Consider the following 72,089-nt stretch of genomic DNA (forward strand, 5'->3'; position numbering starts at 1 on the left):
GTTATTCTATTTCAACTGAATTTTTGACGTTTTGTTTCGCATTGATATGATTACACCCAACAGAAAAGATCACATCGCTGTCGAAAAAAATCACATGACTGAGGGCTATCATGTAAGCAAGTCATCAAAAAGTACTTTTCTCATATACTTGAAAAATACTTCCTTATATAATACTTCTCTTAGTTATATAACACTTTACTGTTTAATTGGAATAAAATAGTAAAAACAATACAGAGTGTTTGAAGAATTTAACTTAGGAGCTAACAAGAGTTATTTCATTACTTCTCATATGTTAGTATTTAACTTCTGTTGTTCTTGTCGTCGGCCATTAAGGCGGAGGAGTACGATTGTCCCTGTTTTCCAGTGGCGCCATCTATGGTCAAGAATTCAACTTCGGTCACACCCACACGTCAAAGCCGTTTATAGGGGGAACCATTCATTCATCCACAAATCGTAATTTTGACCTGAACCAGAGAACGATCCATCTCCAATTCAGTACCCCCAGAGGTATTGATTTGTTATGGGAACATGAAGGATTTTGTGACCCGACTGATTTAACGTGCACCAGTCACCATTTCCAGCTCGAGAATCTTCGACCGGCTAGATTCGAACTCCCGTTCTCGCAAACGTGAGTCCAGCGCCCTGCCAAACAGGCTGTCCCGGCCACGTATTTAGCCTTTAGTTAATCAGATTTTTAAACAAAATAAAAAGAAAACTTCCTTTTCCAAATGTGTGGACGAAATGAAGAGCTGAAATTTTCATTGCAAGAAGAGGTTAAAAAAAAAAGTCGATTTTTTAACTGGAAAATATGGTAAATAATATTTTTTAATTTAATTTCTTTCCTTAAAATAATTTAGATGTTAGACTTTGCTTTCTAATTAAAAAATTAATAAATAAATAAATATAGACAGAAAACTGCACAGCAAAAAAACTCGGTAAATGTTTAACCAATACATGGTGCAAAATTTCTAATAGCATTATATATTTGTTAAATGAAAAATAGTTTTATTTAGGTTGCACCATAAATTGGTAAATATGATCAAGAAATACCTTCATGGCGCAATCGATTGCACTAAACTTTCGTACTCAGAGAGGCGCAAGTTTTAACTGTGACCGATAACTTTTTTTTTTTTTTTTACTGTTGGCAGATAGAGGATTTTGTTGTTGAAGCTTGCTATCATCTCATGCAAGTTGTTTGAAATTGTCTATTTCTTTTACAGGTAAGTAAACGTTTCTTATTTATTTGCATTAATTATAGTTCATTCCCTTCATATCCTCTTTAAAAATTTTGTTGTCTGTTCTGAAAGAGTTGGTTTCAAATTTCTTAAGGAAAACTATATTCGTTGTATGAATAATTAAGCATTTTAAAATTTATATCAGCTCTTTTTCAGTAAATAAGGAGATACATCCATTTTATGCACACAGAAAGTGCCATAGTGACAAATAAATGGTAAATACGGCAATCTTAAGCAGATTAAGATAAAATTTCCTAGGTCCGTGTTTTAATTGCATTCTACTGAACAAAAAGAATCGTCTGTACTTCCTGTTAGAATTAAAACTTTTTATCAATATCTATGCTTCTGTTTTGATTTTCATGTTCTATATTGCTCATTTTCGCTTGTAATGTCATATAATTACACGAATTTTTGTCTATACATTCTTAAATATCTTTGTTGTAAAATTTCCAAAGCGAATTATTCTCTGTTTAAATTAGCACTAGAGAGAAAGGCTGCCGCTGTCATTGAAACTAGGTTTCTCTTTAGAAAAAAAGGAGAAAGTGGCCAATACTGGCGTTAAAGAAAACAAAGTGCTTAGTTTTCTTTTATTCAGCAAGAATCTTACTGACCAAAACAAGATTTGTTTTAGAGCATTTAGAAATAAGCTGATTTCTCATTATAATTTTTTTTTAAGGAAATAGATTTTCTTATTAATATTTTTTTACTATGCGAAACAAATTTTAAACTAAACAAAATATCGAATTTAAAAAGTTAATAAATATATTTTACTATTAAATCTAAATAATTAAAAAATACTTAGATGCTTATAGATACTTCGCTTTAGATACTTATTTTTCCATGAATTATTATTATTACAAATTTTTTTTTGTAGATTTATGTATATTAATTTAACCCACATTTGCGCTTGGTGAGGGAGGGAGAGGACAACATAAGTGCATAAAATCGAGCGTTATAATTGATCAGGAAAAAGGTCATATGTTTTCTCATAATATTTAAAGTTTCTTTTTTCTTTTTTTTTTTTTTTAAATTTTTGAAAAAAAGTTTTTTTTTAATTGTAAAAGTCATTTTTTTTACTCTGAAATACATCTGCTTCTATGAAACAAGAGTACTTTAGTAAAAAGAGACAATCCCCACAGACAGAATACATCTGGAATTTTAATACCATCCACATGAATACTGCTTGTGTGTATATCAGCAGCCATATCCCGACTACTTTGACTCAACACGAACTCTTTTGCCTTCTATCCATTTGATGGTCACGTTATTCATTCAATATTTTAACAGTTGAAAGTTCCTTCTGCAAATTTTTTGCGGGGTCGCCCTGCATGAAATTCGATTCACAATTTATCATGAGGAAAAATTCTACTCGGATGCTTTGGCGCATTTTATCAACAAATAACAATAATATCTTAAAATATCAAAACCTTCCTTTTCTTTCCATTCCAGGATCTTTGTGGATGAAAGGACGTTTAAGATAAAAATATCCCTCCCCTTATAAATAGTTTGTCTCGAAATATTTTTTCAGAGGGTGAAATGTTTTAACATTTTTCCATATAAAAACGAAAATTTCTCAATTCCTATTTAAATTGTATTTCAAAAATACTAATTAAAATATTACCTGCTTTAATTGATTTTTCTATGCTTAAAAAAATGTAAGGATTCACATTCTGTGTCTTTCGTGAAATTATTTCAATTCCTATACATTTTATTAGCATAAATTACATTATTTATAATCTTCTTTCATTAGCACAAAATGACCAACAGCTTCAATGCTTTTAGTCAAGAAAGAGGCTTCGGAAAAAAAAAAGTTGATATAACCAGTGCAAAGCCTATTGATAAAAATATTTATTCTGTCAAAATTACTAGAATTCAAAAGGTTATAAACAGTTTTTTCAAACTTCAAAAGTACTAATTTCAAAAATAGCTTACCAACAAGGAATGTGTGTAGTTTCAAATTTCGAGAATGAAGAACCTGTGTTTGGAAAAATAATTTTTATTTTGAGGAAAAGCTCCAAAGTTTTATTTGTGTATAATTTTTTTTAACTCCTGTTGTGTTTTACCCATACGGGATTATCAACTGAAAAAATGTGATGTTGTTAAAATAATAGCAACAGAATATATTTTAGGAGTGCTTGCGGATATAATCGTGTGAGCTGGTGAAAAGACTATATCTTTTATTTTCCGGATTTTTATTAATTTTTTTCCTTTCTTTGCGGATTTTTTTCCCTGGATTGTTATTATTTTTCTTTTTCCCTTTTGGTTCATTGCTCTGTGATTTTTTCCATGTTTTCTCAACATTTCGAGCTTATTTTATGAGTTGAGTTCCATTTACTTGCAGCTTATGCACAGTAAGTAAAACTTATTGTTTCTCTTAACTTTCTTTGTTTTTTTTTTCTTCTCACATTTTTTATTACATATATATATATATATATATATATATATATATATATATATATATATATATATATATATATATATATATATATATATATATATATATATATATATATATATATATATATATATATATATATATATATATATATATATATATATATATATATATATATATATATATATTTATATATATATATATATATGTATGTATGTATATATATATATATATATATATATATATATATATGTATATATATATATATATATATATATGTAATAAAAAATGTGAGAAGAAAAAAAAAACAAAGAAAGTTAAGAGAAACAATAAGTTTTACTTACTGTGCATAAGCCACTATTTGGTGCTCTACTTGTATACTAAATAATAAAGAAAAGTAACACTATAGGGTAACTGATCCATATTTGGTTGCATTAAATAAACTACTTATGATAGCACTTATTCTCTTTATTTGGATTAATAAAATATCAATTTATGATGTAATCTTCTCTTCGTTCCTTTATAAATATTTAATAATGATGCTAACTTTCTCTGCTTTTTAGCACTGTAAAAATACCTAATAATGGTGAACCCTTCCTCACTTTTAGTTCCCTTCAAAAACACCAAATCATGGTGCAACCTTCCTTCGCTTTTAGGTCCTTACAAAATACATATTTTTGGTTCAACCTTCTCCCGATATTTGAAAATAGTGAAAGTACCAATATATAGTAATACTGAGCACCGTTTTATGTAGCCAGCAAATGTTTGGCACAACATAGCTTGAAATATTTTACAGTGTAGGAGGGGGATGTGAAAAGAAGCCAGTCGCAGTCATTAAAATGTAAAGGAGGAGGGGGGCGCTGACAAATTGAAGGGGGCGAATCGCATAAAGGGGTCGACTACAAAATGGACTTCTATTTAATTTTAATGCTCTCTTTTGACAGACTCTGCAGACCGATTTGCGGCTTCATTTGTATTCGATAGATGGAAGGGGGGGGGGGAGAGTGGAATAAAGAATAGAATATTCTCCTGCTGGAGGATAAGTTGGAAAAAAGGAACAAATGCTCCCTCTAAATCCGATCCCTTGAATCCTACCTTTCTGACTTCGTCCGGCGAATTGTAGGAGTTCTATCCTAACAGGGGAGGGGGATCGAATATGGAGAGATTTTCGAACTCTATCAAAATCCCCTTAAAAGTCCGAACAGTGAATGAAAACACACCGACAACAATACAAGTGCTAAATGGCGAGGCAGGCCGACCTTTTTTTTCTTTCTCCTCTCTTATTTTATTGTGAGGGGGTATTTTGTTCCGGTTCGGCTCATGCCCGGGTAAGCTTGCAAAATAGGGAAACGACTCGCCCCTCTTTCATTCTTTTGCGCCTTCCAAAAGTGGTGACGGATTTCTTTTTGTCAATGTGTAGTATATATATACTCAGAATATATAGACTCTTTGTCACAGAGTTGACAGCATTCTGAAACCAGGGAGGGGAGAAAGGGTGCGGTACCCCATATGCATATGGTTTCTGATTTGATGTAAGGCCTCCATTGGATGATAGCGTGAGGAAATCGAAGATCGACTTCAGCATCCCAAACATAATCGAACATACTGACTCGACTGGCTTACCCCTCCCCTTCGCTATGCTTTTTTTTTTTTTTTTTTTTTTTGCCAAAACGTTCGAATAAGCCGGAAGAGACGTGACGCAAAATAAACTTTCTTGAAGGTGATTTAAAATCTGGAACACATTATAAATGATGTATCAAAGCACGCAAAACAAATTTTAAATAATTCTCTTGTCATTAATAGTTTAAGAGGCAACGTTATACTATTAATATTATAAGTAACTGTACAGTGCCCCCCCCCCAAAAAAAAAACGGACAACCCTGAACAATTTTTGATTTAATGGTTGTATCTTCACGTTCTAGGACTCAATCTTAATGGCTCAAATGGATGACCTCTAATATGCTAATTAAATGAAATTCAATTTAAAGGGAACTAACTATTCGACCGATTTCACTCAAATTTTGTATTTTGCCATGAAAAATTATATTCTTTGAGATGATGTCAAAAATTATCTACCTTACAATTCAAAATCTTTTCATCCATTATTAAATAAAATAAAGAAAAATAATAAATATTTAGTAAAAATTATTCTTTTCAAAGGAATTATGTTTGGATAAACCAATTTTATAATTGTATGCAGAGATTTTTCAATTCGCTTAAAAACTTCTCTAGATATAGTGAAATACGCAAAAAGGTCAGACTAACATTAAGGGAGTCCAAAGTTTGAGCCGCTCTCCTGACCAGACCATAGGAACCCTATTTCCCAGATTGCTGCTACCATCTATACTTTGGTGGTTAGAAATCCGAATCGATCGAAAAAAAGGTATGTTTATTCAGAGAAAGTAGAATTTTGTGTCTGATTTCGTAACTTAAAATATCGTCTGCACTAGATAATTAGCATATTTGAGGTCATCCCCTCGTGTCATTAGGATTGAGTCTTGGAACGTGAAGATCCGATCATTAGATAAAAAGTTATTCAGGATTATTTTGCGCACTGAACTTTGTAAAAACTGTGGTGTACTATTTATCCGAATAAGATGTTGAACAATCCACAAAATTGGGTTGAGGAACACTTTATTCCGGGTTAATGCCAAATCGAGAGTTTCAAAGGATGCCATTTGAATCTAAACACTTAAAGTTAAATAATCTTAAACTAAACTCTCAGCTTTCTGTACCATACAACACTTATTTCAGAAAACACCAATGTTGGAGGGCTTTGAATTTCAAGAAATGCCGAGTACTAGTTTGTTTACAATCTGAAATGAGCCGGAGAGAGTTTATTGTCATTTTCAAAGACTGGCATTCATCAACAGAAACAAAAATTCGCCATTAACCATGTTTTTAGTTGTGTCATGAGGATCATTAAATTTTTTAACGTCTGAGAACTGATTTTATAATGTGTAGTTTCTATCCGTTCTATTAAGCCTAGATCGAATCATAGGTTCAATTTTTGAGGGTGGAATTACAAAATTATTTTTTTTTTTCACAAGGAGAGGAAATAGGAAGATTAAAGCCAATGGTTTTGCAACATGTAGCAGATAAGGTCGGTGGTTTGGATGCATTTCTTACAATTAACAGTAAAATATAATATAGTATAATCTCTCTTTTACACCTTTCTTTTATAACACTATGATGCCTTTTCTCTACAATATTGGTGCAGCTGTTGTGATTTTTGGGACTATGCTTAAGCTATTAAATCTCCCCAATAGTTCACTAAATTTAGAGCACGAAAAAAAATTTATTATTCTTGCAAAAAGATTTCATTTATTTATTTATTTTAACTTTAATGAATCGATGATAATTCATGAAAATTTTCTTTATTTGCCATAATTATGGAGAGGATCTTTCGTAGATTTCGAATTATTAAGGGAGATATATACCTACGGTCCCCCTCACCAACCATGCCTATGGTTCGAATTCTTCTTAAGATCCTGTTTAGAGCCGGGGTGACTCAGGAGATAGAGTACTCGCCTTTCAATAGAGTAATCTGGGTTCGAATCCCAACGATGATTGGTTGATAAGAGTTACGCCTCCAGCTCGCACTAGTACCAGTGCTTACGTAAAAATATCCTCGGTGGTATATCGATATTAGGGTCAGAGTCCCCTTACTGTCATGCTAACCGTGGGAGGTTTCTGTGGTTTTCCTCTCCATGTAAAGCAAATACGGGTTTGTTCCATCAAAAAGTCCTCCACAAAGGCAAACTTCACCCAATACTTGTTCCAATAGTTTCCCTTGTCTTCTGTATTGGATTCAAAATGACAAGGCTATGGAATTGAACATTTGTTGTCGTAAGTTCAAAAAACTGGGTCCGTTGTTCAACGACGGCTATAAAGTAAAATCTTTACGCGAATCAATCAGAAAGAAACTATTTCCGTAAATTTAATGACACTTACTACTTACTTACTATGTTTTTAATGAGATTGATTTTCCTTATTCCAAGGAAGAAAAAAGTAATGAAAAACGTTTAAAGTGATGGGCCTTCTGGTTAGTCAAGTAGTGATCTAATAATTATTAGTTAGTTATGTGTTAAAGTTTCAGCCAAAACATTTCCGAAAACTAAAGATTGGTTAATGATCCCAAAATTCATAAAAAGCAGCACAGATAAAAGTCACACTTGAGCACGTGATACAACGTTTTATTAACATATTATAAGCTTTTAATAACAATATTGTGTGCGCAACATTTCAAAAATTTAATATTCCATTTCTTAATAAACAATTGCTCTGAATTACGCATGGTATACTTATTCATTTTTGAGAATGGTACGATTTAAAGAGCAGGTGATACGATTTACCCAACTGGTTTCCTAAATCGTACCACTTACAGATCTTGGGAAAACAATTCAGTTTTAGTACTTATTGCGGGGATAAAAATTTAAAAGTAAAAAGTGGAACAATTTAAGCAACTCTACTCTTATTTTACTTGGCGTCGATCTACTATAGCTGCATGATCAGAAGTTATGTATGACTCCAACCGCTTGAAATGTGGCAACTAATTTGGGACAAAATTTTCGACCTAAATGTAGAGATTAATTTAGGACGAACGAAGTATAAGATTTGAGGTTTTTAGTGTCATTTAAAACTACACATTCGTCAGTTTCTTTTCTTTCTTTTTCTTGCAATTTAATTTTATTACATTTTGAACTGCTGAAAAGTGATTCGGGTGATATTAAAAAAAAATCATCATGACGCTAATTGCACACGATACTTATTAAAATACTTATCTAATAAGACTTAAAAGAAAGACAACTGAACCACCCTTCAAGAACTCCTGATTGCAAAAATGTATTGGTATAGTTCGTTCAGAAAAAAAATAGAGAATTCAAAATACCACACGCTTTATATCTATAATTGTGATGGTCTTACAAATTCTCATGTAGGGTTAGCCTGGGTTAAATAGTCATTGAGAGGAGATGAACAAGGCACTATATAAGAAGACCACAATTAATAACTTTTGATCGAATGATCGGCTCTTCACGTTCTAGGACTGAAAGTTAATAATATAAATGAATGATTATTTTATATTGTATTGTGAAAATAACTTTACTGATTCATATGTGCATATTGTAATAATAAATTTCAATACTATTGAACAGGTGGAGGACTCTACATAGGGTAAAAATACATTAGTGTTGCGATTTGAAAGTTATGTATGGCGGCGTTTCTCTACTTTGGTGTAAAGTAGCTTCCACCATTTTGGGCGTGAAAATACAATAAATTTTTTACAGTGTATGAACAAAATTCACAAACATTAAGGTTTGCCAATGAATACTTAAGCTGAAAGTCGTGCTGAAATGTGTAGAAGGTAGGTTGAAAAACACATTAACTAGTTTGACTACTTGATGAAACTTGAAGTTTCTAATAATTCAATTGCTTACCAACTCCTTACAATTTTTCCCTAACATATTTTGATATCTTTACTTTCTCGTGTGTATTCATTAGAAAACTTCTGTGTGTGTATTTATTGTTCACATACTATACAGATGAAAAAACAAAACAGGACACATTTATAACGAGCATTCTTTTTATTACACTATAAATACATCGAGAATAGTCCATCGATTTCAAATAATTTCTTTTTAAATATCACATAAAACTCTAGCGATTTTCTCAATAACATGTTAAACGCATTCAATGCGTCTTTTATGTTTCTATATACAAATATATACTCATTTTCTTTGCATTTTAATAAAATGCACAGAAGTGATTTATTCATGCAGAATTCACAATTTTCAAGTCGTAGGCAAGATGATTTTGAATCTTGAAATAAGTAAATTATTTTCATGATTCTAATGAGTTTCAACAAAATTTAATTGGATATTTTGAATAATTTCGGAGACGGAAATATCATCACTTTTAAAGTTAAAAAAGACTTGAATAATGGAATCTAAAAATTCTGAAGAATTTCAGAGTAATTAAACACTTCAAAGCAAATCCATGACAAAAAGTCGAAGATGCAGGAATTGAAAACATTTACCTGGCTAAATTTAGATAATATACGTATAAGCCTTATAAATTTAAAATAAAAAAATTTATAAAATATAGTTTTTTTAAGTATTATAATTAAGTCGATAAAATTACGCTACAAAAAATATGAAAATTAGTCAAATTGTATAGAAAAAAAAATCTTTACAAGTAGTTTCAGAATAATTTTTACCAACTAAAAACATAAATACTTTTCTGACATTCAATGATATTTTTAATGGATTATAACTAAGAGTCGGGATCTCATGAAAATTCGGATCTGGAGTCAAACAGCAGATTTGCTTAGATGTAAAAAAAAATTGAATGACAAATTGAGAAAAAATTGAAAAAGTTTAAAATAAAATAAAATTTAATGAAATAAATACTTTCAAAATAGGAAAAAAATTAAATTAAATTTTAAAAATTTCCAAAAGGTTTTAGACAAATCAAATTCTCAATTTTAAAAGTAGAAAATGTGATTTTCGATTAATATTTTTACGTTAAATGTAAATATTATTTGGTATCATATGCAAACAAATGACCCATTATTATGATTTCTAAAATGAAAAATGGATATTGAAGGGTGAAATTATCAATTGCAGCAACCTTTGCGATATTCTCAATAAGGAATCTCAATATATTCTCAATTGTTTCCACTATAGACAGGAAAAAAACCTATTGTGGTGTCTCACCCATAGATCTGTGTCCTCTATTGTTGCCTCTCTGTTCTCCTCTTTAAGGAGGAGAAGATAGCTTCTTGATTAGGAGCCACTTACCTCTATAGATTACAAAGCAAATTTTTTTTTTTAAAAAGAACTGTTTATTCCAATAATTTGCCTTTATAAACAGAAGATAATGTATCTCGATTGAGAGACCAGAATTGAAAGCTTATAAAGCGAAACCTCTCTGGAACGACCACTCTCTGTTCCACAGTAAAATGGTCGTTCTTAAGGCTTATCTCCACTGACTTCAAAATGCTATCGAAGGTGCATGATTATTTTGCAAGCGATTTAACTGGCGTCGTGAAGCGTTGGCGTCGCGAAAACCGGATCGATAAATAGAATTTATCTTTCATAAAAATGATATAAGTATGTGTAAAAATAAATTTACCATCTATGAATGATGGAACTATTTAAAATAAATAATTGTAAATAATTGTTTAAGCTTGCATTTAATTTTATATCATAAAAATTAGTTAGCTTTAAAAAATAAGAGGAGGTTTGTTTGAGATGCTTAGTTTTTTCTAAAATAATATTTTTTTAAATTTAACTTTCAGCTCTGAGCATGACTCGTTGATGCACTCTTAACTGCAACACGAAGTCTCTTTCGGTGATCGTCAGAAAGAACTCTCCAAATAAGAGACACTCGCAAATATTTTGAATACATTTAAATCTACTCATTTGTTTTGTTAATAATTTTTGTTTATATTTTTCGGTATTTCCTTATTTGACCATTTCCGTAATCTGGTGTGGATTTTCCGGGTCGCTGGGGGAGGTTTCGAGGGTCTCTTCTAAGGGTTTACTTCAAGACAAAGCCTAAGAAAAAAATTCCATCCCTCCCAAAAGTGGTCGTCATTAGAGGAGGTCACTACACAGAGGTGGTCTTTCCTGGAGGTTTCACTGTATATATAAAAAGATGGAAAGGAAGAAAAACTGATAAGAAGATCATTTCATAATAGCTTGTTTTCAGGAAGATTAAAGACAGATATTTATTTTAACTGTTATGCCACTCATATAGATTGCTTTTGGTTTTTCTCTTCATAAGAGAAAAAGTAAAAAGAGATGAATAATTGTGAATGAAGAACTGTAAAAGCTTATTTTACTCTTCCCGAAATGCAGCTATAAATGAAATGTTTTTTTCTTCTTCCCTTTCCTTAGAGTCCCGTTCAGAAACTCATTTCGAAATTATAATTTGTGCTCAAAATAAAATGACTAGGATGGAAGAAAGTGTTCTGAGAATGAGAGAGATCAGCTACTTGGCTGTCGCAGTGACAGTTCATTCGACATGCAGATGTCTTTAAACATTTTCTCCAGCCTCACCAGTCCGACTGTTTTGCTGAAGAAGAGTTTGTGGATTTGATCGCTGGTGATGGTGCGGAGGCAGGCCGGTATTTGGTGCATCCGAACCACCCTCAGTTGCTGGTTGGGATAGTAGAGCTCTAAATGTCGCATCAGGATCACCTGCACGTGATCGTGAACCGCTGCTACAGTGCTTCCTTCTTTGAGGTCTTTAATGGAAGGGGGAGCTCCTGGAAAATCTAGAATTAAAAAAAAGAAAAGAAATATCGTCAAGTTTTGTAACGATAACCTGCACTGTTAAAAATTGCGAACCACGTTGCACCCATCATTGATCTGCCATTTTGTGGACAAGATCATTTAATCGACAGAGTCATTTCGTTGAGAGGTCAATTCGTCGACAGGGTCGTTTCGTCAACAAGTGATTCTGTCGACAGGGTCATTTTGTCGACAAGATCGTTATATCATCTGCATTTCTTCGTAATTTAATATATTTTTACGTGACTAAATTTCTTAAACTTTGTTTAAATTGGTATTCATTTGCTGGCTACATAAAATGGAGCTCAATTTTACCACATTTTGGTATTGTCACAAGCTCTGAATGTTAATAGAAGGTTGCACCAAAAATAGGTGTTTTTAAGAAACATTTTTTTTTTCATTTACAAATTTTAAATTATTTTTTTTTTTTCTTTTATAAAAACAGAGGAAGGTTGCCCCATTATTAGGTATTTCTAAAGTGCCCAAATACAGGCCAAGGTTGCTATTTACCGAAGGTTATTTTATGACATACCTCTAACCACTTTATACGGCCAACAAAATTAAAAAAAAGGCAACATAAATGAACATTAATTACTGAAATTAAAACATTCACGAATCTAGAAACTTGAAGCAACATGCATGAATCGTCTCGATGCAACGAGACCGAGTTCTTAAGAAAACGTGGCATCCTAAACAAATATCATTCAATTTACAGTCACCGTAAAAGCTTTAAGTCTTCAACCAAATTTTGGTGTAGTCAGTTGCACCATGGAAGTATTTCTCGATCATATTTCACAATTTATGGTGTAATTAAAGTAAAATAATCTTTCAATTAAATAAACTTTGGGACAATGAGAAAGTTTGCACCAAATATTAGTTAAAGATTTTCCGTCCCACCTTCCAATGTGTTATTCCAAATAAAAACGAAGAGGATATACCGGATTATACGGATAGAATCAGCTGTTTTGAAAGATTGTGGTTTTTTCTCATTATACCCAATTATCCTCATACAAAGTTTCTGTTAATTGTTTTAACGGAGTTATTAACATCTTTCCGTTTTATCGGACACATAAACTGATTTAAGTAACTTACACTGAATTGTGATTTTCGCCAATGCTTTTATTTTATTTTCATATACGTAAGCATTCATTTCGAGCTTTAATTTGTAGGTTTTGCTAACCTCGTTTTTGATAAGAATTCCAAAAATAAATATTTGACAGAGATTATACTTTCCATTTATTTGTTACTTTTTTTTAATGTCTGCAAGGTGTTTTAAGTAAAAAAGTAAATATATCAGAGGTGGTCAATTAATATTTAGGTGAGGGAAAATAAAATCACCACCAAGCTTGTGAAAAGTTTAGTACCGAAAAGATCAAAACATGCTTTATTACAGAAGGAGATAAAGAATATTATTATAAAGATATACGGTAGAGAATATTCACAGAGTTTCGTCTGGCAATAAACTGATTTTAATACTTAGGGATGCGATTGATTTCAATAACATGTTTTGATTCTTTCTCGCTGGCATAATTATTTTGAGATTCTTAATGTGAAATTTTTTTTATCTCATTGTTTACAAAGATTCTAAAGATAGGCAATTCAGGGTGATCATTTCAACACGACCTGTATCTATTAAGAGCGATCCATTGGGAACACCATCTCTAATGTATAAAAAAAAATAAAAAACGATTGTTGAGGTTGTTTTTCGAAGTTCTCTTTCAACACATGAAGCAGTGCTTTTTAGTGAATAATATGCTTTTTTTTATAACCGTTATGAGTTTGCAATACTTATTCATACACGTTAGGTTTAAATTTTCCAGCGCCCTCTATGCTCATTATGAAAATGGCGCAAGGTATCACTTTGAAGAAAAGCCCTTGTTGCGTGAAATTTAAGACCGTTTTGAAAATTTTCATTGGCGATTTTTTAAAAAAAAGTGACTTTTAAAATATTTAAGTTTTATGTCCGTCCTAAAGCTAAAATAATTCTTCACGGCTAGAGAGTACATTTAAAAGTATAGCTTTGCCTCAAATGTAAAGCACTGAAACTTTAGCTAATATATTTTTCTCGACAGAAAAAAGATTCCAAAAAGACAATATTTGACAAAATATTACGCCAAAGTAGCGATTTTTAGTTGAAATGCACTTATATTTTTAATTAGCAATTTTTTTTCCTTTTAAAAACACCAGACCATTCTTTAGGGAGGTATAATAGCGAGTAAGGCAAAAAGTAGTTACCTTTCTTGAAAAGCGTGATGAGCCTCAGGTAATGATACTCATAAGCATCCAGATTGAGCTCTTTGATCTGAGACATGATTCTCTGAAAGGCGATCATCGAAGACTTGATTGCACTCTCTCGTTCAGGAGTCATCTCACAATCCTCACTCAGACCTAGACACAAATGAAGGAGAAATTTGTTTAGGCGATCCAATGAAAAAAAATATAGTTTCCTAAACATTTTACTTATTCATAGGATTTGAATGCTGGAAGACAGTCCTCAAAAGGTGATACACATACAGACCTGACAACCATTTAGCTCAATTTAATTCGCGGTAAAAGAGTCCATTTATAATTCTTTTTAGTTACAAGTATGATCAAAATTGATTTGGGGAAAAAAATTATAAATGCTCTAAAATTAATTTTTCTAACCAAAAAGGGCAAATTTTGGACATTCTTGATACTAATTAAACCGGCGCAACCTCCCCAAGAAATATTTTTTTTAAAAACAGATTCTGATTGTTTCAAAATAAAAATAAATATAAGATGAAATAGAATTTCAATTGGAGAATTACTTAATAGTACACTGTAAAAAATTTCGAGCTATGCGGCACCAAATATTGGTATTCATTTGCTGGCTACATAAAGTTGTGCTCAGTTTTGTTTGTGCTCAGTGGTGCTTTCACTAGTTCCAAACAACGAGAGAAGGTTGCACCAAAAATCGGAATTTTGAAAGAGCCTAAAAGCGGCGAAAGGTTGCACGAAAAATAAGTGTTTTGAAGGGAACTAAAAAGCGAGGAAGGTTGCACCATTATTAAATATTTTTAAAGCGGTGAAAAGCAGATAAAGTTAGCATCATTAATAAATATTTATTGAAAAAAGAAGATATAATTTAAATCAAATTATAATTAAATTATTTAAATCTATAAAAATTAATAAAACTATTTTTATTTTAGATGTGTTATGTAATATATATATATATATATATATATATATATATATATATATATATATATATATATATATATATATATATATATATATATATATATATATATATATATATATATATTAAATAATATATATATATTAAATAATACATCTAAAATAAAAATAGCCTCCTGAATTTTTATATATTTAAATAATTAAATTATAATTTGATTTAAATTATCTTCTCTTTTTTTTATAAATATTTATTAATGATGCTAACTTTATCTGCTTTTTGGCGCTTTAAAAATATTTTCGTTCATATGAAAACTTTTTCTTTCTTCAAATTGATATATGTAAAATTTAGTCATTTTTTACATTTCATTTAAAGCACGAACCGATGCTATAGAGTTAATACCGCATGTAAATAAAAAGAATTTTAATTTTAGGCTGAATCAAATTCTTATTACTGTGTATTTTGAAATTATTTTATTATTTAAAAATGAAAATATTACTTTCACAAGTAAAAATTTATATAAAAAAGTAGACGAATATTGTATTGGTCAACCCCCAATCTCTAATTAAGGAAACATTCCAATATTAATTACATTGGAGTATGGAAATATTAAATTTGAAGTAAATTAAGAAATGTAAAAATAATGAAATAACTTGGAAATATTAGCAAAAAATATACAGATCAATATTTAAACATAATTTATTCATTTACAATCACTTTGATATTTGTATACATAGACAGAATGTAATAATTTTTAAGCAAAATCTTAAAATTTAAATATATTATACTTTTTATACATATCACAGCATTCATTAAAAAAAAATACAAAATATTCACTCAGAAATATGATCGATAGTATGTTTTTGTTACTAAGAGAGTGCATTCAATTCAAACTTATTTTAAATTTACAGTAATTTAAAATAAAAATTATGTTATGCCTCAATGCTTAGAGTTTTGAAATTTAGGATCATCTGAAAATAATTTTCTATATTTTAATAAGATACTAAATTTCTTGGCATATTCTGCCTCATCTGAATTAAAATCTACAATATAGCTAAATTACTTTTTTACAAGCATAATTTACTACTTGATAAAAAGAGTAAAATTTCCCACAGTTTGAAAAAAAATACTGTAATTTCTTTTTATAAATTAGTAAATGATGGTGAGTATTTGAGAAAAAACAATATTTTTATTACATATTCATGATTATAGATTTTCTGGTGTTGTATTACTTTAACTATATCACATTTTTTAGTTGATTGTAAAAAACACAACAAGTTTTAAAAAGATTACACACAAAAAAATTTTGGAGCCTATTTACGAAAGAATAATTGTTTTTCCAAGCACAGGTTCTTCATTCTCAAAACTTGAAACTATACACATTCCTTGTTTGTAAGCTGTTCTTGAAACTAGCACTTTTCAAGTGTGAAAAAACTGCTTATAACCTTCTGGAATTCTGGTGATTTTGGCAGAATCAATTGGTTCGGCACTGGATATAACAATATTTTTTCCTGTGTCTCTTTCTCAATTAAAATCATTGAAGTTGTTGGTATCTTTATGCTAATGAAAGAAGATTAAAAATAATGTAATTTATGCTAATAAAATGTACAGAAGAAACAAAATTTGAATCCTTACTTTTTTAAAACATAGAAAGATAAATCAAAGAAAGTCATATTTTAATTACTATTCTTAAAATACAATATAAAGAAAATTGAGAAATTGTAGTCCTCGTGTAAAAAATTTTTAAAACATTTCACTACCTTAAAAAACAAAAATTTCGAGACCAACTATTTATACAGGGGGGGGGGATTTTTATCTTAAGCCTCCTTTTACCCACAAAGATTACGGAAAGGAATGAAAGATATTGATATTTTAAAATATTATTATTATTATTTTTGTTAAAATGCGCTAAAACACCAAAATAGAATTTCTCCACTTGAGAAATTGTGAATTGAATTTTATGCAGAGCGCCACAGTAAAAAATTTACTGAAGGAACTGTAAACAGTTAAAATAATAAATGAACAAATTGATCATCACTTGTATAGATAAAAGAGTTCGTGTTGAGTCTAAGAGGGTGGAATCTGGCTGGCGATTAACGCACAAGCAGTAGTCATGTGGATAGTATTAAAACTCCACATGTATATTGTTTGTGAGGGTTGCCTTTTTAACTAAAGGTCTTTTGTTTCATAGAAGCACATATATTTCAGAATAAAAAAATTTCACTTTTGTAATTAAAATGAAACTTTTCAAAAAAAAAATTATTTAAAAAAAACAAAAAACAACTGTGAATATTATAAAGAATACGCATGACATTTTTGAGGATCAATGAAAACGTTCAATTTCATGGTTATATTATCCTTCCCCTCACCCGCAAAACACAAATGTGGGCTAAATTAATATATTTAAAGCTACACAAAATAAAATAAATAAGTAAAAATTAAAAAAACATCAAAAAATAAGTATCTAAAGCAGAGTATCTATGAGTATCAAAGTATTTTTTTATATGTATTTAATACAAAAGATATATTTATTATCTTTTTAAATACAATACTTTGTTTCATTGAAAAAAATTTTCTCTTAGTTAAAAAATATTAATAATAAAATATATTTTAAGAAAAAATTCTAATAAGAAATCAGTTAATTTCTAAATGTTCTAAAACAAATCTTATTCTTGTCGGTGTTTTGTTCTAAATTTCAGTAAGGTATTATTGGCGAATTAAAAAAAAATATCGCTTTGTTTTCTTTAGCGCCAATATTACCCACTAAGTTTCTCTCCTACCTCGTGCGCTCAGAGAACGTAAAGAGAAATCTAGTTTCCATGACAACGGTTAGTATTAATTTGAGGTGAATAATTCGCATTGAAAATTTTACAACAGAAGCACTTTAGAATGTATAGACCAAAATTCGTGTAATTATGTGACATTACAAACGAAAAAGAGCAAAATAGAACATGAAAATTAAAACAAAAGCAGAGATATTGATAAAAAGTTTTAATCCTAACAGAAAGCACATACGAATTTTTTTGATCGGTAGAATGAAATAAAAACACGAACCTAGAAAATTTTCACCGGCAGTGAATTAGGCGGAAAGCTATGCTCCTTTAGCCAAATAAACTGTAAATGCACTTTCTGTGCACATAAAATCGTTATATCTCCTTATTTACTGAAAAAGAGCTAATATAGATTTTAAAATATTTAATTATTCATACAACGAAACAGTTTCCTATAAGAAATTTGAAGCTAACACTTTCGGAACAGACAACAAAATTTTTAAAGTTGATATTAAAGAAATGAACTGTAATTAATGCAAATAATTAAGAAAAGTTTACTTACCTTCAAAAGAAATGGACAATTTCAAAGACAACTTGCATGAGATGATATCAAGATTCAACAACCAAGTCGTCCATCTTGTCAACAACTACGTAATAAGTCATCGGTCACGTGCCTGTCATAGTACGAAAGTTTGGTGCAATCGATTGCGCCATAAACGCATTTCTTGATCATATTTTCCAATTTATGGTGCAACCTAGATAAAATAATTTTTGATTTATCCTATTTATGGTGCAATTAGCAAACTTTGCACCAAGTATTGGATAAACATTAACCGAGATTTTTTACAGTGTATCGTTAACAATATACAACTAGATAAGTTATATTTTATTGTTTTTTTGTTTTGTTTTAGTGGTCCGGGAAATGTGTATATTTTGATAATGTTTCCGTATGTGTAGCTTTAAAAATGAAACACCCTCTTTATGCATATCAGCAAATAAGTTCTTCGCTGGAAAGAAGATGTTTTGGCGAGTGATAAAAATGTGTGATTATGGAATTTTCTTTTTCCTGCTCCTTACCTGTTGCACAGCGTAAGAATTCTTCATCGACTGGCAGATTGCATTGGGCTGCTGAAAGAACAAACAATTCACTCGATGCTTCTTCCAGAAGAATTTCCTAAACATAAATTAATAATATGTATAAATCAGAAGAAAAAAGAACTACTCACACTTTAAGTAGACTACATGTTTCATACGTTAGAAATACTTTTACTATTCTTTTAATAAGTTTTCGCGTCTGTGAGAGTGATTGAAATTTCGAATTGAATTGAAATTTCGAATGCTTTCCGACTAGCTATAGTACTCACATTTCGACTACCGCTCCATATGCTTTATCTTCTACCTGTAGAGCTTGGTGACACTACAAGTTTTAGTTCCACATGTTACAAGCATAATTCATCGTTCATGTATCGCCAAAAGAAATGTATCACCCATCCAAATGTTGATCACTTTCCGACTAGTTACAGAATTCTAAACTTAACGTGTGCTTCTTGTTATACAAAATTTTTATCGTTTTCTTTACACTTCATAATGCATTGTCATTTTTTAGGGTTTAATAGAGCGCTCATCAAAAGTTCTACCGCTTTCCGATTCGCTGGAATATTACATTTAGATTGGAACTCAGCTGACAATGCCAGTTTCGTAAATGGGAAAGCAAAATCTATCGCCTTTTTAAAGCCAATCAGAATTTTAACCTTATTTTAGACGTAAACAAACTAAATGGAACTTAGGCGCGTTAGTTTCTCTATAAACGTCTCACCACCGAAAATTACTCTAACTTTTTTTAAAAAAAAGAATGATGTATACTTAGCGTTTTCGGTCCTATAATAATAAAATTATTATTATTTAGAACGTAGTTCTAATTTTGAGTGTTTAATTAATTTTATTTCCTTCTTTTCTTAAAGTTAAAAAAACTGGCAGATATGCTAAATGCATGCAACATGCCGCGAAAAACATTATTATTATATTATCGACATGAAAAACTAAATTTTAAAATTTTTTTATTATTTTCTGTACTTCTTTTTAATTTGTACTTTATGAAACTAAAAATATAAAATTATGAATTCAAAAAAAAGAAAGAATAACAAATCACATAATTGTTTTTTTTTTTTAATATTCAGTTTTCCTTTAATGAAAAAGCAAAACTTTTTTCTCTGTTATAAAGGCCACACCTACCTGATCTCTTATTGGTAGAGTCATGAACTCGGGTACGCCTCTTACTAAGCTCCGATTCCAGATCAGAACTTGGGCGGCTAATTCAGCTGCATCAGCTTCCGCTTTAGGTGAAACGTTATTTCTCCCCGCAAAAGCAGTGGCGTAAGTAGCGTAGGAGTGATACTAAAAATTAAAAAAAAGAACTTTTTAAATAAGAATTTATTAATATGACGATTTAAATACTGTTTTATCTATTAAAATATGTAATAAGAAAATGATCGTTTAGTGTTTTCCAATTATCGTTTGAGGAACAATCATTTCTAATATAGGGTCGGACCATTTATGCAATAAATCCTCTGTAAACGATGCTTCACTCTATCCAAAATCTTTGAAAAAGAATTTTTTGTTAACATTTTGTTGTAGTACTGTTTAAAGTATTCATTGTAATAGTACATAATTCGCTTCATAAAATATTAATTAATTAAATATTTAGAGTTATTATTGTAAAAGAACTTACCTTACCGTTCATTTCTTTCATTTCTTCTATTACGAAATTATTTTTTTTTATCGGAACGGTAAAAAACATTCAAAATATTCTCAAGCGAAGTGGATAACGAATTTTTTAGACATTCATTTTGAAAAATGTTTCTCATTTTCAGAATTTTTTAAGGTGTTTATCTTTTTCTGTTTTCGTCCTTTTTCAAGAGAGTTGCGATCAGAAGTTTCTGTGTAGCCATTTCGCTCTCTTCTTTTTGGTATTACATTTATGTGACTTTATAATGACTTCATTTTCAATTAAAAGTTATCTTTTGAACTAATGACATCGACTAAAAATTTCTTTACATTTTTCTGTACATATTCAATAGTTGTTCAATACAAGTGCATGAAATAACATTAGTAAAATAACTGTTCAGACACTTAAAATGTTCACAACAAACGTGTGCTCACTATATACCGTGTTCATGACAGACTGAAATTAATTATTTTTAACTAAACATTAATGAAATTAAAGAAGAAAAATTTTTAAAAATTCCGATTTTTTTCCTTATTTAGTACGTAGAATAGTATAAAACATTCAGTTTTTTTTTTCTTTCAACGTAATCAAACCATGTATGGGGAAAAATTCAGTAGATTTCACTTATGAATGCATGCTAATGCGTAAAATCTAACTTATTATTATTATTATTTTTTTTTCTTTTTTTTTTTTTTAAGCTTAGGGAATTTTAAGGATTTTAACTGTCCATGAAACGCAAAAACGACAAGGCTCTATAATTACAGCAAAATATAATTAAACTCAATATTATCTATGCATCGATGAGTTCCTTAATGATTTTTTTTAATGAGGGCATTGAATAAAAAAGAAACTTTATGAACATTTAAAGAAAGAAAATCTTCAGGTTGAATATCATAACTACGGTTTTCTTTGGGATTTAATATTCATTTTTTATTGAAATACTAACGCCAGCAATAAAATTAATAAAGAAATACTTTTAATAAGGCTTTTTTTTTCTTTTTCTTTCTTTATGCTTATTTTCCATACCACATGTTTCTTTAACTTCAACCGTGTTTACACAATGTCTCGCATTCAAATGTTATTTTTATTTTTTAAAAAAAAACTATTCATTAAGAGGAGGGTCATACCGCGAGAGAAAAGGACGAATTCTGTTTCACAGCAACTGGTATATTAATATTTATAGAAAAGAGAGGTCAATTGAATCTAGAAATGCTGAAAATATGTTTTCAAAATATCAAAATGCAAACAAAGGACGACAGGATTACTTCTTCGTTGCCTAATAATCCTCTCTTAATTTATTTGCATTTTGATATTTTGAAGGAAAAAAAAATTTCAGCATTTGAAACTTTATGGTCTGCATAAACTTTCTATACTTTAAATTACTTATGGAGTAGTCGTGAACTCAAACAAATGGGTCGGTTGTCCGACGACGATTATAAATAAAAATAATAATAGCCATTCTTACTTGGGGCAGTGGTTGAAGAATGGGTGCTGTTGTAGAGCCCATTCTCATGAGCCTCATGTGGGTCAATGGAAGATTCGGGGAGGACAGTGGACTGGCAATGAAGGAGGGATCTCGAAGGGGACGATTGGCAAAAAATCCACTCCCATCAGTAGGCAATGAAAATCCTCCAGGTGATGCCTGATGATGAAACAAGGAGGGAGAGATCGATCCCTGATTCCAGGAATCTCGAATTATCATCGCAGCATGTCGCTGTCTTGTGGAGTTGCGAGGACCTCTCTCGTGTTGGACAGCTGAAAATAAAAGATTTGTGACGTGAACAGAGAATCGCATCAAAAACTGTAAACGTAAATTCTTCAAACATTTCAAAATAAACACAGTCACACATCGAAAAAATTAATTGGAAACAGTCTCTCTTCAAACATTTCAAAATAAACACAGTCACACATCGAAAAAATTAATTGTGAACACAATCTCTCTTCAAACATTTCAAAATAAACACAGTCACACATCGAAAAAATTAATTGGAAACACAGTATCTCTTCAAACATTTCAAAATAAACACAGTCACACATCGAAAAAATTAATTGTGAACACAATCTCTCTTTAAAAATTTCAAAATAAACACAGTCACACATCAAAAATTGTGTGGATGACTATATGACTCTACTGGTTTCAGTTTATAATTAAAAGAGCTGTATGAAACTGGCTCCACAAAATTGAATCATTAAATAATTATAATTTACAAAATTTTAACTCATTTGAACTATTGGAGGAAATAAAAAACGTAAGTAACTTCACACTCTATATTATATGATAGTAAGTAACAAATTTTCATCAGATAAAAACGTTTTCTAAAAAACTTACGTAAGCTTGGGAAAAGGTTCCGCTTAGTTTTGGGGATAAAGGAAAAGAGATTGTTTAATATATGCTTAGATAATATTTGAATTGAACGGTCCTTGCACTATTAAAAATTTCAGAGGGTGCATTATTACATTCAAATTTACTTCAACTTGAATAGCATATAATAGAAACCTTAATAGGATGTTAAGTTGAAGTCTATTATTGTGCTTTTGAACCTGATTGCACAAAACTATGGTTCAATTCAAACGTGTAAAGCCATATTGAGGCTACAGCGAATTTGCACCGTATAATGACACTGTAATAAATAAAAAAATAAAAAATCCCAAAACTGTTTCAGAATATCTGGGGCAGCTACAGTGCATGCAGGTTTTAAAAACGTTTCTGAATATTTCGGAAACCTCTTTCCGTAATATTCAGAAATATTTCGCAGTACTTCATGAAATATTTTGAAGATTCAGATTATTCAGAAATATCTTGCAGTTAATTTTTATTTTATTTATTTATTTATTTTTTTAATATTTTGAAGCGTTTTTTATGAGTGTTACTTAATATTTGAGAAACCTCTGAACCGGGGAAAAGCTACCGATAATGTCAACCGTCAAGAGGTATCTCAAAAAAATAGCGTGTCTTCCATACTACTGAATTGGAATTTAATAGTTGTAGCTACGCTACATTTTGAAACTGAATCGGCGTAAACGCGATTCAGTTTCCAACTTTTACAAGTAAAACAAATATTTCTCAATGGATCGGAAACATGATATTAAATGAAATTTTCTGAGATTTTCAGAAACATTCTTGTCGAGTCAAAATTAGTTTCTGAAATTCTTTACAGTTTAGATAATCTAATTCAATGTTCAACTGATTTTTCTGAATGTCTACTTTGTATGTGTGAATAATAATAGGGGCAATTCAATCTCAACAAAACGAAACAACGGAACAGGAAAAGCAAAATATCACTTCATCGAACAACATTAAGAAAGTAAGAGTAAAAACAATGTCGAGGTTGCTTGCTGCTTTTTCAAACTGATGATGCCTTTTAAATGTTTGGTAAACCAATGTGATCCTTGCATCAAAGCGGCAGGAAGAAAAGAGAGAAAAAAAAAATTCCTGTTTTAGTGGAGAAAAAAAATCTCCTTAATGAGAACATCAGATAACGGGTTTCGGATTATCCAGTCGAAATCATTTGAAATGGTGCGTGCCTTCCGCGACAAAACGCAACCGAATCACGTTCTACTTCACTCTTCCATTCGAACGAATTTTGCAGAATAAAATCACGCTATCCATAACCACGGGTTGTTCCTGACGATGCTTCAATTAGTGCAGATGCCCGGAATCCCACGCGCTTGTTTTTGTTCCCCAACTGAGCCATTTTGTAAAAGAATTGTCCATGATTCTGTTAGGGTGCCTTTGTGGCGCAACTCTCATGACATGGATCCCTGGGCCCCCTACCAGAGCTTCTTTTTTAACCCTGGATGCACCTGGAGGGGCAAAGTGCTTGGCGGAGAGGCCCAAAAACTGTTGTCCCATCCCCTCTTATATGCTTCAGATCCTATGAGCTCTCCCAAACGATAGTTCGGTTTAAATAACTTCGAAGAGGATTCTTTTTGCCATTATTTGTGTTCCCTAACGCGAATAGACTTTTAAGGGCACTTCGTTTGAAAATGAGACCTCCCTCCCTCCCTCCACAGAGCATTAAAAGTAGTCCCCCTGTAAAAAGATGGAAGCTTTTTTATTCGATTCGACTTCGGCTTTTGATTTCGTCTCATTCAGTGGGGAAGGCTTTCAGTATGAGTCAAGGCACTTCACCATAAGAAGAAGTCTCAGGCAAGAAATGAAAAGGGCGCCGGCGTCAAAAGTCTGAAGACCCTTTTTTGAATGTCGAACATTATTCCGCCAGAATGGTTACAAAGATGTCGGACTTAATATACTTTAATCATTCACATTCCATCGCCTTCAACAGATTATAAGAAAGATCGAAAAAAGAAATCACATATGTTATTCAAGGCTGTGAAATCGAATAAAGTCTAGTCGGAGTCAAGAGTTGGATCCACTCCGGTCTGGTTAAAAATTAGATAATAGAAATTAAAAAGTTTTTGATCTTATGAAAATTACGCAGATTAATGTTTATAATTCATGTCCTGTATTTGATTGATCGTAAAGACACGATTCCCAGTAGAACACCGAAGTCAAGCATCACTGACGACTGCAGTTAGTAAGCGCGTGGGTGACCACTTTGATCAGTCTACGTAGGGACCGAGAGTGCGCGGTATTGGTATTCAGGGATGTTTACCAGACCATCGTCCATAGCCCATTGTGCAGCTCTAGTGCGAAGTAAATAAAATACCTACCTACATTCATATCTGAACAAAAATATTACTGAAATGAGTTGCAATTTTTTAAATTGCAACTATCACAAATTTAATTTAACCCGTTTGAACGTATTCGAGCCGTATGTTCGATAGAACTATTTATAAAATAGATAAATTTTTAAATCTCACTTCATTTAAAAAATCAATTGAAAAGATATGCAACATTCGTAATCTTTTCTTAACTTCAGAATATTTCTGAAAGATTTTTTTTTTTTTTTTTTTTTTGAAATAAGAGGTTTATAAATGTGCGTAGTAGATATTGGTATCTTATCTTCAAAAACAACTTACAAAAACAATATTCTTACATTGTTTTTGTGCAAAATCAATATCTTGTACAAATACATTTTGTTAAATTTATTTCTTTAGCTGTCATGTTATAATATATAAAATATACTCAACTCTATTCATGCATACGCACTCTCAAAAATATTTCAAACTTTTTGCTAATCAGGAAAAACAACTCTTTGTCCAAATTGATAAATAAGTGTTTCCTGTGCATCTGTTGTCATTTATTGTTATGTCAAAAAGTACATTAGTATTTTCCCCCAATTAAATTTTATTTTTTTTGTTGAACACTTCTTATTACCCATTCTTATTGTTTATAAAAGTTGCTTTAAATTTTCATTTCACCAAAAATCACGATTCAGCTTTATTTGCAGCACCTGCGTACTCAAACATTCTCAGAAATAAAACTCTCACTTTTGACGATTTAGCAATCCTTGAGTTGCATTTCATTAAGTTTGAGAATCATTTCATAACGAAATCACGTGTTTTTTGTGACAATACGCGAACTCTCAAATCTAGGGCGAATATGTTTCCTCAACTCGAAACCTAATCGCAGTGCATTGTGGGAGAAAGTTAACTATAGACTAGACAATCGAAAATAAATTGACGAGTTGAGCTGTCCAAATGTAGGGTGGTCAAAGAATGGACCTCGTCCCAGGAAGATCCCGTGTTCGAATCCCGATTCGAACATTTGTGTAGTTTATCTGTTTTTGTCCGGGTGACATTGACCCAACTATATGGTGCCCAAGTTAATGATTAGAAAAGTTAGATACATTTAGCTGCTAATAATTTTCTGCTGTGCTAATAATTTCCTCTTTTTATAGCTGATATCCTGCAATTAAAATACTACAATTTGATAAAAATGTGTTTCCATTAGTAGATGAACCTTTATTTATTTTACACTTTTTTAGAGACAGAATATATACTTTTCTCTTCATTTTTCCGTAAATGGCTTATATAAAACTATTTTTTTTTTTTTGCTCTTCATGTTAAAAAAGCATGAGAAGGAAAATAAAGTTCTTTTTTTAAGCAAAGTTTGGACTCAGAATATCAATAATAATATTATAGAAGAACATTTTAATTTTGAGAAAAATCTTGGGGGTCCTTTCACACCCCACATCCCCTATACCCACTGTGCTCTGTATTTGAACGCTGCACACACGATACGATTTACGTTTTAAACGAGGTGCTATCCAAACAATAGAAACATGAAGAACGTAACAGAATAAGTTGTTGAATATTTTAATAATCTGAAAAAAACCGTCAACATGGATAGGAAAAATCCAGTGCATTTTTTTTTTTATCATAATAAAAATTTCATGATAATTGTCACGAAATGTACTAAATATTTTACGCATAGGGAAGTTTCAGGATTTTTATAGTCATCAAAATAGAAAAACTGCAATATTTTCCAATTATGATTAACATTAAATGAATTTTAAATGTAATGTATTGTGTTTACTCATAATTTAGAGTAATAGGCATTTAATTCATCAAAGATAAAAGATTATTTAATTAATTTAAAAAAGGAGATCTGAATTAGAAAAAAGGTAGCATTTTAGAACAAAAAAAGCTTTAAACTAATTTTAATATGAATTCGTAGAATATGAAATATGAATTCATTATGAATTCGTAGCACTTATTTAAATATTCAAGCAAGCAAGAATCTACGCAAAAATTCTATTTCAATATGGATTTTTTTAAGGGAACTTACTCAATTTTAGGGAATTTTCTAAAATTTACAAAAGCCAGGAAAATTTTTATGCAGCCAGTAGACCAGGAAAAAAATGGCAAAATCCAGCCTGAAAAATGCAGTAGAGTTGAGATCTATGTCTGTCTGTCATATCCATTCACAGACTGTACAGTGAATGATTGAAAAACCAATTAATTTAAATGTTAGTTCCTCATGGGTCTTCAAATGGAATAAGTTTTCTAATTTATTCGATAGGGTGCTCTGTAAACAATGCTTCTTTAGGAATCGATTTGGGAAAGGTAGGATGTAGGCAACTACGTCTATTGGAAATGTAAAAAATACAAATAAAAATAGTAGTTACCTTCTTTGTTCATGCCAGCTTCTTGGCACTTTTTGAGTCTGCAGTGCCTGCACTGATTTCTGTGAACTTTGTCGATCGGGCAATTTCCAGTCGCACCGTTCTTTCCTTTACAGACATAGTTTCGAGCTCTACGAATCGATCTCTGTAAACAAGTATTGACCTTAAAATGACATGTCATTTATTGCATCAAAATAATTGTCTATAAATAATTTAAGCTACTTAACAATTTCTAATCGAATTGCTCGTATTCTGAAGTTAAATTTATAAATTGTATTTCTAAAATTATCGAATTTTTAATAATTTTTTTATGGTTAATTTCTCAAAAAAAAATAATTTCTTAAACACTTTTAAAAACATTTTATTAATGAACAATTTATCTTTTTTTCTTCAAAATTATATTTTTTTTCTTCTCCATGTTTTCTTTATATTTTAAACTTGTTTTATCGGTTCTCTTCAGCTAATGCGCAGTAAATAAAACTTAGTGTTTCTTAATTTTCTTTTCAAATTCTTTATTCTGAAAGATAGCTCATAAAAAGTAATTTTTGAGTCTAAAAAGTTTGTACATTGGGGGGTGGGGATCGAAAATTAATATTGAAGAGAAAAAGAGAATTGAAATGAAACAAATGAAATACTAGTGAAAAAGGCGAGACTGTAAACATCAAAACGCATTTAAAACAAAAATGATTCACTTAATCATATAATTTAACTGGATTTAATGCTTTAAATCCCTCTCTTATCTCGCATTAGATACCGTTTTTTCTCCATTCTCTTAAATATAAACCTCTAATACTTTATCATTTAACTTCATTTCGAGCAAGTATTCTATGAATATTAAGACTATTACGGAGTACCTTATTATGAAAATTATGTATAAAAGTAATATTCTACATAATATCACGAAAAAGTTCATTTGAATCTAAAATTACGTAACTGTAATTTTTTAAAACTGCAATCATCATGACTGACTAGGTTGATATTTCTGGCTAAAAACAAAATATTAACTTACTTAAAACTAAAATACACTACAACTTCTTTGATACCTAATAACATTTTTCGTGTCATTCAGTTATAAAGAATCATTAGAAAATAGAATATGAAATTAACTTACTTTAAAAAAGCCAGCACACCTGTAAGTAAAGAGGAAAAATAAGTTGTTGTTTTTTTTTTAAAATGTTTACATTAAAACATTCATAGATTAAACTGCAGTTAAGATTTGATTAATTTTTGTCTTTTGAATTTGAAATAAAATAACAAAAAGTTCATTCGATACAAATTTCTCAAAACTTAAACATAGAAAAGCTATACCCAATCCAAACATATGATAAAATTAGATACGATTAAATATGATTTGGTTATCAGTTTACCAGAAATTTTTTCGCTAAAACTGATGGAATAAATAATACATAATATTCAACATAAGTAAAAATAAGAATGTAAAAAATTTATTTTGTAAGTGGATTTTGGTTTTTGTATATATCACACAACATAACATTTAATACTTTTTTGAAGTAAAATTGCTGCAAAACTGAATGAAACCAAATTTATTGTTTTAAAACATGCATTATAAATATATACGTGCGTGCATTTTCTATATTAGTATGAGTACATCCGCCTTAAGTTAATAACTTCACTCAAAAATTTTGTTTTAAAATTTTGCTTCAAAAATTTTTCAAATACTCATTTGAAAGAATTGTAAAATTCACTTGCATCTGAATTGTACGGCTGTATTAAACTGCATTTTCTTAAAATTCATTACTTTATCAAAAAAATTATTTAAAAAATGAAACAATTTGTTTAACTCTTAAATTAGTACTTTTTCTGAAAATTTGATAGCTAATTATCAGTTCAGAATCAGTTATTTCAGCACTTAAATTATAGCTTTTTTGTTGAAATATAATGCATAATGATGTGCTATTAAAATAATGTGTAAGAAAAGTTTTTCTTTTTGGTCTAAATTGGTTGCAACATTTGAATATTTTGTACTGATTATTGATACTGATGACTTTATGATTTTGCTTGAAGTTATTTTTATGACTCCAAATACTTGAAAGTAATTTGGGACAAAATGTTCGACCAAAATTTTTCAAATGTAGCATCGAATCTTGGATGAGTGAGCATCATTTTTCAAAGATTTTTTTTTTGATCAATGAATAAATATTCAACAAAATATTTTTTAGAAATATCAGCATGACAAGATAAATAGCTTTTAAAACAATACTTCATTTATGATTAAATAAAAATTCAAAAAATACCTAAGAAAAAGTTAAAAGCCATATGTAAAAATGCGCTATTGAAAACTGATGCAACCCCTATGAGTTGAGATTCTTCCCAAAAAATAAGTAAAAATAATGATAAAACTTGTTTTTGACAACACTTAGTGTTGCTTTCTGATTGGTTACTATATTCCACCTCTTTTATCCAACCCTCTTTATAAATGTTGCATACAATTGCAGAAAAAAAGTATTTTTCTTCTATTATGGTACGCTCTAAGAACAAAAGAAGCAAAAGTCCCTCCCTCACCAAAATAACATTTCTCACGACCCCTGACTGCGATCCCCTAAAAACGAGTCACGTGGCCACTGGGTGCAGGAGCCAACCACCGTGTGGCGCTTCCTGCTTCGCGGCAGACGTCAGTAAAACGCGTCTGCTGTATACTCAACAGGGATTGGGGAGAAAGAAGGGTGAGTATTTTAATAATACACTGATATTAAACCCACCCCACCCTCGAAATGTCAAACCCCTCTCTCCATGATGGACTTAAATGTCATCATAACCCTCAACTTCATTTCGAGATTTATTGTTCAAACAACTTAAACTGAAACAAATATGTATTTCCTGCAATAAATATCATACGATCGTTGATCAAAATATAAATATCGCATCATTGTCTAAAAATTCTAATACTAACCAGAAATCTAATAATAATAACAGTTTATTTTATAGACATCGTTAGCCATTTTAGAGTGTGTGAACAGTAATTGTATCGATTAAAGGCTAATTTGAACATGACTCTGCTTCAATTTCAATTTAACACTTTATTATAGTGGCAGAAAATGTATTCCCGATTAAGATTTAAGGTACTTATTTTGGTTTGGACAACAATTTCTGGCAAAGGAATCTGATGAGACTAATATTCTTGCCAAAATAACCACACACACACACAAAAAAAAAAAAAAAAAAAACTCGCTTTGTAACATTACTTCAATATATGATAATTATATTATTAATGTAATATTATAGGAATGTTAACTACCTTTAACTAATAACAAACGTATTTTCAGATTTGACGATTTTTCGGATTTTGAAGTTAAATATAAAAGTGTTAATCACAAATATTTTTTAATCGATATCTCAATTATAATTGATTATAATTACATAAAAATAAATGAAAATTCAAAAAATACCTAAAATAAATTAAAAGTCATATAAAGTTTAAAAATAGACCACTGAAAACGCTGATAAAAGTGTAAGAGTTGAGATTTTTACTAAAATAAACAACGATAAAATAAAACGCATTTTTGACAACGCTTTCTCATTGGTTACTATTTTCTTTTTAATTATTAATATATCAAAATAAAATGTATAGGTATTGCTGCTAATGATATGAGTCTAAATTTCTATATCAAAATTATTTTAAAAAATCACTTCAGGGGTGGGGGAATCTTGTGTAAGCTCACAAAATAAAGCCATAGTATGCACGCTTTGAAAATGAAAGTAGGATTCTTTTTAATTAAAAAGGTTCTGAAGACTTAATTTCATTTGAAAATAATGTCCTCCAATAGTTTTAATTGGGAAATCCGAAACTCATTTTATGTTCTTTTCAAAGCTTTAAAACCCTAAGTCTTGCCAATATATTGAAATACTTTTAAAGTCAAGGATAAAAATTTCGAGATTCAAAAATACGAAAGCTGTTTACGGTTACATAATTCGTAAGCCATATAATTTTATAATTTTTATCTCTATCCAAAACAATTACTTATTATAAAACTTTCTGTTATAAAATTATAATTTATCTAAAACCGTCTATCGATAGTATCGGGGCTTTATAAAAACTATAACCATCTTATCTGATATTCACTAAAATTCTTACATTCCTAAACAAAAATTCTGACCACTTATCTCCACAAAAATCTAATTTTATCGGTTTTGATCTGATCTTCAAACATTCTTACCATTTTATCTGATTCTAAAAGAAATATTCCGAATACAAATTATCTCAAACTTCATCTGTAATTTTTAATCTTAAAAACATTTTATCTCAATCTTCCGAATCATGAATATGTTCTTCCTTTCCATTTCACGCTATCCCTTGACTTCAGCCGCTCATTAAGTTCGGAAAAAATACATGTTATTCTAAATAAGCAATTCTGAAAAGTATGTGGAAGGGAGGGAGGGAGAGAGACCCATAATGCATAAAGAGGACCCGGATCCGGACAATAAGGGAGGGAGGTGTCAGGATCAGGCCTCTCGAATTGTCAGGAGAAAAATGTCACCTACTGGATTTTGATTCTCGCCACTTGAAGTGCGGAAATCATCCCCCCGGGGGGGAATAGGGACCGCCTTCTGTTCCATGCAAGCAGGGGATCCTTTCGTCTGCCTGGAGGCAAAAACCCTTTTCATTAAATGGGATGGATTTCTGGCAGTTATGCAAGGATGTCTTCGCTGAAAATCAGAATAAACTATTTCCAATGATGTCGAATGAACAACCTATTTTAGTTATTATTAATCTAGCGATTCATTCTAATCATAGAGCATGTCATCTTCCAATGATTCGAATCATAGAACAGAACAACGTATCTTCAAATGATTTCAGAAATGAAAGAACGTGTCTTCCAATGATTCCAAACGAGGAACAAAATAACTTAGAATGAATTCAAGCACTGATTTCTTTCAATGATTTCAATCATTGAACATCCTGTATTTCAATAATTCCAATTACTGAAAAACGTTACTTTCCATAATTCTTTTCGTGGAACAATCTTGTTAGTTTTCCAAGCTTGAAAAAAGCGTTTTTTTTCCCACTGGCCTGAAATAAAGTAGCTTCTATTGATTTCAAACACGGATTAAAATTTTTTTTTTTTTTCATGAATATCATTCTTGCAGCGTGGGATATATTTGAAAAATTCCAATAAATGTACAAGGTTTTTCTCTCAATGATTTCATTCGTAGAACAACCTAAGTTTTCCAAACATTTATTCCAATGATTCTATTCATAAAATAACATATTCTTACATTGATTCTCTTCCATAATTCCCGTTCTAGTGAACAACATAACTTTCAATAACACCTCGTAACTCCCGATCTTCCAAATAATTAATTGAATAAATGAAAAAAATAAAGTCGGAAAGAAAGAAAACTTACCCATCGCAAGAATAAATTCCGTAGTGTTTTCCGGAAGAAAAATCTCTGCACACTTTACACTTTACATCAGTTAGAATGCGATCTGAAAATATATATTACACATTTCACAAAGGATGTAACTTCAAAATCATTGCATACATTCATACATACTCGAGAATGTGATCCGGGGTAAGTTGGATATCGGTGCAGTTCTTGCAGGGAATATAAGTGCTTATTTTGACGGGAAGAAGCTAGCATTATAATTAATTATATTATATTAATATAGCATTATATTAATTAATAAAGCATTATAAAGTTCATGTTTTAAAGATTAAACACATAGTGAAGTTTTCAAAGAACTGCACCGAGTGTTAAATGAAAGCTCCAATATTACAAAAATGGCATTTATTTAAATATCTGAGATGCTTTTCAGTAATTTTAACTCAAACAAGACACCAACAATCCCATCCCTCGGTACAATACAACTGCATGAAATTTTTCAGTCGACGATATTAATTCAAATTTTTTAATTTTCTTATCTCGTAATTGGTAGTTACGGGATAAGTTCCACAAATGTCGCTTGCCTTTTTAATCTATCTTGTTGTAACGTTTTTTTTTTTTTTACTATAACGTAACTAAGCTAGATTTTTTTTAATTTACAGAACTATTTCAAACATAGAGAAGTAAGAGGAGCAACCCACTACTAGTTGATCATCTTTCAAATATAGGAACCTATGAAGGGTTCATTCAGAGGGGTGAGGGGACATCATTATCTTATCGACAACTTTTGTCGTCTGCTGAAATCGTTTCTATCACCTCGCATCTCTATTAATAATGTTTTGACTGTAGAGACTTTTTGGCCTGACTGATGGCAGATTATATTCTCAACTCTTTCCTCCCCATCCTAATGCAGTGGTCAACTATATAGAATGATTTGGCCCCCCTCTTCATAAGCCACCCTTTTTAGGCATCTGCCCTACCGGCCAAGCCCCTCCTATTTCCACCATTCCAAAGTGACACAAACATCTGTCCATCTATTTGCCAACGTACAAGTAGAAATTTGTTTACGCACAATTCCTCGGCATCGTCTTTTTTTTTCCTTCTTCTTTCAAATAAACAGTTCGTAAACAGCTCCGTAGCTTTATTTATTTACTTATGACCGTTTTGTTTATTTGCATAATAAACGAACATGAAAGAGAAATAAATACGCACTGCGGTCCATTATGAAAAGGAACTCCTCTGTTAGCATGGAGACGTAACGTTTGTGCAATTACATGAGTGGAAAGAATGATGATTTTAATGAATGCTGTTGTTCCTGAATTGGAAAGTTTGGTGATTTCCATGAATGTGATTGAAGTTCAAAGAATAATTATTTATCCTTATGTTCAAAGAATAATTACTTCAATTTATGTTGTTGTTCCTATCATAAAAAATGGTGATCTCAATGACTGTTGTCAATCTTGTCAGAGAATTGTCATTTTAAAGAACATTGCCTTTTTGAATAATTAAAGAATAATGCTTTCAATTTGCGCTGTTGTTCTAATTGTGGAAAGAATAATGATTTTAATGACTGCTGCTGTTCCTGAAGTGGAAGGAAAGTTTATTTCAATGAATGCTGTTGTTCTTGAAGTGAGTGGAAAGAACTGTGATTTCAATTAATGCTGTTACGTACTACCAGAGTATCATGGATTAACATTTATTTTAAATGTCAGTAATGGAGAGCGACGTGATCTTTACTCATTAATGATCGTGACGTCAGTCTCCTGAGCATCTGCTCATCTCTTCGACTGAGTGACCACACCAGGAAAAAAGGGGGAGAGGGGGGGGGGTTCCCCGCAGGTTGGTGGGATGATACAAAATGCAGTGATTTCATGATGAACAGTGTCACGTCAATGAAGCGTCGACACTCCCCCCCCCCTCACTGAATCACGAGCTAATATCATAAAGGGTCAGAAAGCATTGATCAATATGAGTCGAAAGTGATATTTTTCTCAATGAAGGGGTAAAATATAGCTCCTCAATTTCAGAAAATTGTGATCAAGGTTTAACCACACTGTAGGTATTTCGAAATGTATGACCATGCGAATTTGCAGCAACCTCGATGAGGTTTTTAAATTGAATTATATTTTGTTCAAATTGAACATAGTATCGGGTTTAAAAAGTATAATTAGTAGATTCAACTTATAGCATTCTATCAAGATTGTGGCAAATTTAAAAGACAATATGGACTAAAAAAAGGCAATTTAAAAGACAATATTTAAAAACGCTTCATAGTTAAGCCATACACAGTCGAATAGGGTTCGAATATAACAATAGAATTGGGTTTAAAGAGCACAATAAGTTGATTCAACTTATAGCATTCTATCGGCGGCAAATTTGTACGACAGCAGGATTCAAAGGGCTCCACAATTTCTAACAATAAATTTGTAACGCACTTTATTTAGTACTCCAGGTAAAGCTGAACTGAAATAATACACAGTTATGAATTAAAGTTGTGTGCTGTACTGTAAAATATCGATACATAAATAATTAATTTTTTTAAACAAAAATATAGATAAAAAAAAACTTTCTTTAATTATGAAAGAAAATAAGAATTGAGGGAAAAAAACCTAAATAGCAAAAAAAAAAAAAAAAATTATAATAATAATAACTAAAGGGAAAAATAAATAAGTCATCCGTCTAAACAATACCCCTTAAATAATATGGTTATTTAGGGGGGAAGAAAAGTAATTTAAAGGGAAAAAGCAATGTAAACGAGGGTAATTTTAGAAAAATGCGAATGATAATCATTGGACTATTAATATAAAGAAGTCTACAATTCATTTTTGTTTTAACGATCGAGCAACAGTTTTTAAGAAGGACCATAAAGTATAATAAAAATATTCAAAACATGTTGAGTTTTTTTTTTTTCGTTTGAACGCCAAAACTGTTTACGATCATTTTTAAATGCATATTTATCTATATATAAGATTTAAAAATGGAATTATTTTCATAAATTTTTCAACATAAGAACTCGTCTTATTTTCAGTTAACATGACTGAATATCATTTTTATTCATACCATCCGAATGAAAGTAGGCATCAGTAGACAACAAATGGGATGGAAATGATTCACAAGTAGATGAAAAGGAATTGTTGAATATATGAATCTAATGAAGGCGTACAAATGATTCGTTTTTTTGCAGCAAAAACATGCATAAACATTACTGACATTAATTTTTATATATATATAAAAAATAAAAAAAATCGCGGAACATAGCTATTTTTTTAATTCATTGTCATTTTTGTTAATTATATTCTTTTGCGTTGTATGTTCTTTGTTCATCAATTACAAATATTTTTTAATGGATCGATTTCATTCGTCCAATTTAAATAAAGATGAGAATTTCACAATTGCGGAAATTAACAAAATTATTTCGAAAATTTAAGCTATTTATCAAAACAATTCATTATGTTATGTCCAAAAGTAATTAAAAACGAATTATCAGCCTGTGTGTTAAAATTGTAAGTAAAGAAACATTTAAATGTCTGCAAAAAAGAAAAAGAATAATAATAAATCGAATTGCCAATTTCGACTAAGCTTTAGATGTAGCTGTGGTGGCTCAGGGGAGAGAGAGTTCGCCTCCCAATGAGGTGAACCGGGTTCAAATCCCAGCGATGGCTGGTCTATTACGAATTCCGCACCCGGCTCTCACAGATCACGTTGCTGATGTAAAATTTCCCACGTGGTTGACGGATCATGGGTTAGAGTCCCCTTGCCATCAGGCTAACCGTGGGAGGTTTTTGTGGTTTTTCTTCTTCATGTAAAGCAAATTTTGGATTGGTTCCACATAAAAAAAAATCCTCCACGAAGGCAAATTTCTAACAATCCAATGATTCAAGAGTTTCCTTGTCCTCTGGTTCAGATTCAAATTTAAAAGACTACGGAGTAATTAATACATTAGCCGTCGTAAAATCAGAAAATTGAGTCGGTTGTTCAACGACGACAATACAAAATAAAATAAAACTTTAGATTTGCTTTTTAATACTGCATTTAAACTTTTGTTCTTCAATCTTTTGAAATAAAATTATATATATATTTTTTTTTTTTACACTTGCTGGCAGACGTTTTTTTTTTTTTTTTTTTTTTTTTTTTTTTTTTCTAAATCACATATTGTTTCTTCTAAATTAGATGTACCTTTTCAAAAAAGCGTTGATTTTACGAAAATCTGACGCTGACGCACGTTACGAGAAAAGGTTTTAAACATTTTATTTCAAAACACAAATAACCATACACCGTAAAAAAAAAAATTAAAAAAAAAAAATCCGAAAATGTTTCTGACTATATGGGGCAGCTACGGTGAACATAATTTTCAAAAACGTTTCTGAATATTTCGGAAACCTCTTTGTGTAATATTCAGGAACATTTCACAATACTTTGAATATTGAATAAATATTTTGAATCGTTTCTTGCAATTGAAGCGTTTTTTAATATTTCGTAATCTCCTTGTTTGGCTCGGCTACCAACCGTCATCCATCAAAAGGTAAATTAAGATAGAACTGAGTCTTATATACTAATGAATTGAAAATAAATAGTTGTAGCGGTAGTTACGTTACACTTTAAGACTGAATCGGCTTCCATGTGATGCAGACTTTTGAAAATAAAAGAAATGTTTCTTAATGGATCGGATAATAAATAAATTTCTCTGAGATTTTCGGAAACCTTTTGATAGTTATGCCTTTTGTTGGCAAAAATTCAAATTTTGTAAAAAATTGTTGTATTTATGCTCGAATTTGTCTTTATTATAAAAAAATACATATTTTATAAATTTGTAAAATTCGCTGAATAGTCACTGAATTCACTAAAGACTCTTGGTTACCTAAAATAACATTAAAATTTTAATTAAGGTTATGTCTAAAGTAAAAATTATGTCAAACCCAGTCGGATTCCTTTATGGCCTATTATAATTTGTTGAAATTAAGACTTTATTCAAAAATACATCATTGAGAAGTACTATTTCACAATATTTTCTGACGTATAAAAATATAAATGCAGGAAGGAGAAAATATAATTATAAATTATATTTCTCTATTTTCATATGAAATTAAACTAATTCGATGTTTTTGATATAAAGCGCCTCAATTACTATGTATCATTAAATCATTTTAACTGTTTTGCATGTTCGTGTTTATTGATTATTATACAAGGGTCATTATTCAATCATCATCCATTTGAGATGCACAAAGTACGGTATTTCAGATTATTTACTTCATTTTTTTAAATAAAATTATACCAATACAATTCTGCATATATTTTTATACATTGGATTGTTTTTAGACCTTCGGCAAACATGCTTTTCTTTTCTGTTTTCTTTTCCTTCCGTTTTTTTTGTTTTGTTTTTTTTTTGTAATTAATGATTAAAAGAATATTTCAACAAATCGGAATCGGTTTTTTTTTTATCTGTTTAAGCTGAATTAAAGTAAAATTTAAAAAAGAAAATCTAAGAACTGACAAATGCTTTATTTTAACTGACTTACTGAAGGACACAAACGGCATAACATTATTGACTATCGTTTTTATCCGTTAAAAGTTCTAAAACTTTTGAACTCCTTATCTAACATAGCGAACCTTTTATTTTTTAGTCTGTTCCGAAGAGTATAATGCAGCCTGCCGAATGATACTAGACTATCAAAAATGCGTAAAGTAAAAAAAAAAGAATTATAATAATCAAGAAAATGAAAATTAAAAATTTGTCCTACCTACTTTATTTAAAATTTGTCCTACCTACCTACTTTACTACTATCCTACTTTAAGAAAAAGTAATAAGTTTAATATTAAGTGTAAGACATGTTTTCACTGTCATTTCAAATTAAAAACGCAATTATAAAATACATATAATTTGAACTCAAGATAATGTAATTAGATTCTGACATGACCGTATTTTGCTCACAAGTGATTAACTGATCTTCCCTTAACGCCTCTAAGAAGTAAAAAGGGAAAGAAAAAAAAAAAAAAACGATTTCTTTATTTAGTTATTTTTCTGTCATTTCGATTGTAAAAAGAAAAAGAAAAAAAAAGAAAGAAAAAAAAGAAGAAGTCTAAATTTTGGTTTTTCAAATTGAAGGCATCGTTGTCAATTTTATGAGACATTTTCCGAAGTGTTACCAAAATGTATGATTAATATTTTAATATTGCTCCATTTAATTTAATTTAAAATGGTTTTAATCCCATTATCACGAAACATACAGACACGAAAAATCAAAAAAGCGTTGTTTTTAAGTGGTATCCAACATCAAAGAATGTCTTCTTTAAACAACACCTCTTTCCACCCTCAGAAAGGAAGATCGTTTACAAAAATGAGATGCGTCGTTGTGGCTCACGTCGGAAGTTATTTTTATCCTTCAAACACCTTCATTCCGCTGATTGCAAAACAGAAAAGGAGGCCACCACTTAATTGCTTTATGATACATAAAAATATCGATTGTTATGCCCTTCAATGAATAGCCTAAATTCGAAACCACTCTTTATATTTGTAGGAATATGTTTGGAACCACATCAAGACACTCAAATTAAAAGAGGTACAAATTCCGAGCCACGTTGCACCAAAAATTGGTATTCATTTGCTGGATACATAATATGGAGCTCAATTTTACCATATTTTGGTATTTTCACTTGCTCCAAATATCGGTAGAAGGTTGCACCAAAAGTAGGAGTTTTGAAGAAACACTTATTTTCATTCATTATTTCACCTTTTATGAAAGCAGAGAAAGGCTGCACCGTTATTAAGTATTTTTAATACACTCAAATGCAGGCCAAGGTTGCTATTTACCGTAAAACTATTCAACCGGAAGTTGGTTATTTTATGACATACCTCTAATCATTTTATACAGCAACATAAAAGAAATGAACTTTAATGAATAAACCATTTACCCACCTGATACTAGAAGCAACATGTTATGAGTATCGTCCCTATACGCCGAGACCCGAGTCGTAAAGAAAACGCGGCGTTGTAAGCAAATATCGTTCAGTTTACAGACACCGTCAAAGTTTTGTGCCTTTTACCAAATTTTGGTGCAGTGAGTTGCACCATGTAAGTATTTCTCGATCATACTTCGCAAAGTATGATAAAATAGAATTATTTTTCATTTAACTAAACTTTGGGATAATGAGAAACTTTGCATCAAATACTGGTTGCCAAGTTTCTTTTACAGTGTAAGCAATACTATTTTAACATGAGTGTAAAAGTGTCCTCCAAATGTAAGTTGAAAATCTAAATCTTAAATTGAAGTGAAATATTAATCTGAGTATGTGATGATTAAAAGGAGGCAATATTTTTTTTTTTTCATTTACATTAAAATTTATTATTTTATTGTACTAAAAGCAAAAATTTTCGTGAATTAATTACAAATAAACTATCAATAAATGAAAATTTTGGAATCGTATAGATTTTAAATTAAATCTACAAAAATGAATCATAAATTTAACTATTAAAAATGTATTTATTAGAAACAGTTTCTTTTATAATATGTGACAATGTTGGTATTAATATTTAATTATAAATGATCTATTAATAATTTATGCAACAGGAATAAGAGTCAATCATTTTACTCTATGTGACAACTTTATTAATAATTATAAATTAAATATTAATAACTCATATTTTAGAAATTACTTATTCTACTAAATGGAACAATTGTGGTATCAACAATTGATTATACATTATCAATCATTCATTTTTAATTATACTTTACAATATGGGGAAATTTTGGAATTACTAATTAATAACAAAACAATTGATAAAAGCTGAATGTAGAAATAGTTTTTAGTACGATTTGTAATAATTCCGGTACAAATAATTAAATATAAATGAACGATAAACATATTAAATTTGAGAAATGAACGCCTATAAAAATGTGTATTAACATTTTTGAGTATGTGCAAACTATTATAAGTTAAATAATATTAATAATAAAATAAATAAGCAACTTACTTGAGGGTGGACGTTTAATCATAATTTCCTCAGTGGTGGCCGCTTCTTCAAACTCTAAACCAAATACTGATTTCATGTGAAAAACTAAATTTTTTTAAAACACGATCCAAAAAAATAAGCAACTACAAATCTGTTTTATTATAATAAAGATATTCTATTTCTAGAATAAATTGTTCTTAAATCGAGAACATTATCCTGCATGAAGCACAAAATGAGTCAAATGAAAATGCTGTTGCTTCTGTCGGATGTTTTACAATAACTGACTTACTGTTGGGATTCAGTCAAGTTTGTTTACGTAACGTTGAAGGCGGGAAAGTTAAGGCGGAGTTAAGTCAAGAGTTACATGACGTCACTTCACTTCCCATTGGCTTTGGTACTTTGTACACTTTACCTCATCTTCCAAACATGGCGCTGGGTAGGCGTGGCTTACACCAAAAGTTGGAGTGTGAAGAATCTCTTTTGTAAGCCAACAAGGTATCACAACTTTTAATGGTTTATTAAAAGAAAAAGGAGAATCAGCTTCTGAGGACAGTTTTCTAATCAAACGGGAAAATCACACAAACTTTTGTTTAAAGCTGGTCTTGAGAAATAAAATGTAATGAAATGTTAAAGCTTAATGGAAAAATGTGATATTTTAATGAGTGTGAGAAAATTTGATCTGAAAAGTATAGAAATATCGTATCTTTCTGTTATGGAAAACATCTTGTTCATAAACTTGGCAGATGAATGCTTGAAAACTAGAGAAGTCAATGTTTTGAAAACTTAATTCTATTAGACACTTCAAATGAGTTTGATTAAAATATTTTAAACCATTCGAAGCTATGGGGGAAAAAAAATATTGACTTTTAATATGCAACTGATCCATGCGAAAAGATTAAAAAGATTTCCTTGGTACTTCGTACCTATTTCACTATCACAATAAAGCCAATAATTTTTTTTTTTTTTTAAATTCAACTGTTCTTTTTCGTTTTTTTTTTAATTTGGATTACTGAAAAGAAAGAAAGAAAGTAAATAGCTCGATTTACTTGTGGTAGTTAAATGCATAAGTACCGATTGCATTCATTCTAAATTAAAATTTACCGACTAAATAATTTATATTCTCGTTAACATTGTGTCCCTCTATCTCAAAAAATAAATTAAAAATTGCTAATTTTATGAAACTATGCTTTTAATTTTTTCCAGTGCGAAAAATTGTCCATGCTGCAGATTTTCGTTTTAAAAACGTGAAACATCAACAGAAATAAGAGTAAAAATATATAAACATACCCGTCCATCTATCTAATATCATTTAACCCAATGAAGCCAATTGCAAACCCATTGAAAAAGTTAATTCGATAAAATATCTTGGACTTTACATTGATTCGAACTACAAATAGAAATCTCTCGATTTTCGTGAGTTAAATAAGTTACGATTTTTAATTCATAATTTTTATCATTTACAATGTAAAATTAACAACAAAAAAAATTAATTCTCCTATATTACACGTAAGTTCATTCACAAATAAAATATGTTCTAACAATTTGGAACGTGACTATTACTCAAATGTTAAAAGAATTGATGCACTTCAAAAGAAATTTATAAAAAAGTTTAAAAAAATTTGGTATCTTTAATAAAATAAATATTATTCATTCCGCATTTGTTCTTCATAAAATCTCTATACATATTTGAATATGAGCACGAACGAGTAAATGTTAACCCCTTGTAAGCATAACGAAATTTTCCGAATTCCCTCTCAAAAATATTTTATGCGAGGACTTCAGTTGCTTAGCTCCATATTTCTTTATTAGTTTTTCCACCCATTGCTCCAAACAAAATATCATTCAAACGGAAACTTTTATTTACTTGTAACAATATTGCTGTTGTAATTCATTTACTTACGCACTATAGCTGCACAATGGACTATTGGCGACGATCTGGGAAACATCCCTGACGATGATTCGAACATCAAAATTTTGATCCTCTGCAGAAGGGATGGCACCCCCGCTTCGGTAGCCCTAAGACCTCAATTTTGAGAAGCACTTAACGGTAGAACTGTTTAACGAGGACCCATACCTCACACCCTCGAACCCTACGAGACTCATCCAAATGGTCACCCACCCGCACACTGACCGCAGCCAGTGATGCTTGATTTCGGTGATCTGCTGGGCAACACTACTTAGAACTTCTTTTAAATTCATTTTTACCCATTATTACTTCGCAAAATAAGTTTTGCCTGTTTATGCTATTCCATATTATGAACTGTTTCTTCGTGTGCTTCTGAACTGGTCATACATGAAAAAGCGCCCTTAACGTTTCGCCTATGAAGACGTTTCCGGGCATGGATTCTTATCAAATTTTAATCCTTGTGATGTGACCTAACTCTTTTGGAAGTGTGACGCATCATTATCATCGCCTGTTATATATAACGTTTTCAAACTTGTGCATTTCGTCAGCAAAAAAAAAAATTAATAATAATACTAATAATAAATTAAAATAAAATTTATTGAAAATTTCGTTTAAAAAAAATAATTTTAGAGAAAAAACTACTTTCAGATTTGAAATCCATACACCCGAATTAGGTAAGATCAATTCTTTGTATAAAAGCAACAAAAAACTGTGTTCCTCAATGTTATCAGTTTTCATTGAAAACATATTCAATAATGATATGAAAAATCGAATGAATGACAAAATTACATCAAATAAATGGGGAATACTAACTGTTTCAGAACACATCCTTTAGTTAATTCTTTCAGAACGAACGAATGTTTAAGACAATTTTAAACAAAATTCTTCAAAAATTAAATTCAACTTAATTTAACTTTAACCCTTCTTTACGGAAGGAAAACCCAACGGTGAGCTAAACGAGAAGAGAGTGCATTTTAATGCTCAAAAAACGGAAATGTGGGCAGATTATTGTAACCAATAAATTTAATATAAAACTATTGGATTGACTAAATCGAAGGCCATAAGTACTGAATGAATACTTCAAGACTTGTAAAAAAGTAAATAACTAAAATTAAAGCGGTAGCGCTATGAAAAGAAAGAATAAAAAACTATGAAAAATCATATTTTAACTTTTATTTTCGACTTAAAATATTCTAATTAAAACTTGAAATAAAAAAGGTACATTGTTATTGGAAAAGTATAACATGTACATAAGTACATCAAGGGATAGAAACTTTCGAAAGATAATATACATATCTTAAGCTGATTTAATATGGAAGAAAGAAAGAGAAAAGCGCCTTATGAACTCGATGATTAAGAAATTGCCGACAAGAGACCGATTTCTATTGTGAAAGAGTCGATGTGTGTGGTCTGCATAAGCGTGAGAAAACAGTACTAGAAACCATTTGTCAACAAAAGATAGGCAGTATATTTGACTTCTTAACCGTTGGTGAGTTATCGCTCATATATGGACACTATTTTCCCATCAGTTGAGGTGAAATACAAGGATTCAGCTGATGAAGGGTGAATTGCAGCTATAAAATATTTAGAGTGAACAAATCTGTTATATCACTCTTTTCTCGCATGTTTTTTTAAGGTTAAAATCAATAAATCTTTAAACCATAAGAAATCCACAAAAAAAAACAAAAAAAAAAAAAAAAAAGGATGTTGCTGAGCTCGATTAGTTTCGTTTGCTCTCCAATAATCTAGGTGAATGAGTGGTGGCTCAGGGGATAGAGCACTCGCCTACTGATGAGGTGACCCACACGCTAATCCCAGGTATGTCTAGTCGATACGAATTCTTGCACCGGCCACAGTGCTGTCGTAATATCTCTTCTGCGGTGGACGGATCATAGGCTAAAGTCTCATTGCCGTCAGGCTAACCGTGGGAAGTTTGTGAGGTTTTCCTCTCCATGTAAGGCGAAACATGCTAGTGTCATCAAAAGTCCTCCACGAAAGCAAATTTCTTCCAATACTTAATAAAAAAGTTCTTCTTCTAGATTGGATTCAAAAGAAGAAGGCTAAGGACATTGGTAGTCATCCAGTAGGTCGGCTGTTTAATGAAGGTTATGAAATATTTACTTCAAAAATCTTGGTGGATTCTCTCTTCACGATTTGTTTCGACATATTTTTTGTTTTGTTTCCTTAAACAGACTGTCGTATCAAAATTAAATGATATTCAATAAAAAGATACTAAAATCTTTATTTTAGTACTACAGAAATCGTTCCTCGTATTTAATTTTTCGATACTATTGGAATAATGTTTAAACACAATAATTTTCCTCGTTTATTATACGCAGTATGACAATGCTTTCATTTTTAAGCTCTTTTAATTTTGAATAATAATTAGAATTAGAAACCAATTGGTATCAGAAGTAGGGGACATCCAAAACTTTGATGGCTAGACTCCCTCAATTTTACGTGTTGAAAAACGAGAGAGGGAAATGTTTTAGAGAAGGCCAACGGTAATGAATGCATAATAGAATTTTATGAAGATGCAATGATTAATAAATAGTTTTGTGCTGATGACAACTAAAAATATCCGGTTCATCATTAAGGATAGGAGCATATCATGTAATTTTTCTGCCCAATGAGAATGCAAGGAAAGTTCATTTTCCTCAAAATATTTTCAGGCGCAGTTCCCCAGGTTATCCATAGTTAAAATTGTATTTTGCATTACAACAGTGCTTTTTCAATTCTTTTGAAAAAACACTTCATTTGAGTTGCATTTTAATGCAAATAAAAAGAAAGCGTATTTCTTAAATGAATTGCTTATTAATTAAATGTATCTTATTATTACTCAAATATTTCAGAGTCATTTTGAATAGGATTATGAATTTGCATTTAAAATATAAGTAATTGTTTACTTTTTGTGTTTGAAAACAAATTTCCTTTTCTTGCTTTTTTTTTTTTTTTTTTTTTTTAAAAAAATACATGTGAAAAACTAGAATGATTCATAGAAATGCTATAATTTACTCACAAATGATTAAACGTCAGATATAAAAAAACAGTAATTATTTTAAGCGAAATTGCTGATGCTCTCCCCATACATAATATAATCAATTCCTTTGGTATGGTATTATAGTATGGCCTGTGTCCCAGAGGTCGTGGGTTCGATTCCCGCCTGCCGTGGACTCCCCATGTAGTAAATGGTGACTGATGCAAGTTAAATCCGTCGAGTCTCAAAGTCCTCCATGTTCCCTTAACAAATAACCTCTGGAGGTACTGATCCAGGAGTTTCTTGTCTTCTGGATCAGTTCAAAATGGCAAGGCTACGGAGATGAGCATTAGTAGTCGTAAGCCCAGCATTGGATCAGCTGTTCAACTACGGTTATAATATTAAAATAAAAATATAGTGACACATTGTAGGGGCCCACTAATTTGTCTAAAATAAATTCCTTTGGTATGGTGCTTTGGTTTATTATAATATAATACCTGATTGAGTTTGAATACTATTGGTTAATACTACCGGGAGATATGGGGACATGTGTATATGCAGTATATAAGCAACAAAATCTTTATTTTACCCCTATTTAACTCACTTTGAAAGATATACATAACATACTTACATATAGTGCCATATTGTAGGGGTCCCCTAATTTGTCTAAAATAAATTCCTTTGGTATAGTACTATAGTTTAGTACAATATAATACCTAACCGAGTCTGAATATTATTGGTTAATATTACCGGGAGATATGGGGACATATGTATATATATACAGTATATGATCAAAAATTTCAACATCTTAAAGCTTTAAATTGCATGAGAAATATTTACAAAATAACATATTATGAATGGTCCTTTTCGGGTCAGCCTTAATTTACATCCATTTAAGCGACATCAATGATCAGGTTTCGTCCCTGCAGCACTAATGTGTGTGAGTACTCTTTTTGTTATTTTTAACGAGTGGGAACATTTATCACTGTTCAGCTCATTAACTCTTTTCTCAAATGTTCTTTCAATCAACGTCTTTTTGGAGTTAATGATTCCTTGATGACCTCTCAATCGGTGTGATTTATTGTAGGGTGATCCACAAAAAAAAGAATAGTCTTTTGTTGCAGTTGAAGGGTGCAGAAGAGCATTCCAGAATACAAAGAAAAAGTGACTGATTGTGGGAGGGGTTGTGGGACTTAACATTTTACAAACTAAGATTTTCTTATTTGAAATTGAAAATGAATATTTTCTGAGATTTTATGATGCATTATCAAATTTTAAATTACATTGACTAAAACATTAGTTTCAAACTTTTCTTCAGGCAGGGAACTTTAAACGAAATTAAGGCTAGCCAACAATCACAGGGTGTCTAAACTAGTGCTAATTAAGAAATTATCTTCCAGTCGCCACTTTTTATTAATATATATATATATATATATATATATATATATATATATATATATATATATATATATATATATATATATATATATATATATATATATTAATAAATGAATATTTTATAATATTCTGAAAATTACTTCATTTCGCTTATTTCGAAAAATTCTGCTTCCTTTTAGAAATAAGTCTTGTAATGTCTACTATATTCTCTAAAATTGTTGAAAAGAAATGCTCTACATTATTGTTTCAACACTTTTTTTTTTTAAATTGTTAGTATTTTTCAATTTTTGAAGATAACTAGCAAGTTGTAAAATTTCCTAATTTTGCATTATACGTGGATAATAATCACCCTTTATTTATCCAAGTTAAAATTTTTGATGGTTTGATGGATCCATGTAATCTTAATGGTACCCATCGATTACAATTTTTATTTCAAATAATATTATACTTTTATCACTGCTTCCTCATTACGCATGGCTGGATAGAATTGTTTTCAAATCAAAAGCAGTTTATCTATTTAATTTTTTAACCACATATATATATATATATATATATATATATATATATATATATATATATATATATATATATATATATATATATATATATATATATATATATATATATATATATATATATATATATATATATATATATATATATATATATATATATATATATATATATATATATATATATATATATATATATATATATATATATATATATATATATATAAGTTCATAACGAAGAATAAAACAAAGAAAAATAATAGACATATGAAAAAGGGGGGGAAATAATAAGTAAAAAATAACAAACAACAGTTTATTAAAAATAATAATAAATAATTAAAAAATTTAAAAAAAAAAAAAAAATCATGAAATGTTAATTAAAAAACCGGAAAAAAAAGGGATATAATCTTTTCTTCAGCCCACACGATTATATCCGCAAAACAGAGTGCTTTCTGATATTGTATCAATAAAGCCAAAGCTAAATAAATTAATACAATAGTAATATATATATATATATATATATGTATATATATATATATATATATATATATATATATATATATATATATATATATATATATATATATATATATATATATATATATATATATATATATATATATATATATATATATATATATATATATATGTATATATATATATATATATATATATATATATATGTTTAGAATTCATTTCAAAATACCATAAATAAACTCATATAATCACAACAATACAATTGATGTTTAGTTACAAACTATATGAAATCGAACTTTTTACTCATTATCAATAATTAAATAAGAAAAATGCCCGCATCTAGCACAATAGATTTTCATTATTTGCCTATCTTGAAAGCATATGATTGACTGAAAAAAAAATTTGAGCAGATGTAGCAGTATTTATAAAAGCAAATCTTGGTGTCATTTATACTTTTTTCAATTTTTAAAAAATTGCAAAAGTTAAAAATTGTTTAAAAAAATTTTAAACTTATGAAAGTTATCAGAAGACTAAGTCAAGTGCAAATGACGGCAAGAATTATTTACACTAAAATTATTAGAATTGCTCGAATTTTCTTAACTGAATTGTCTGCTTTCAAAATTGGCAAATATAACATTCTATAGCATGTATGTTTTTGTGACAGATCAAAGAGATCACTCATTTTACTTATTTATTTATGTTTTTTTTTGCGAAAATATGGCAGCTGACATTTTATTGTCAACCGTGTGAATTTATCTCTTTAATTAAAAATCACATATAATATTGAGCATCCCAACAGAATCATCCTCTATTTCCCACGCTGTTAAAGCGTATCATCCCAAAAAATCACGCGAAATGAAAGAATCAAATGGAAAGAGGGGGAAACTCATTACACTGAAGACGATGATACCGCAAAGCAATCAAACCGTTTCAAACGGATGATATATACATATAAAAAAAACTAAATATTTCGCCCACGCCATAAAGGTAGTCAGTCTCTTCATGAAGTACGAACGGAAGTGAAGTAGGGAGGATAGGTCACGTGCCACGCGTGAAACAAAAAGCCAGGGAGCTTCATCGTTTTAAGTGGGTGAATCCAGCTGTTTGGAGGAGAGGGGTATGCGGGGGTGTAAAGGGTGTGTGGGGGGGGAGGTCGGATCAGTGAATTAATAACTGATATTATCCCATCGATTCCGGCCAGATGGCGATGATTAGGAAGTGGGAGGAGTGGAGGGTGAGAAATATATAGAAAGGGTATTTTCAGGTGAGTGATACCTTGGGGACGAAAATTTCGATGTGTAGCTGCTAGACCGATGTTTGGAAATATTAGATCTCGGTGTAATACTAATTGAACTCCAATATTGAACGCCTAGATCTTAGAAATCGAACTACGTTCTTTTTCCCCGGATCGTCGATGAGTTTTTTTTAATTCTAATCATAGCTCGAAATGCTAATCCAATAAAATCGGACGCAGCAAGAAATACATATTTAAGAAAAGTTAACATAACTCAAAATGCGTGCTTAAGAAAATGGGACACGGATTGAAATGCGTATATAAGAAAATGGGACATACATCTCAAAATGTGTGTTCAAGAAAATGGGATAAAGCTTGAAATGCGTGTTTAAAAAAAGTGGGACACAGCTCGAAATGCGTATTTAAGAAAAAGGACACAGATCAAAACGCGTGTTTAAGTAAATGGGACACAGCTCAAAATGCGTATTTAAGAAAAATATAAGCAGTTTAAAATGCATGTTTAAGAAAATGGGCCTATTTCAGAAAATAGCATAGTATTTCAATCCGCTTCTTTAAATTTCTCTAGTGAAAATTGTCCTTTTAAAAAAATAATACTAATAAACTAATGGATCCAAAGAAATTCGTAATGAGCATTTTCCTAAGTCACTTCAGTACATTTTCAAACGATATTAAAAGCCAACAAATTTTTTTTCAAGTTTGTCACGGGTTCTTTACATTTTAAAGGGTGCTATTAAATTGCCTTTGAATGAATTCCTTAATAACCACATTATTGTTTAGGGTTCTAAATAGGATGAGATGATTAAAATGTTACACGTGTAATATATCCAGCCACCCCCTTTCACAAATACGGAATTTCGCTCCGAAATAATTAAGCTCAATGTTTTAAAAAGTATTCGACAGTAAGTATGAAATTCCTCGTTTGGTTGTTGAATTTAAATCAAACATTGAAAAAACTCCCATTTTCTTAGACACGCATTTAAATCTGTTTCCAGAATTAAATACTCACCGACGAAATAGCACAGTTACCTGTCATTAGGTTTTTTTTAAAGGAAGAAACTTTTATTTTTGCTTAAACAGAGGACATAATTGATTGATAACTGAGGAATCTTTAACATAAGTTGAGGGATTCTACATTCTCATTGATCACTTCATTCTGCTGCGGAATTCAACATGGGAAGTCGTAAATTCAAAATTGGGTCGACTGTTCATCGACGGTTATAAAAGGCATTACAAACTTTATATGCAATGTTTTTTTATATTGTTTTGTAATACGTGTTTGAAAATACGAAAGGAAAATAAGTTCACAGAAACTTTTTATTCAGAACTGTACTTTTTTTAAATAAATTATAGTATCGTTGTAAATTAATTCCATTTTTATCATTGAGAAGAAGAGAAAAAAACTCGGTATGAATTCGCATAAATGAATAGTAGAGGGGGATGTTGAACTACTCTTTAAAATGATCATCTTGATTCCCCCTCCTGATCTTCATCCTCTTCCGTACCGGACGACATTTCACGCCTCTTGGCGAAGCAGATCGGAAACATTTTTCGCCAACAGTCATTCCAGAATGAATGATGATACCTGGGTGGGGGTGTATTGGAGGAGGGGATTTATTGGGATGATTCAACAAGGTAAATCCCGCTCGTGGTGTGGTGGGAAAAAAAGTTGGGATGGTCACATGGTGGTGACTTCGTTTAATAAACCTGCACCACACACCTGATGACATGTGGTGGACGAATTGGCGGCATTTCGTGCGACGGATTGCGCTGCTTTCTCGTGGGAAAAAGTTTCAATTCCAAATTTCAACATTAAGATTTAGACGCCAAATTTGAACGAAATCCGTCATGAAAGAAAAATGACGAATTATTATATACATACATATATATATATATATATATATATATATATATATATATATATATATATATATATATATATATATATATATATATATATATATATATATATATATATATATATATATATATATATATATATATATATATATATATATATATAATACTCTATGATTCAAAATTTTTTCGTCCAATATTGAATAAAATGCTTAAAAAATAATAAATATTTATAAAAAAATATTGTTATATAATTTTTCTTTGTATAAACGGGTTTTATGAATGTGTGCCAAAACAAGGAGAGCCAAACTTTTTTTTGTTCAAACTATGGGGACCCTATTCTCTAGATCAGTGTTCCCCAACCTTTTTATCACCGCGGACCTGTCAACGTTTGATAATTTTACCTCTGCCAGCTGGGGGGGGGGAGTGATGATTGCTTATATTTTAGATTATTTTGATTTATTGATTTCAATTTAATTTTATTTAAGCATGCCTTCAAAATAAAATACAGTTACACCAAAAAAATAAATATATAATGATTTGACATTTTAACTTACTAGTTAAATCAATGAGAATCTTGAGCTTGTTTCTTTGCAATGAGACGGTTCCATCTGGGAGTAATCGTTTTCAAACGTTAAAAAATGTATGTCACTACCCTCGGGAGCACCCCTTTTTTTAAATAAATAAATTTTTATTAGAACACAGATATTTTTAATTTTGGGTATAAAGCTAGAAATTTAAATTCAGTTTCAATGAAATGGGCGACCCGGTACCATTTGATCCATGGACTGGGGGTTAGGGAACACTGCTCTAGATTTCAGCTGTCCACCGGGTCAATCCGAATCCGTCAAAAATAAAGTATGTTTTATTTACAAAAAGTCTGTTTGTGTGTGATTTTGTAGCATAGACAGCACTTATTTATCTGTGTAATAAAAGTTAGCTTTTCGAACTATCAAGATTGAGTCCTAGTACGTGAAAATTCGATCATTTAAATCGCAAGTAATTCAGAATGTTCGCTTTGTTATTTTGAGCACTGTACAAGCAGCACTCTAATGTTATTTTATTTAAAGTTACTATAAATGATCTGAATATTTTAGGACAGAATAAAAAGAAATTCAGTATTTGTTGGTATTGACGTCAGAAGCGCCATCTGTGAAAATTCAGTATGTGCAATGAATCCGAAGAGCTCGGATGTGAGAAAAGAGCGTTGCTCTAAATGAGTTATGTGTTGTGATGAATGAGTTATGTCTAAATGAGTTATGTGTTGTCAAAATGTGTTGTGTTTAATTATTGCAGTCCATTGTTGAGATTTTTGAGAACTTTTTTTATTATATCGAGAATTTATGTGAAACTGAGCTATTGTCGGATCCATTGTTGGTCCTGTCTATCGGAGTCATCAGTAGTGAAATGAGTGGTATGATGAACGAGAAGGAAAACGAGAGACAAATAAAAGTAGATAAAATGCCACACCTTCTTCCACCCCTTCCAACGATCAAATTTCTCTTCACGTATTTAGAAAGAAGTTTACCTGGTGATTCCAGAGTGACTAAATAACTACCTGTAGTTTTTTCATTCTACTGCCTCAAAACTTATCTATCAACGAATGTTAGATTTTCGAACATCTTATAGATAAATCTATATCAGTCTTATCTTGTCTTATCCATCGATACAGATTTTAAAACAAACGTGGCGCCATCTATCGCCTAGCGGACCCATTCATAAATCCATCCATTCATCCACAGATCCTAATTTCATCCTGAACCAGAGAACGATCAATCTCCAATTCAGTAAACCCAGAGGTATAATTTGTTATGGGAACATGGAGGACTTTGTGACCTGACAATTTTAACGAGCACCAGCCATCATTTACTACACGGGGAGTCTTGGGCCACCGGAATTTTGAACTCCTGTTCTCACGAACGTGAGTCAAGCGCCCTGCCAACCAGGCTATCCTAACCCCATATCAAGTACAAAATTTTTTTTCTTGTTTTTTTTTCAATAATATAAAAGCTTTTTCTAATTACAAACATTTTTGTATGTTTTTCAATAAAAACAGAGTTAAAATAAAAATGATCTTTATGAGTTGTTGATATTATATGTAGTGAATAGTCTCTCGTTTTATCTACTGAGTAAATTTTTAAATGCTTTAGTGCGGCCTGAGCGATACTTTTTTGATGATGTGGGTAAATCAATAATGTATGATAACTCATAGTGAATTCTGTAATAAAATATTTATTTAAATAGACAATACATAATAAGCTATTTTATTTTAGTTTTAAATCAAAATAACTGAAAAAAATCACAGAATAGTCCTCAGCTTATGACTTAGCTAAATTCTGCTTTGGAATTTATAGATTAAAAGATAACTTATTGTTAATTCATTTATTAATCTCGATTTTTTTTCATTAGTTTCAAAATTTTTTACCGTTCTTAAATCAAAGTAATCAAAAGCAGTATTTGTTGTTTGGTTAATTATAGGTTAAAAAACGTTGAAATGCGATTCATCAAATTTACGAGGGTAATAATTTTAATGAATTTCATACTATTCATTCAAAAAAAATTCATTTTCATAATTAAAAATGTTAATCAAAGTAATTTTAATAAGATTAAAATCGCTGCCCTGTTTTAATCTTTTAAATTCAACTCAAGTGTGGAAAATGTTTTTATTTCTCTTTATTTTATTTTGACAAATAAATTTTTGAAAGGTAATATAATTTTGGCTCTTTTTAGATTTTTGATAAATATCTTTGTTTGTGTGCACTTTGCGTTATAATAATTTTAGACCAGCATCTAAAGCAGTACTCTTCAATATAAACAGCAATGAAAATAAAATTTAAGAAATTTAGAAACTGACAAATCGGTGAAGCTTAAAAACACAAATCGCTTTACTTTAATTGTTTCAAAGCTTTGAGGGAATATCCATAGAAGTTCTAAAAATGATCAAAAACTATTTCTCTTCATCTCATTAAAAATCAATCCCTTTATTTTTGACCTTTTTTTAGGTATTGTGCAGTTGAATAATGCTATAGCATCAAAAGTATATGGAGTACAAAGGAAAAAATAAAAAATCTATCCTCAAATGGTGTGGGCTCTTAAGAGGATGCCATATTGCGTAAGAAAATTTTCCTCGCAAATTCTCTTATTCCTTCATTGCTAATTTAAAATTTGAAGTGCAGAAAAAGTAAGTTCAGACAAACCTAGAGTAAGACGTGAATTTTGAAATACTCAAAAGAAAATTTTAAAATATACAGAAGAAAATAAAGTATAGGATGAGGACTTAGGATGACGCAACAGAGAAGTTCTCTTCTAATCCTTTTTTTGCATTTTAATATTTTGAAGTATTTTTTTCACCAATGAATGACTTTCTTCTGATTTCTTTCTTTTTCTTTCTTTTAAATTAGTAATGAAGGAGAACTTGCGGCGAAAATTTTCTTCAACGGTATGGCTTCCTCTTACTAACGGGAGTCAGACAAATTTTCCCCCGACTCCACAGCCCTGATTCACTATGAAAGGTTTACTCATCTTTATCAATGTTTATCTTTTCCAATATATTCTCATACGCGTGGGCACCATTTGAAGGAAATAATTGATCAGCTCTGCAGATAATCTATGCACAGGTGCTGTAGATAAAAAGGCTGACCTTGGCGAGCTACAGGTGGGATCCCCCCAAAATATTCGATATTTCCCTTACAGTCTCGAAATCCACGAAAACTGGTCAACTTTCATAATCTCTTGGGAATCGGCTTTCGCTACATCATGTACTGAGTAATATCAAAGAATTAGAAAAGTTAATCTATGAAGAGACCCCTTTGACGGGCCGCTGAAAGCTCCTTGGGCGGCGTTTAACTCAAAGTTTCTCCGATTTGTTGTGTCGTTTCTTAAGAACCACGAAGAATGGGTTGTTTTGAAATGGGTTTTCACCTGATGCAGGTCTGATAATATTCACGGTATATAAATTAGTATAACCGTACTTCGATTTGATGTTTAATCGGGAGAAAAAAAAAGTAAATTTTCTATTGGGACTTTATGACACGCATTTTACTGTTACATTCTAATTTTATAGAAGCACTTCCATAATTTTATACTTCTCCTCTTCCTTCCATGTAAAATATCGAAACTCAGTATGAATGTATGCAAGTACTCTATAATGTGTGATGATCCTTTTCTTTTTTCAACCTTTCAATATTTTTCTCTAATAACATCTTATTTATTTAATAATTCCATTCGGAAAGCTACAAATTATAACAAAATTACCCTTCATCTAGTTAAACCCATTTGTGCCTTTTTCAAAATATAATCAAAATATAATTCCTAGTTGAAAAAAAGAAAAAAAAACTTTTTTGCATTTACTTTCTTAAAAAGTGAGTCTCATTCTACAAGATATACTATTTAATTCACTCTCCATTCATCAGTAGGCGGAGGCATTCCTGGAATCGGAATATTTCTGCTGACAAACATATATGAATACTGTGAAATCTCCAGGAAAAATGATCTCTATGGACAACCACTTTTGAGAGACGCGGAATTGTTTTCACGGACTTTGTATTGAAGAAAACTTTTGGAATAGACCATCAAAACCTCTTCCACCGATTGAACCATTATCTGCACTCAATGTAGAAAGGGTCAAAAAAGGAAACAGAAAAAAAATATTAAAACTAAACAATTTGGCAAAACAAATGTGTAGATCAAAATGTTTTCAAATAAGTGTGTGAGGCTTTTATTGAGAGAGCTCTTTTTGATGAAACAATCTCACGTTGCAGTCAGAGTGAACTAGCGATACAGACAAGGATTTACTTTTATAGTTGAAAGTTAAATTTGAAAAAAAGTTTTTTTCGAAAAAACAAGCCTCTCAAACATACAAACCGATTCTTATCTTTTAAAGCTAACTCACTTTCACGACATCAAATGAAAGGCAATCTTAAACAACAAAAAAAGCATAGTTGTTTATGATGATGTTTTCATGATGCCCAACAAAAGTGGCATTTCCGAACCCACAAAATGATACTGACTGAAATTGAAATAGTTTGCGAAAAATCATTTGCCTCCGATAACTATCTTGAAGCCAATGGAGATAACCTCCATCCACAACCATTTTAATGTGGAACGGAGAGTGGTCACTCCCGAAAGGTTTCAATTGAAAATATATATATTTGTTTCTTTTTAAAGCTAGAGTGGTAGGCAACAGATATTTACTACTTTCAAAGACGCTTATACATACTACCACTTTTTTTCCCACTAAAGTGTTTTCACGTATACATCGACCACTAATGAATGACATCTTTCCCTCACTCTCTCTCTTTACACACACGCACATATATATATATATATATATATATATATATATATATATATATATATATATATATATATATATATATATATATATATATATATATATTAATTAATTTAAATTTTGTCTAAATAATATTCATAAGATTAGTATATTTTTCTCTTCCCTCCTTTTGTTATTTACTTTTAAATGACCAGAGTCCTGTAACATTTCAACTGTGTTAGGGGACATAAAGAGAAGAGTGCTGCCAGTGGGTCGGCGGCGAACCTTGTGTCTCCAGTGGTGGTCGATACATAAAGAGATACCCTTTGAGAGAAGAAAAGAAAGAAAATGATTTGTGTTGAAGTAAGATGTCACTATAAAGTAGATCAGCAACAAAATCCTACTTTTCGAAGAAGTCCATCCAAGAGAAAGGATTGAAATCCCCCCCTCATTCAGGTAAAGAAATGGAAGAGAGGGGGAAATTAGAGATTTCTACACCTCTTAAATCGAAAAGAAACATCGGGGCGTGAACAATTTGCTTTCTTTTGTTAAAGAGTCTTTAAAAAGGGGGGGGGGTTCAGTCATAATCACCCACTTTAGGTTTTTGCAATGAACGGGGAAGTTGAAATGTTTGTTCTAATGATTAGAATCCTGGATGGAGGCATTCTTAGAAATTCCCTTTTCGAAAGAGAACAAAGGTGGTTCTGCTTAAAAAGTGCTGAACAAAAATGATTCAGAGAAAACATTAAATGAAATTCAACGTGAGACCTATGGTAGATGTCAAGGGGATGTCTGGTCAATTAGGGTTTTTTTTTTATTATTTCTTTTTATTAGAGTAGTGCTTCATCTCAATCAGATTAATGATGCTCTGATGCTCGAGACAAACTCCTTGGTTAGATAATCTGGAAAAGAAAGGTATAGGGAGGCATTTAAATAGGATGCAAGAGGCAATTTTAACCTTCTGAGCAGTGATGGCTCAGGGGATAGAGCGTTCACTTTCCAATGAGGTGAACCGGGTTCGATTCCTAGCGTCGAAGCAAATTCAGCATTCTGATTGCCCAGACCCCATTGCTGACGTAAAATATCCTCAGTGTTAGACGGATCATGGGTTAGAGTTCCCTTGCTATCGAGCTAGAGGTTTTCGGGGTTTTTCTCCTCATGTAACGCAAATGCGGGTTAGTTCCTTCAAAAAGTCCTCCAAAGAAGACAATTTTCTCCCAATACTTGATCCTGGAGTTCCCTTGTCGTCTGGATTGTCTTCAAAATGACAAGGCTAAGCAGTTAAACATAAGAAGTCGTAAACCTAAAAAATTGGATCGGCTGTTCAACGAGGGTTATAAAATATGTTAGACGGAAAAAAAGGTCCCGGAAAAAAAGGTCCCGGTAAAAAAGGTCCTTGGAAAAAAAGGTACGGAAAAAAGGGTCCCTGGAAAAAAAGGTCCCGGAAAAAAAGGTCCCGGTAAAAAAGGTCCTTGGAAAAAAAGGTCCCGGAAAAAAAGGTCCCGGTAAAAAAGGTACCTTCATAGGGAAAATCTGTAGGGATATTTCCCCTCTCGCTTTCTGGGCAGCATGAATGCTTCTCGCTGTTTCAATGAATATTCTTTTTATCTGTAATAATTCAAATTAGATCATTGCGGTAAGGGGGGGGGGACTTATGGGCTGGTTGTATTACGCTTTTTTTTTTTAAATTTTATTTCATTTATTTATTCTTCTTTGATTATTTTTTAAAGCGGGAAGATACTATTTAAATTTTTCAATAATGTTTTTGACTTTTTTTTTGTTAATTTTTTTAAGTGAAAAATGTGTTATTTTCTATTTTAAATTATATTTTGTGAAGAAGTTGCTAATGTGAGGCTTAAAGTACCCAATCGGGGAAGTTTGGAGAATTTATGTGTTGGATGTTTATTCGTGATTGGAGGTGAAAGTATTGGTCCTGTTTAATTAGTTAAAAACGCGCGACACGAAAAAAAAAAAAAAACATGCACGGAACAGCAAAATGCGCTTCAATCTAATCTTCTCATTTCAAATATTTTCCCCTACAGAATTTTCCCTACACAGGTACCTTTTTTACTGGGACCTTTTTTTCCGGGGACCTTTTTTTCCAGGTACCTTTTTTTCCGGGACCTTTTTTCCGTACCTTTTTTTCCGGTACCTTTTTTTCCTAGAACCATAAAATATAAAGTAGAAAAGGCGATTTGAATTTTGAGGAGATAAAAAAAAAAAACTCGTGGTAAGTTTATAATCAACACTGCGTCCCTTCGCGGCAAATCTTAACTCTTCCTGCTGTTTGCAGATAGGTTCATATGGTAATTTTCTTGTATAAGTATATTTTATTATAATCTTTTTAATAGATTTCATTTATTTTTTAAAAAATTACAAAAATATATTATAATTTTTCTAAACAATTTAAAGAATGATAAACATTTTCACTATTTTTTTAAAAAAAATATTTATAAATTTTTTATAATTTTTTTTCTTATAGATTTTTTTACAGTTAATAATTCTCGGAATAATTACCAAATGAGACATTTTTTATTCTATTGCACACCTTGTGCATTTTTTCTACACATCTTTCTAATAGTTTTAGAGGCTCTTCTTCATTCGAAAGAACCTAACTGTGGAAGGGGTGGAGAGACGGCTTTTAATTTTCTTTATTTAACTTTCAGAAGTAAACTGATGATGGATTTTTACTCTATTGAGTACCCAAGTCAAAAGTTTTGAGGGTTTTCTATGGCTGGACCAACATAATCTCGATGGTAATTATTTTTCCATTATCATTATTCACCCATTATCACCTCAATGTAAGACTGATGTGTGATGGTCCAGCAAAAGAATAGAAACTTGCTTCGATGGTTTGTTCATGTTGAACCAGCAGAAATTTTCATTATAATTTCTTAGAAATCAGATGTTGTAACCACCATCACCCCAATGCATGAATTCGGACTGATTTACGACAGGTCAACATAAAAAAAAAAATAAACAAATTTGTTTTGATGACATTTTCCTGATGAACCAACAATAATTAATATTAAACCATCATGGAAATTCATTGTTGTACCATTATGATCCATCACGAATTTCCATCATAGTATCTTAGAAATCAAATGATTTAACATTCATGAACAACCATCATCCTAATGTAAGAATTTGGACTGATTTATGATGAACCAACAAAAAAAAAATTTTTTTTTTGATGTTATATTCCTAAGAACCAACAAGAGTTACCTATTAAATTATAATGAAAATGTTTGGGTGGGACCATCAAGGACCATCACGGATCATCATGGATTGTTGGTCCATGAGAGTCAAACTTATTATTAAAGTACTATTTTTAGTATTAAAGTAGCATTTTCCATCATAGAAAGATGGAAGTTTGTTGGTATATCAAAAACCATGAACACATAATGGAAAATATTGGATGATGGTGAACCATCAAATGATGTTGGACCATCATGAGTCACACATAAACCAACTTAAAACATCGAAAGTTTTTGATGGGACCATCAAGAATTTTGACTTAGGTAGCATCTTTCAAAACAGGTATAATTCAAGGCAGCCAGCCAATCACAATTTCAGATCTAAAGCGTGGGGTATTTTTGACTCTCTATTAATTTTTTCTGAGAAAAATATGGGCTAAAAGAATTATGCTATTAATAAGTTTTAATAGATAGTAAATAGTATACAGTTGCTTGTTTTTAGAGTTTTGATAAGAATCCTTATTTTCATGGAGATTTTTTTTTTTTTTTTTTTTTAAGGAATTATGGAATAATTCTTAAAGGAACAAAGAAGAATAAAAATTCTGAAAGTCATTTTTTAGCATCACCTAAATCGGTTTTCATCATCAGTTCAAGCTGCAATGAGATTAAATTTTTTAAAAAAATCTTAAAATTGAGAAATGTGAAGTTTTAAATTACTTTCTCAGAATCACATCATTTTATTTCTTTCATTTTGAGGGGAAAATCATAAAAGTTGTGAAAGCACTATTTCTTCTCAGGGAATGAAGCTTTATTTTCTACCTTTTTTGAAAGGGTGTTACTGAACATCATTCAAATTTTGTTAAATACAAAAAATATCAAGAAAACACAAATTATAAATTAAATAGAGTAGAGGCTGCAAAACAAAATGTAACACCCGAAAACGATTTTTCCGATTCATTAATAAATAGAGTGAGTTTTAGTATAGCAAGTAAAGAAGTTCACGGTGGTGTCGGCGGCTATTAAGGCAGAGGAAAGTTATTGTTCTTAATTTTCAGTGGCGCACCCATGGCCAAGAATTCGACTTCTGCCACTCCCATACGTCACACCCGTTTATAGGGCGGACCCATTTATTCATCCACAGATCGCCATTTTGACCTGAACCAGAGAACAATCCATCCCCAATTCAATACCCCCAGAGGACGTTATGGGATCATGGAGGACTTTGTGACCCAATAGATATTTACGTGGACCAGTCACCATTTACTACACGGGTAGTCTTTGGCCGGCTGTATTTGAACTCACAAACGGGGGTCCAGCTCGCTGCCAACCAGGCTATTTTGGCTATCTTCTCTTTATAAATAATGGAGGGGGTTACGCCGATTTCATGGACTGCAGCTCAATTATTTTCTAATTTAAAATGAATCTACATTGCTGCATAATTCATTCGATACATATCTGTAATTATTTTCGCTTACATCTTTGAAGTTTCATGAAAACCAGTCTTTCATTTTAAAGTGTTAAAACTTAAATCCTTTTCGAAACATTACTTTACTTTAGTCGTTGATTGGATGCTTGATCCAGGAGTTCCCTTGTCTTCTGAGTTGGGTTCCAAACCATAAGGTTGTTGAATTGAACATGATAGGCATAAACCCAAAAATGTGTCGGCTGTACTTCGCCGGTTATCTCATTCTACATCAAAATTTAATGATGGTGTCGCAGTTTTCCATTGTTGTCTGCGTTGTCGTTTTTCCTCATTCATTTCCATATTGTTTTGGTTGTCATCAATATAAAAGTACTAGGAGGCTCCGCCCCCTGCTCGCTAACGCTCGCCAACCCCCGAGAATTGTTACGCAATCCTATGTGGTTCACGCCGTGAACCATGGCTCGCTGCCCTCGCTCGCCAATGAACACAATGTTCTAGCACAAAGACATAGTATATTATCATCAGAGACATAGTATTTTATCATCAAAGACATGGTATTGTACTTAGTAGAAGAATTCTATCAATGTTCTTATTGACTTTTAAAAAAGTATATTAGCTATTTAGATTGTACATGGTGAAAAAATCAAAACATTAGCTAAATGAGAAACATATTTGCAAAATAAATTATCAAATATTGCAGTTACTCACCTAAATTCAACTAAATGTGTATAATAAATTAGTTAATGCTAGAAATTCTGAAAGTTATAGAAAAAATTTTATTATTTAAAAATGTAAACTTTAAACCCTAACTTTTCCTTGTGAGATAATAACCCTCAAAAAGTCTTTCATTTTCAAGAACACAAAAATTTGTTTTATCGTCAAATGAAATATTTTTTGGTGATCAGCATTATTGAAATCAATTTCTATATTAATTAACATTTGTGATAAAGTACATAACATTTTAGAACAAAATAAGGATGTTTTACATACAATAAATTAAAATGCATGGCTGTTAGCATTACCCGAGAAATACCAAGTGGAGGTCGCCATGCTGCATTTCTAATTGGGGAGTTTTGATTTTGGCAGTTCCTTGCCTACTGCCAATAGAAGTTTCAATTAAATTTTTTCCAAAAAACATTTTTTTCTGCAAAGCTCTAAGAAATTAACACTAAGCATTTAGAATTTCTTTGAAAACACAATTATAGATTTGGCATCTTGGAGCAATTGCTGAAAGGCTGTCAAATGACTTAACTCTTGTCAGGCCAACATAAAGTTGTCCATGACTAAAAACTTGTTTAGTCAATACTAAACTGATTTTCTCAAAAGTCTGACCTTGTGACTTATTTATAGTCATGGAGAAGGCCAGCCTAATTAATCGCTAATTGAGTTTAAATTAAATATTATCATGTTTTTAGGGCATGAATCTGAAATGAACAACCTGATAATGCTCACTCTGGTTATTGTTTCCGTTTTTAAAAGCGCTATATGTTGAGCCACCTCATGTGACATTTTTAGCCGCAATCATTGGTTGATTTTCTAACGTTGCCATTCGGGGAGTTGTAATGAGGCTTTTTTTTTGGTGCCGTGTAAGAGAAATATATATATACTAGGAGGCTCCGCCCCCTGTTTGCTAACGCTCGCCAACCCCCGAGAATTGCTACGCAATCCTATGTGGTTCACGCCGTGAACCATGGCTCGCTACGCTCGCTCGCCAATGAACACAATGTTCTAGCACAAAGACATAGTATATTATCATCAAAGACATATTATTTTATCATCAAAGACCTCATCAGAGGATAGCATTGTACTTATGTAGAAGAATTCTATCAATGTTCTTATTGGCTTTTAAAAAAGTAGATTAGCTATTTAGATTGTACATGGTGAAAAAATCAAAACGTTAGTTAAATGAGAAACATATTAGCGAAATAAATTATCAAATATTGCAGTTACTCACCTAAATTCAACTAAATGTGTATAATAAATTAGTTAATGCTAGAAATTCTGCAAGTTTTAGAAAAAAAAATTTATTATTTAAAAATATAAACTTTAAACCCCAACTTTTCCTTGTGAGATAATAACCTTCAAAAAGTCTTTCATTTTCAAGAACACAAAAATTTGTTTTATCGCCAAATGAAATATTTTTTGGTGATCAGCATTATTGAAATCAATTTCTATATTAATTAACATTTGTGATAAAGTACTTAACATTTTAGAACAAAATAAGGATGTCTTACATACAATAAATTAAAATGCATGGCTGTTAGCATTACCCGAGAAATACCATGTGGAGGTCGCCATGCTGCATTTCTAATCGGGGAGTTTTGATTTTGGCACTTCCCCTTGACTACTGCCAATTCTTAATATTGCACTTGATCTCTGCAATCTATGTCTTCCATAACATTCCTCAACACTTTCTTGGGCTCTTCGAACACGTTTCATTACGTTTAAAAGCCCTAGCAGCTTCACTAATATTCTGCATTTTAAAGCGTGAAAATTCAATGCATAAATAAACGCGAAATATAAAAAAATTCAATGCATTCAATACAAACACTTAGACGTTTTTTAGACGTTTAGGTAGCTCCCAGTAGAAAAATATCAATTCAACAGCGGCCTTTTAAAGCATTCTCACTTCAATTAATTATTTAATTCCTAATTGAGTTTAAATTAAATATTATCATGTTTTTAGGGCATGAATCAATTGCAAATTTTTAGGGCAAGAATTGAACAACCTGATAATGCTCACTCTGGTTATTTTTTCCGTTTTTAAAAGCGCTATATGTTGAGCCACCTCATGTGACATTTGCCATGTGACATTTTTAGCAGCAATCATTGGTCAATTTTCTAACGTTGCCATTCGGGAAGCTGTAATGAGGCTTTTTTTTGGTGCCGTGTAAGAGAAATATATATATAGATAGATTGTTTTTCTATTAATATTTTTGTATCCCTAATTCAAAGGTGTTTTCCTGTACTGCTATTATTACGCTTTTGATTTAAGAATTTAAAACAAAGAGAATTGTTGTTCTTTTTTTTTTTATTATTATTATTCTAAAGTAATTCATGATAAAGTTATTTAAAAGGTGTCTAATCTTATTAACTGTTTCACAATTATTATTTTTTGGGCCAATGTTGTTATAAATTACCGTTTTATTTTATTGTGTTTTATAACCGTCGTTGAACAGTCGACCCAATTTTTGGGTTCACGACTACTAATATTCAACTCAGCAGCCTTGTCATTTTGAATCCAATGAAGAAGACAAGGGAGATAATGGATCAAAGATTGGGAGAAATTTGCCTTCATGGAGGGCTTTTTGATGGAACTAACCAGCATTTGCGTTACATGGAGATGAAAACCACAAGAACTTTTCCCGGTTAGCCTGTCGAAAAAGGGACTCTAAGTAACCCATGATCCGTCTACCACTGAAGATGTTTCACATCAGCACTGTGGTTGGAGCAAGCCGGATTCGTATCGACCAGCCATCGTTGGGATTCGAACTCGGTTTACCTCATTGGAAATCGAGCGCTCTATCTCCTGAGCCGTCGTGGGTCTATCAATTACAGCTATAGAAATTCGTTAAATGATGTAGAACTTAAACGCTTTATAAACAATGCGATGCAAGCAAAAATAGTATTTAATATATCCGTCCGTTTGGTAAGCGAAAAAAAAATTACGGTCCTGAAATTTGCTACAACAATGTAATGTTACAATAATATAAATAATATTTTAAATAATGATTACTTAGAAAAATTACTTCTGTTCACCAATATATCTAAATGTTTATAATACTAACAGATAATAATATTTGGAAGTGGAAGCACAAGCAAACAGAATTCCTTTTATATGTTAAGTGAATCTTTTTGTAAAAAAGACCTGCCAAGAAACAACAATTATTGATGTAAGCAATCATCGGGGTTGGTGAGCAGCAGTTAACACCTAGTAAAATAAATCAGATTAGTTTTCTCAAATAAGCGAATACTTGCTTTTTTTGTATATATTTGGTGATATCTTTCGATATAACGTCGTCATTTTATCAGAATGTGTGAGCCTTATACTGATATATATCTACTGAAAACTCAATTATTCCGCTCTTAAACCAGTATTTTCTAGCTTTAGTATCATACCTTAGACTATTTTAGATACTTTTTTCAATAATATCTTTGTTCAATTGCGTATTATAAATTTTAATTAAATTTGCATTAAAAGTTATGCTTCTGCATCATTCAAATCGATTGAAAGAAAAAAATTTAATTTAAAATAATCTCAAACATTTAATTCAACATCAAACAAGAAAAATCCTAGAATATTTAAAGTGGTACCCAAATAATAATTTAAGGTAAACCGAATTCGTTATTCATTGGTTGCACGATTGTATATATTGGACAAAATCATTCTAAGTTAAATCTATTAAATCAGTAATAAGATCTTAACTCGTAAAATCTACTACCAATCTAAATATTCAAATACAAATATTTTATTTTTTAACTGTTGTGGAACAGCCGACCCAATTTTGAGTTTACTACTACAATCATTGTTCAATTCCGCAGCTTTGTAACCAATCCAGAAGACAAGGAAACTCCTGGATTAAGTATTGGGAGAAATTTGCCTCTGTTTAGAATTTTTTGATAGAATGAACCCGAATTTTCATTCCATGGAGAGGAACGCAACAAAAGCCTCTTACGGTTAGCCTGACAGCAGGAGCACTCTAATCTACGAATGGGCAGTGGTGGACTGCGCACAGTAATAGCCTCAATTATAAACCCCACTCCTCACAGTTCGCAGATTGCGCTTCTAGGTAGGCCTCTCTTTTCATTGACATGTGAGGGGTACTATTCATGAAAAACATTCACTATCTTGGTCATAAGTTCTTATCTGACAGAGAAATAAATTTAAATATAATTTGCCAAGTTATACCGGGATTAAATATGAGATATTACAGTCAAGATTAAATTTACAACTAGCATCTAATGCATTTCGAATATAATAATGATTTAAATAATTTGATTTCAGAAATTATTGATTTAAATCAACTGTTATTTTTCTTGAAAAAACATTAACTTACACAAACATAATTTTACTAAGATTTTACATTAACATACTTAAAAAAAATATTAATTTGAGTTTAAAATATTTTTCCATAATATTATTAATAAATATATTCTTAAAATATGGGATTTTTTAGAAGTCTGATTTTATTGATAATGAATATTTAAGGAGCGACTACGAAATGATAAAAGGCATTTGCACTTAAATTACCATAATAACCCTTTCATTATTTTATTTAAAAATGTATTGATTCAAGTCAAATGAAAATTTTAAAAAAAAATCAATTATTTAAATAAATCAAAAGGTTATTGATTGAAAAATTTTTTTAACAAAAAATATTTTTCTTTAATGAAATTAACATATACATTCACTGGGGGGGGGGGGGGGTAGGGGGGATGATTATCTTAAATCTGATTTTATTGATATTGAGGATTCTTTAGAAAGGGATATGCATGTAAATTATTATGTTTTAAAATATAGAAAATGTGAAGAGGGATATGAAACTTTTAAATTGTAATTTTCCATTCAATACGCTTAAAATAATTTTCTGGCTAAAAGCACATTTCAATTTCCTTTTTGCTAATTAAAATGCCATGCTTTTATATTTTTATAAATATATAGTTAGCGTGTATCAAGACTTGTTTAATCCAGAGTGAATTTTTTTCTTTTTTCAGTTATGTTTTCTTATCTGAACTACATTACTCTTCTTTGCTATATAGATGACAAATTACATCACAATTTTTAACAATCATCAGCAAAGTTGAGCTTGAAAAATAAAACCATGATTTTTCTTAACTCAGTGATTAGTATGTAATAATATAATAATAATTTCATCCATTTTAGTAAGAAATGATAACGATTTTAGTTACATTATTTTTACATTTCATTACATTTTCAAGTATAGTTATGATCTTTAATCAGATGCTTTAAATGATAAATTTTAAAAAAATCCGAAAAATCTGATTTAAATTTTTAAAAAGTTCGATTTAAATCAAATAAATGATTTAGTGATTAAAAGAATCATGATATTTGCCAACCACGGCTTCTGGTCAGTGTTGTAGTTATTAACTTTTCAACAGATGAATGGTAAAAATTCAAACATTTCAGGCTATTTTTTAAATAATATGCAAAAGTTTGGTTAATATAGATTGATTAAAACTGGTTTACAATTCAGTAAAATGTAACCAACTCAACTGTTTAACCAACTTAAAGCGACAAGAGGGCATCATTTTTTTTTTTTTTTTTTTTTTAACTTTTAAACCAATATTTTCGAACAAAATCGTATTGTTCTAATTGAAATTTAGACCGATTTTCAAAACTTCAAAAGTCCCTTTTCACCTTAAAATGAACAACAAAAAAAAAATTTTTTTTACATTGTTTAAATATAGTTTGTCTTTTAAAATTACAGAAGTAAAATATTTAAAAAGTTACTATTGACTTAAAAAGTAACATAAAAAGTAACTATTAAACAAAAATTGCATAATTAAGTAAAAAATGGAGAAACGCTCATTAACCTCCCATTGCATACTTGCTTCTTGCTATTAGTATTGGCGAGACCACGAAAATTCATCAAAAAATGTTTTACTACGTAACTGAAGTCGGGGGGGGGGTGGACAAGGGTTTTGCTCTGAGCGCAGAACACCAACCCTTCTTAAGGGGGATATGATGTTAGCAGCCCAGTCCACCAGGTGTTTCAATGCAAACCGATATCACCGCCACGAATAATCCATCACTTTATGCCAGCACTGTGGCTGGTGCAAATTCGGGTGCGAACCAGCAATCGCTTGGATTCGAACCCGGATTACCTCATTAAGAGGCGAACGTTCTACCTACTAAGCGGATAAATCAAGTAATAAACAAGTTGGCAGGAATGCAATATTAATATCTATAATTACATATGGAGCCATGGATAGAGCTCAACTCGGTGAACCGGGTACGAGTCCCAGAGATGGCTGATCGATATGAATTCCGCTTCCGGCTCGCACCTACCACAATGCTAACGTTAAAATGTCATCAGTGGTAGATGGATCATGGGTTAGAGTTCCCTTGCCGTCGGGCTAGAGGTTTTTGTGGTTTTCCTCACCATGTTACGCAAATGCGGGATAATTATAATTTAACTAGTAAAATGACAGCCAATTCACAAGACTATGGAAAGAGGCGATATTTTTCGTGTTGATCGGACAACAAAACTTTTTTTATTTGAGTCGGACCCAGTAAATGAGTTATCTGCCAGAAAACCTCATTCGATGATTTAATTAAAAATGTCATTGAGTGCATTTGTAAAACCTTTTTTTTAGCCGTATTTTAAAAAACGTTTCAAAACATCCTCAAAAACAAAACTCCTTTCCTTGATTCACGTTTTTTGACCATGCAGGTTATTTTGGCTTTTAATAGCCTCGCTAAAACTTAAAAATCCGGATAATATCGAAAATCTTTGAAACGATATGCAGCGTCATTGTAAAAGTACATAATTTGCTTTTTGACCAAGTAGAGTTTCGTTGCAACAAAGGTTCCTTGCCATGAATTTTTCCGTATAGCGAAATTTTTAATCTGAACGTAAAGATCCGATCGCATTTCGAAAGTTATTTTTGAGCCGTAGTAAACGGTTACATTATTTTATGAGTGGAAATTAAATTATTTAAAAAATCTCACCTTACGCTGAGGTTTTAATCTTTGTCTTCGTATAAATTCAATCTTTTAGAGTTTCTTTTATTCGAAAAAGGAAAATATTTTCTGCATTTAGTATAGGCACCGTGAATAATATTTAAGTCTCCGAAAGTCAATCCTTTATGGACCAGAGAACATGAATAGAGATTTCACAGAAGATGACTTGACCACGGGACATTCCTCAGTCCCCCTTCCCTGTACAGCAGAGAGGGACATCAAAGTGTCCGACCCTCAGGAAATGAGCAATAGAGAGAGTAACCAACATAAAAGCTTTATATGCACTTCAGAAAATGAAAGAAAGATTTGTCACTGATTTGTCAAACCGATTTGTAAAGAATTTGAATTCACCGCCCACCCCCCTCGTGGTTACTGGGCCAATTGAGGAGGTCGGATTTCGGTTTCCACCTCAATTCAACCACATGGTGCCAAAATCGTGGGAAATGACCGTGCTTACGCATTCCCCCCCCCCCTCCCGTCTTTATTTACTGTCGCCTACCCATTCCCCTTTCATTCTATTTATGAAAGTTCTTTTGCCCCCCAATGCAATGAAAATAAAAATGCCACAGTTTAGCAGTGATTTTCGGAGATCTTTCCTCAATGAAAATAAAAATGTCACTGTTAAGCATTGTTTTACGAAGCTTTTTCAGCAAGCAAAGTAAAAAGCGCACTGTTTTTCGTTACTCTTTCGACAAGGAAAATAAATAAATGTTTCTCGGAGCTCTTCCGCGATGAAAATAAAAATGCCTCAGTTTAACAGTTTTTTCGAAAAGAAAAAAAAAGGCTACAGCTTAAAATAATTATTACTTTTTTTTCCATCATTGTGGAAAAAGAAACGTTTCTAATATTAAAAATTAGAACACAATTGCTCTTTTGATTTTTGATTAAAAAAAACGTGTCTTTTTTGTGTTGATATTTTGCACCATTTTTCATTATTATCAAAACGATTACAGGCTAAAAGCAGACAGGTCTTTACAGTCATGAATAATTGTTATAAGCTGAAAACAGTTACAAATATTGTTTATTACTCTTTTTAGTAATACTTATGAGGAAACGATATTTCATCTGACGACAGAGCATTCGTAGAAGATCCCTAAATCAATAAAATTAGAAATAAATAAATAAAATAAGGAGAGAAAAGTAAAATTTGACAAACGATGTTTATTTCAAGTGGATTCATAAAAGGTTTTTAATGACAAGATTATTTGTGATCGAAAGTGTCTCGATTGGTGGTAAATTTTAGTTGCACCATTTAATAAACAAGTGTAACTTTTACTTGAAACAAGAAAATAGAGATAGTTGAAATTCCGCACACTTCCTAACTTGATTAGCGATAAATTCTAGCTGAAGAGAAAATGGCTATATCAATCTCGCTTTTATACAGAGCTTCTGTTCTAATTTTTCTGCTAGTAGCGATCAGGAAACGAATTGAAATTTGCATTGCCGTAAGGCACGAAGCTACGGTAAAATTTTTAGAGCTCTAGTGAGTCAAAATGTGGTCGAAATATCGATTGCGAGATTTCACCACATTATACAGGAGAGGGAGTTCATAAAAACTTAGTAAATTAAAATAATAATTAACTGCGTGCATTAGCTTTTGCATATCTAACATGAGGTGCATTTTTATTAAATATTTTATGGGCAAAAAGGTGGCTCAGGGGATAGAGCCTTCCATTGAGGTAATCCGGATTCAAATCCCACCGATGGCTGGTCGATCCAAATACCGCACCCGGCTCGGCCCGACCACAGTAAAATGACCTACGTGATTGACGGATTATATTTTAGAGTCCCTTAGAGCCGTTAGGTTAACCGTGGAAGATTTTCGTGGTTTTTCTCTTCATGTAACGCAAATGCATGTTAGTTCCATCAAAAAATCCTCCACGAAGGCAAATTCCTCCCAATACTTGATCCAGGAGTTCCCTAGTCTTCTAGATTGAGTTCAAAACGACAAGGCTACGGTGTAAAACATTGGTAGTCGTAAATACAAAACTGGGTCGGCTGTTCAACCACGGTTATAAAATAAAATTAAATATTTTGAAAATGTAAGACAATATTTTCGAATCAACCATTAGAATTAACTTGCATTACTGCTAAAAAAAAACATTTTCTTCTTCCATTTTTCGCTAAAAAATACAGAATTTGAAACGGATGAAAACTCTCGAATATCCACCCCACTTCACTTCCTCCGAAATGTGAGGAGGGGAACGACAAAAAAAAAAAAAAAAAAAAAAAAGAAAGAAAAGAATAAAACGACTCCCTAAAATATGTTTCATCGAGTCAAAAAGGCGTAAATATTCTGTATTTCTTCTCCGCCACACTAAAGATTTTTTCTTTTTCTCTGTTATTCGCCTACGCATGATTCATATAAGGTTAGTCTGAAAATAAGAACGTTTTTGTATCTCTGGAGGAGAGAGTAAAACTACCTCTTTCTGCATCATTGAATCTTCTCTTTCTTTTTAGGAGTGTTTCTTGAAATGGACTTTTTATTCGGAAAAGCATCTTCGAGGGAATACTAAAAATGAAACTTCCGAGATGTTGCCAATGAACAACCACTTTTGGAATTCCGATTGTTGGCTTAAAAATTGTAAGTGTCACCATTTTCTCACGAAGTATTTTCTTCTTTTTATGATTTTACGTGGGAACAAAATTCACAGTGAAGTCTCTCTATAATGAAACCGATGAGTCCTAGTAGAAAAATTCACTATGGAAAAAATTTCGTTTTATGGAGATTTTTGCTGTTACTGAAGTTTGGTGTGGTTTTATGCGTTTTGCAAATGAATGCAGCAGTGAACTGTATGACTAAAACAAATAAATTTTATTTGATAAAAGAAACAAACAACGAAGAGTTCTTTGGCGGACATCAGCGTGATTCCCTGCCCAGAGAGAGAAACGAGAATGAATGGCCACCTCCACCCACTCATAATTCTTCGGAAGAAGTTAAGTACTTTTTTCGAATTAAACATATCTTGTTTAGCTTGTTAGGTAGGAGAAGATAGAATGTCATCTATAGGATTCGATGGAGAGGTTCCAGAACCATGCACACATGAGAACGAATGGATTGCTCAGGAATTCCAACTTTTGTCAAAAATGATACAAATCGTAAACGTTTGAAAAATTTGATAAAACCAATGAGTTGTCTAGAGAATATTTGGAATGTTATTTAACACTCCGATTAAAATTTTAGGCATAAGAAAGTAATTCTTTGCAATGG

At 31.0% G+C, this 72,089-nt stretch overlaps 1 protein-coding gene across 1 annotated transcript; it reads right to left on the reverse strand.

The window, feature by feature from the left end:
- Positions 1 to 11,332: 11,332 nt before the first annotated feature.
- LOC107444665 (nuclear receptor subfamily 2 group E member 1) lies at positions 11,333 to 41,193 on the reverse strand. The gene is made up of 9 exons (XM_016058877.5): positions 40,924 to 41,193; positions 32,976 to 33,057; positions 28,723 to 28,741; positions 27,615 to 27,756; positions 22,046 to 22,335; positions 20,088 to 20,249; positions 18,933 to 19,029; positions 14,163 to 14,315; positions 11,333 to 11,911 (listed from the first exon to the last, which is right to left on the reverse strand). The coding sequence occupies exons 1-9, from the start codon at positions 40,997 to 40,999 to the stop codon at positions 11,622 to 11,624; spliced, it is 1,311 nt and encodes a 436-aa protein (XP_015914363.3). The 5' UTR covers positions 41,000 to 41,193; the 3' UTR covers positions 11,333 to 11,621.
- Positions 41,194 to 72,089: the final 30,896 nt, after the last annotated feature.

This window comes from Parasteatoda tepidariorum, chromosome 5, assembly GCF_982258835.1.
Source record: "Parasteatoda tepidariorum strain Cologne lab strain chromosome 5, Ptep-v5.0, whole genome shotgun sequence".
Classification (NCBI taxonomy): Eukaryota; Metazoa; Arthropoda; class Arachnida; order Araneae; family Theridiidae; genus Parasteatoda; species Parasteatoda tepidariorum.

Coding starts and splice junctions, on each gene's coding strand:
- LOC107444665 (XM_016058877.5), bottom strand. CDS start 40,999: ATGAAATCAGTATTTGGTTTAGAGTTTGAAGAAGCGGCCACCACTGAG. Junction 22,336..27,614: donor AGCTGGCATGAACAAAGAAG/GTAACTACTATT, acceptor TTTTATTTTCAG/CTGTCCAACACGAGAGAGGT. Junction 14,316..18,932: donor ATTCTTACGCTGTGCAACAG/GTAAGGAGCAGG, acceptor ATTTGTGTCTAG/GTCTGAGTGAGGATTGTGAG.